Genomic DNA, 71,032 nt, shown 5'->3' with positions numbered 1-71,032 from the left:
TATTGTTCCACCTCAGCGCGTTTAGCGAGGCGGTTTCCTTGGCACGTCTCGTCAAAGCAGGGATCGTGTCCCCTTATTCCGGGATTCTCATCAATACGGGCGTGGGTAACCCAACCGCGCCATTGATTGCGGCGCTTGGGAGATGCGAGTTTTACCACGCCGGTGGGGACGTATGGTTCTGTCCACCCATATATAAGGGGATAAGCATCCACCTTTTTACCTACGCCTTCTTCCTCCTTTGCTTATCCATCTCCGCGCACTCGAGCTCCAGCGCCCAAGTCCACACATCTCACCTCAACCTTCTCCAACCATGTCCGGAGCGGCAGGCAAGTGGATGGCCTCCTCCGTTACGGAGGGGCACGTCAAGAAGCTGCGCAGCGCCGGATATTTGTCCAGTGATATCGTGCACCGGCTCCCCGACGAGGGGCAGCTCATCCCCACCCCCGGGCCCCATGAGAGGGTGGTATTCCTTCCCCATTTCCTCCGCGGACTGGGCTTCCCACTCCACCCCTTCGTCCGGGGGCTCATGTTCTATTATGGCCTAGATTTCCATGACCTGGCCCCGAATTTCATCCTCAACATCTCGGCGTTTATCGTCGTGTGCGAGGCCTTCCTCTGCCTCCAGCCCCACTTCGGCTTGTGGCTCAAGACCTTTAATGTCAAGCCGAAGGTTGTGAAGGGCAGCCAAGCGGAGTGCGGAGGCGCCATGGTGGGGAAGATGCCCAACATCACATGGCTCAAAGGCGCCTTCGTGGAAACCATCAAAGGGTGGCAATCGGGGTGGTTCAAAATCACCGAGATGCGTGACCCTGAATGGGCAGCGGCCCCCGAATTCAGATCTGGCATCCCCACACGGCTCACCTCCTGGAAAGAGAAGGGCCTGACATGGGGCGATTCGGAAGAACTGACCGGACTCCAAGCCTGCGTCCAAAAGCTAGTGAACAAGAAGCTCAAGCTTGTCAACATAGTCCAGGTCATGCTCATCTGCCGGATTCTCCCGTGCCAACAACGAGCTTTCAATTTGTGGGAGTTCGATCCGGCGCAGCACCAGACCTTGAACAGGCTCTTCGACACTATGTACGAAGAGGCCTGGAAAGTGCTGTTCAAGGGCGCCGAGGCCCCCACATCCGCTATTGAAGATCGCGGATTCAGCTCGCAGCGTCCAGCTGACGAGGTAAGCCATGTTATCCTTTATGGGACACGTGTTTTTCATAGTTTGACTCTATGTGGGATCTAAACTCCCCCTCCTTTGACAGGGCTGGCTGAAGAAGGCCGGGCAGACTAACTGTCCGGCTCCTTTGCCAGAAGACCCAGCGGACGCCCGTTTAACGGGGCTGCTGGTTCCGGCACCTCACGTGGTGCCGGATAAGAAGGCCAAGAAGAAGGCCGCGGGAACTCGAAAGAGTTCCTGGCGCCAGGTATTATCGGATTCATCGGCCGATGACTCCGAGGCGGACTCCTCCCGCGAAGACGAGGAGGAGAAGAAACAAGCTTCTTCCCCAACGGGGGAAGGGAAGAAAAGGAAGGCCTCCCCAATTGGGGAGGCCGGAGGGTCCAAGAGGGGGAAGACCCTTCTGCCGGACTACGCCCCCGACGCCGAAGACGGCGAGGGGGAATGGCCATCCAGGGTCAAGCCCCTGGCAAAGTCGTAAGTGTCCGGCTACCCGAACTACTTATGGCGCTCCTCTAGTATTTGATAGCTTCTCATGCCGAATTTTAATGATGCAGCCCGCCGAGAGCTCAGCTCGATGATTCGACGAGCGGCTCCTTGGGCTCGTCGGATGTGAATAGTGCTTCACTTCCGACGGCCTCCTCCCCTCTCCCTACGGACGACGCCGGGGTGGAGTCCCAAAGAGGACTACACCAGGAGTAGGTGGTTCTGGAGGCGCCGCAAGGCGACCTCCCGGACTCTAGGCCCAAAGGGGACAAAGCCCCGGAGGGATCCAAGTCCGGCCCGGGGCCGGACACTCCTCCGGAACCATCAACGGTTCCGGAGTCCAACAGGCGGCGCCTTCATAAGAAGGGCAAGCCTACGACGCTGGTGACCTCCGTCCATCCGGAGGCGCCGGACAATTTGCTGGAGGCGCTTAACGGCGCCTCCATCGACGAGGAACACCGCACTGTTATGAGTGCGGTGATTCAGAAGGTTCAGTCCGCCAAGAGCGGACTGACGGAAGCCTGCACAAGCCTGTTAACGGGCTTTGAGGTATGTGTTCAAAAACATATATAAAAAATGTTACCGCATAGACAGTAGCCCCTGATGCTTAGTTCGGTGTTCGGAAAGAAAAGCCGAACTGAGGATCTTAAAAGATATACGCAGGAGTCTAATAGAAATATGTCAATATGGGAATGCAGGCTGCGCTGCTGACCTCTGCCGCACTGACTGCGGAGGTCAATGCCTTGAAGGAAAGCCTCGAGCGGTCCGAGAGCGAGCTCGGCCGTGCCAAGAAGCAGCTCGAGGATAAAGAGGGTACGTAGCACCTCCTGTAAATGTATATAGAAATACTTGGTTGCAAAATAATAACAGGACCAACGTTAATGTTGCAGGAGCCACGAACGAGGTGGCGACCCTGAAAGAGGCGGTCTCCGAGGCCGAAAAGAGTGCGGCCTTGGAGCGCACCGAGTGAGAGAAGCAGGAGGCGCGGGTGGCGGAGGTGCGGCAAGAGCTCCAGGCTCTCGTGGAAAAACACGAGAGTTTGGAGCGTGACTCGAAGACTCGAGAGTCCGAGCTTGCCTTGGCTCTTGAGAGTGCCAAGACCGCTAAGGCCGAAGCCCAGAAGGCCCTTCAGGAGATCGAGGCGATGAAGAAGATAGCGGCGGGTAAGGCATTCTTTATGCAAAGCAAAAATATAAAAGTTAATTATCTGCTACTTACCCGAATCCGGAGCTCTCCAGGAGCGTTCGCCGATCTGCCCGTAGTGTGTCTGATGCCGCCGCATACTACCGAGCCGAAGAGGGGAGCTCGACGGAAAAAGTGTTCTGGTCTCAGTATGCTGAGGCCGAACATCCGATGCCCCTGAGCGACCAGCTGAAGCAGCTGGTCGAGCTCCACAAGGTGGCCGAACAGGCCATGAAGGGCCTCATAGCTCGGCTGTGGCCTGGAGAAGCCATGCCTGGGAGCTACTTCGGTCTGGTGCGGCGGCTGGTGGACGCGTGTCCGTGGATTGAGGTCGTCAAGCGCTCCGCTTGTATTGAAGGTGCCCGTCGGGCCCTTGCCCGTGCTAAGGTGCACTGGGGCAAGCTAGATGCGGAGAAGCTGTTGACGGACGCGCCACCGCCGGGCAAGGAGTATCCTACGCCCGAGATGTATTATAATGGCGTTCTGAAGGGTGCCCGCCGCATAGCGGATGAGTGCTCCAAAGATGTAATTTTGAGTAACTCGCATTTGTTATCCTGTACGCTGAAGCTTTGTTCATATGCGTTAAGCAACGCTTGTTAATTTAAAATATTACCTTCTGTGCGGCCGTTTATCAAATCTGAGAGATGCAAGTCGTCGGCTTCGACCCCCATGCCACGAGTGCTGGGGTGTTCGGGATAAACCTGAGCGCTCTTGTTCCCATTCTTGGGTCCATCTAGGGAGGCGTTCAGCACAACGAACCAGGCCGTCGGACTTATAATGCTTTATCACTCTCACTTAGCCATAGAATTCTATAATTTTAAATTTCGGCGAAGCCCCTAGTATTCGGAAGACCGAGTTCGGGGCGCTATCCACGCCTAGGCCGGATAAGTCCGGTTCCTCGCTCGAAGCGGCATAAGTCTTTAAGGACTCGAAAAAACCTCGCGAACAGCGACCGGTCTCTCGCACTATCATGACAGTCAGTTTTAGCTTTCTCTACTGAGGTGTTAACCCAGCTCAACTGGGGCACAATCGCAGTAGTTCTCCCAGCGCTACCTTAGCCAACAATGCGGAACGTAAGGTACCAAAACATGGGAGCCGGGCAAACCCAACTATTGACCAAAGACATGATTCGGAGCCGATGCATATAGTGCTATAAGTTCGGGGTGCCGCACTCGTGAGAGTGTTCGGTCTTCTCACACCATGTTATGGGGCGTTGTAAGCCCCTGGTGTATTGTCCGCACCAAAGTGTACGGTTGCACAATGTCATGACTGAACATATTGGTATAAAAATGGATAAGTACAATAATAGGTAAGAGCTATATATTGTTTATTAAAAAAGGGTTGCTGCGAAAGCAGAACGATACAAGAAGTGCGGTAAGCAAGGGATGGGAGTATTTGACATGTTCCCCTCCAGGGGCAAGCTGCGGATTGTAAGTGAAACAGGTATTAAACTCGTTATAGAGACCACCTGGACTTTTGACGTGGCTTGTTCTCTCCCTGGCTGTTGCATCGTGTGTTCGGCGAGTGTATGGCCGGACAGATCTTCCGAATAGTTGGGTCCTGAAAGTGTGTAAAAAGGAAAACAGCGAAATAGGGAGCCCCCTAGTGCGGTTAAGCCGCATTCTGGGCGTGCCGTTGTTGTGCCCCTCCCCTTATGCCCATGGTATCTCTAAGGCGTAATTATGTACGTGTGGTACCAGCATTGCCGTTTGGCGGGGGCTGGGGTCGGGGCCGCACTGCTATGCTTGCTCGGAGCGTGCCAGCCGGATTTGTTGTAGGTTACTTCGGGCTCGCTTGACGTTGTCCGGACGTTTGGCGCCTGGATTGGAGAACTGCCTTGAGAGGCTACTCTGTACTTCCGCCGCCAGGGCCTGCCGTGTGCTCCTCCGTTCGGAGAGAGCGTTCTGTGTTTCCATTTACCGTGATGACTCCGCGAGGTTCTGGCATCTTGAGCTTGAGATATGCATAGTGCGGCACCGCATTGAACTTCACAAATGCGGTTCGTCCCAGCAGGGCGTGATAGCCGCTGCGGAATGGGACTATGTCGAAGATTAACTCCTCGCTCCGGAAGTTATCCGGGGATCCGAAGACCACTTCAAGTGTAACCGAGCCTGTACAGCTGGCCTCTACACCTGGTATGACACCTTTGAAGGTTGTCTTTGTGGGTTTAATCCTTGAAGGATCGATGCCCATTTTTCGCACTGTGTCCTGGTAAAGCAGGTTCAGGCTACTGCCGCCGTCCATTAGGACTCTGGTAAGATGAAATCCGTCAATAATTGGGTCTAGGACCAGTGCGGCGAATCCGCCGTGACGGATGCTAGTGGGGTGGTCCCTTCGATCAAAGTGATCGGGCAGGAGGACCACGGGTTGAACTTTGGGGCGACTGGCTCCAACGCATAGACGTCCTTGAGAGCACGCTTCCGCTCCCTTTTGGGGATGTGGGTTGCGTATATCATGTTCACCGTCCGAACTTGCGGGGGAATCCCTTCTGTCCTCTGTTGTTCGGCGGCCGGGGCTCCTCCTCGTCATCGCTATGCAGCCCCTTGTCTCTGGTTTCGGCACTTAACTTGCCTGCCTGCTTGAACACCCAACAATCCCTGTTGGTGTGGTTGGCTGGTTGTTCGGGGGTGCCATGTATCTGGCACGAGCGATCGAGTATCCGGTCTAAGCTGGATGGGCCCTGAGGGTTTCGTTTGAATGGCTTCTTCCGCTGACCCGGTTTAGAGCCTCTGAATCCGGCATTGACTGCCGTATCTTCAGTATTGTCACCGTTAATGCGGCGCTTATTCTTGTTGCGGCGTGACCTGCCGTTGTTATCCTTGTTATCCGAATTGCCGGGGCTCTTGCTTATGTTATTGCTACGAGCCAGCCAGCTGTCTTCTCCCGCGCAGAAGCGGGTCATGAGTGTCGTGAGGGCTGCCATAGACTTCGGCTTTTCCTGTCCTAGGTGCCGGGCAAGCCATTCGTCTCGGATGTTGTGCCTGAAGGCTGCGAGGGCCTCGGCGTCCGGACAATCGACTATTTGGTTTTTCTTTGTCAGGAACCGTGTCCAGAATTGTCTGGCCGATTCCTCTGGTTGCTGGATTATGTGGCTTAGGTCATCGGCGTCTGGTGGTCGCACATACGTGCCCTGGAAGTTGTCAAGGAATGCGGATTCCAGGTCCTCCCAACAACTGATTGACTCTGCTGGCAGGCTATTAAGCCAATGTCGAGCTGGTCCTTTAAGCTTGAGCGGGAGGTATTTGATGGCGTGTAGATCATCGCCACGGGCCATGTGGATGTGAAGGAGATAATCCTCGATCCATACCGCAGGATCTGTTGTGCCATCGTATGATTCGATGTTTACGGGTTTGAAGCCCTCGGGGATTTGATGATCCATTACTTCGTCTGTGAAGCATAGTGGGTGTGCGGCGCCCCTGTACTGAGCTATATCGCGACGCAGCTCGGACGAGCTTGGTCTGTTGTATTCGGCCGGGCCATACTTATTATGTCCGGCGTGACGGCTAGCGTCACGTGACGCGGGGCGCCCATGCGATCCGTAGATCGATCTTGTTTGCCTTGCCTTATTCTCCAAGATGTCTTGCAGGTCTGTTGCGTCTCCCCGTACTCTGGTATGTTTTGAGCGGTGTCGGGGTGCGGTTTGGGTCGAGGGCCGGAAGGCCTCTCTATCGCGGCCACGGGGTGGCCGATCGGGCGCATCGTACGCTAGTGATGTAGGTTTAGTTGCTTCCTCCTCAAGTTGGGGAAGCAGCCTGCGCTTCGGGTAGCTCTTGGATGGGCGTTCTAGTTTATACTCTTCGGCCGCCAGGACTTCGGTCCATCTGTCGGCTAGCAAGTCTTGGTCAGCTCTAAGCTGCTGCTGTTTCTTCTTGAGGCTGCTTGCCATGGCTACGAGTCTGCGTTTGAAACGCTCTTGCTCGACGGGATCCTCTGGCACGACGAATTCATCGTCGTCGAGGCTTGCCTCGTCTTCGGAGGGAGGCATGTAATTGTCGTCCTCATCCTCTTTGTCGGCCGCTCTCTCACGAGGGCTGGCTCCTTCGTTCTCCTGCACTGAATCCTGCTGGAGGGGTTGTCTTCGGCACTGTCCGGTGTATTGTTATCTCCGGTGCCGGAATCGCCGTTTTTTCTTTGGCGGGACTTAGAGCGGCGCCGCTGATGTCGGCGCTTGGGTTGCTTCTTGGAGGGGTCATCCTCCGTTTTCTCCTCGCCATCCCCCGCTTTAGGGGTGTCCACCATGTATATGTCATATGAGGAGGTGGCTTTCCAGTTCCCTATAGGCGCTGGTTCTTGTTCGTCTCCTTCATCGGCGTCCATGCCGTTGATGTCTTCGGAGTCGAAGTCGAGCATGTCGGTTAAATCGTCGACAGTGGCTACAAAGTGGGTGGTGGGTGGGCTACAAATTTCTTCGTCATCCGCGTCCCAACCGTGTTGGCCGTAGTCCGGCCAGGGCTCTCCTGACAAAGAGAGAGACTTTAACGAATTCAGGATGTTGCCGAAAGGTGAGTGCTGAAAGACATCCGCGGCGGTGAACTCCATGACCGGAGCCCAATCGGGCTTAACCGGGAGAGGTGCGGGATTTACGGAGTCCGGATCGGAGTCCGGCACCTCGGAGTCACGGGCCTTGCGAGGGACTAGGCCGGTATCCGGCTCTATCGCCATAGAGATTGCAGTTTCCGGTGTGGCGTCTAACCGTCCGTCCCCGACTGGCGTAGTGGGCTCCGAGCTAATGGTCGGAGCGGACACCTGAGCGGCGCTCTGGGCGTTGTCCGATGACAGAGCTAAATCGTGCCCATCATGACAGTGCGGCGCGCCCGGTTGTGGCTCGAATCCATCGAAGATCAAGTCCCTGCGGATGTCGGCCATGTAGTTCAAGCTTCCAAACCTGACCTGATGGCCAGGGGCGTAGCTCTCGATCTGCTCCAGATGGCCGAACGAGTCAGCCCGCAGTGTGAAGCCGCCGAATACGAAGATCTGTCCGGGAAGAAAAGTCTCATCCCGGACCGCATCGTGATTGACGAGCGAAGAAGCCATCGGGCCTAAAAGGCGACGACACAGAGGAACTCTCAATGAAAGCACCAATGTCGGTGTCAAAACCGGCGGATCTCGGGTAGGGGGTCCCGAACTGTGCGTCTAGGCGGATGGTAACATGAGACAAGGGACACGATGTTTTTACCCAGGTTCGGGCCCTCTCGATGGAGGTAAAACCCTACTCCTGCTTGATTAATATTGATGATATGGGTAGTACAAGAGTAGATCTACCACGAGATCGGAGTGGCTAAACCCTAGAATCTAGCCTATGGTATGATTGTTGTTCGTCCTACGGACTAAAACTCTCCGGTTTATATAGACACCGGAGAGGGCTAGGGTTACACAGAGTCGGTTACAATGGGAGGAGATCTTCATATCGTATCGCCAAGCTTGCCTTCCACGCCAAGGAAAGTCCCATCCGGACACGGGACGGAGTCTTCAATCTTGTATCTTCATAGTCCGGGAGTCCGGCCAAAGGTCATAGTCCGGCCAGCCGGACACCCCCTAATCCAGGACTCCCTCAGTGCCAAAGTGGGGATCATTCGTGAACAATAATCGCCTGAAAATTCCATGAAAGTCTAAGCTCAACTTCCCAAGGCCCAGAAGAGAAGGCCAAAAGATGATTAGGGGGGGGGCTTCTACAATGCAAGCTGCCGACCTTGTCTTCCAAAAGCTTCTCGTGTGAAGCCACTGGCCACTGCCACCTTCTGAAGTCAGTGTGCAGTCCGAAGATCTTTCCCGCATCTCCAAGAAGACGGAGAAGAAAAATAAAATCGTCAAGAGAACTGATCAGGCTTTGACTCCTGCTGCTATTCTGCGTGCAGAGCCCATTGATCTGTCCAGTGATGAAGATCTTGCTGATGATGCCCTTGAGCAACTGATAAAGAGCAAGGAAGAAGCAGAAATCTTCAACAACTTGCCTCTCTTTGATGTGGCAATCATCCATAACTTCATTGATGAGTGGTTCGACTCCCCCAATCTAAGCTTTGAAGATTTGCAGCTTCCCATTGGCCTCAGCGTCTCTTTCAATGGCGCCATTGCTTTTTGAGCTAGCTCTTGCTCAGCACATCATTGAGATGAAGAACAAAATTGATCATGAAAGGCTCAATTCAAGAAGCATGTGGCGAAGCTCAGTGTTCAGACGTCAGAAACTTCAAGGTCATGCTGCACGAGCTCAAAGAAGCCTTTCACAAGAAGCGTGAAGAAGCTCGAGGCTCTAGAGAGCGCATGAAGGGTCTGGCTGACAAGTGTGTGCTTGCCTACAATGAGGCAGAGAAGCGCAAGGCTCTTGGTCGTCCTGGCATCGATCCCAGGATGGCTGCAAAGAAGAAAGAAATCGACTGTCCAATCTGCACCTTCAAGGCAAGATGAACCTCGCATTGTCTTCCAAGCAGCATGACTGGCTCGAAGCCAAAAGTCACATCAACCGCTTCAGAACAGAAGAAGACGAGGGCTGCAGAGGCTGCAGCCAGAAAACGGAAAACCTCAGAAGCCTCTGATGCTGCTCCCTCCAAGAAGAAGCGCAAGACCAAAAAAAATCGGGCTGCTCCCACAGAGCCCCTTGTTGTTGAACCCATCTCAGTGGTTCGTCCTGCATCTGGCAGCACAAGAACTACGAATGACTGTTCATGAGCCTGCTTCCACAGAGGCTCCTGAAGCTGAAGAGATTCCAGCAGCTGATCCCATCACTGCTGAAGACATTGGTCACCATGACAATGTTGAAGATGATGAAGTTCTTCCTCAAATTGAATACAATGTGGTATCATCGCCTGTTCATACGAACAGCGAAATCATCAGCATTGGTCGTCCTATGACGCCAATTGCTCAGGATGCATCATGGGCTGATCGCCCGCAACAACAAGACTCCCCCAGTACTCCCCAACAACAACAAGTCACACCATCCGTGCAAGTTTGAAGAGGATGAGGACCTGCCTACTCCATCTCCAAAGGCGTCGCCTGTATTACAAGGCTTCGCAAAGGACCAAGGCCTCAAGTCTCTCTTCCGAGCGTTCCTGAAGGGGAAGTGCACCATCAACCTGTTGCACGTCAAGTGTTTTCAGAAGCCACTCCAACTGTGAATGACTCGGTGTCTGAAGCCCCAGTGGCTGAAGATAATCCGGCTGCATCAGCCAATGACGAACATCAAGAAGAACGTGTCCCTACTCCCCCATTCCTGAAGAAGTTGTTCATGAAGTGAAAGTGTCTGTGCCTGACCCTCCAGCTCATCAAGTGGAGGTTGAAAACCTTGAGGCTGCCACGACCAACACCAATGAAGCCAATGACATAGTCATGGCTGAAGCTTATGTGGAGCCCTGTCCCAAGCACCGTGCCAGAAGTCAATGCTGAGAATGCTCCTGAAGCATTTGATGTGCAGCCCGAAGCCACTGTTGCTGCCACTGCTCCTGTTCCGCCAGCAAGGCCCTATACAATTGAGCAAGCATACAACCATGGCGAGCTAATCACAGTAAGATGGCTCGTTCTGGTCTCTCCGCCTAATGTCTCTGGTCCTCAGTTTGACTATCACATTGAGCATAGGCCTCAGGTCTAGAATCCAAAGCCAAGACTGCAAGGTTTCCTAGTAGTGCCACATCTATCAGGTCCTTCAATGCAAATGGCTTCAAAAGCCACAACACATTCTTTGACAGCTCAAAGAACCCCTACACAAGGCCAAGAATATCATCAGATTGTTTCTGGAGTCATCAGCAACGAAGTTATTACTCCTGTGTTCTGTATGATCAAGGGTGCATTTTCCCTCATATGCGCCTCGACACTGAAGCCATTGCTGACTACCATGCTTAGAAGAAGCACTTGACTGCTTTCGTGATGCTGGTCTCCTCAGCTTTGTGACAGACAAAGAACATTGGAATGAAGAACTACTACTTCAATTCTATGCTATGCTCCACATTCGCGGTTATAACAGAGATACAAAGACATGGGTTCTCGAGTGGATGACAGGAAATTTCATCATGAAGCCAAAGCTCTTGACATCATTGAGCTTACAGGTCTATCCACTCCTGGAGAGCTATATGAACCTGGTTGTCAAAACCACCGCAATGCACTGGAGAGCATCTTCCATAAACCAGAACCAAACATGAGCCAGATGTTGAGCATGATGAAGCCTTTGCCACATGATGCTGAATATCCAAAGGAGTTCTTTGTTGACGACCTTGAGTATCTGCCGCACACCATATATCACATCATCAGGCGGACTCTATGGACGATCAAAGGACATTCATCAGCTGCAAAACTTGAAGGAGCCATGAAGACATTGGTCTTTTACATCCTCAATGGCATCAGCTTCAATGCACAAGATTTCTTCCTTCGACAACTGGCTGCATCTGGATCTGACCTTTTCGGACTGAAATTCTATGCTCCATGGGTCATGCGCCTTATCAGGCAACATTCTACTATCAACTATCAACCCTCTGCTCGCAATCATGTGATCTTTCTACCAGAGGTTGATATGTCAGTTGAAGCCATATACCCTGAACCTGCCAAGGAGCCTCTTAGTCTTCAAAATGCTGAACACCAAAGCTTCACTCAGCTTATGGAAGGAGTCCAAGCCGTAACTCGGTCTATCCAATGGCTGGAAACACTCTTCTACCTCATCGTGCGCCAACTAAAGCTACTGAGAGCACAATTGCTCAAAGGCTTCGGAAGTGCTCTCAGGTCCTAAATGACCGAGAACTTCTAGTGGCTCTACATCAGAAACAAGATAAGCATCATTTTTTGGCTCAAGCTTCAGATGCAAAGCCTCTTGGTTGATGTAAATCGCATTTGAAACCTTGCCACCAAGAATGCATTTGTCACTCACGAACTTGTCGGCGATCATGGAAGAGTTTGACCCTGCTCAGTGCGGAAGCAGATCTTCAAGACGATGGCTTCACTAAAGATTCAAGTTTGACTCCACTCCTCCATGAAATGCTGTCCTATGAAGAACTCCATCTCTTGAAGACTCTGACTATTCTTCCTACGCGGCAACTATGCATGCAAATATGATCAATGATGAAGATGATGCTACCTCACCACCCCCTACTTCTGCACGCATCGACACTGCACCAAGTTCGTCTGCACCACCAAACAACAACGACAACCCTACTGCTTCACCTACTCCTCATGAGGACGAGTAGATGCTCTATGTCTTCAAACCTTTTTGGTCATTACTGATAAAAGGGGGAGAAGCATATGAGTTGATAGTCTTCAAGCGGGTTCATAAGGGCGGTTGCTTTATATTTTTCCTAGTGCTTACAAACTCTTGCATTTGATACACTTCGTTCTTTGAGTTGTAACACTTAAACTTGATGGTCGTCTGCTAGTTATTTGCGTTTCCACGTGCGATGATAACTTCCGCACTTAAATCATTCTGCAGACGTCCATTTTTCATTATGCATGTCATTCTCTTAGTTATATCATTTCGTGCATGATGAATTATCTTCATAAGTTGAAGAGGATCTCCAAAAGTACAACCTGCCATGTGCATTTGCATTCCAAAAGCAAATTATTTATATGCACATCTTTAGGGGGAGCCCTTGCCACTTATGAAGACAATACCCTATCCTTTACAATTTCACATACTTCTTTCCCGTTGAAAACTTCAACAAGTTTGTCATCAATCACCAAAAAGGCGGAGATTGTAAGTGCATCTAGTGCCACCCCTAGTTGGTTTTGGAGTATTGACGACAAAGTTGGGTGAGGGACTAATGCGTTTGTGCGAATTGCAGGATAACGCAGGAAGTGTCCCTCATTGATTCGGTTTACCTACCGGAGATGACCCCTAAAAATGTATGAAGACATTGAAGACAATGGTGGTGTGTGAAGATATTCACACTGAAGACTATGACATGAGAAGACATTGAGTGAAGAGCATGGAGCGTGAAGACTGAGTTGTTTCGTTGTTTTCTTTTCTTCTTTGTTGAGTCATAGGAACCACCGTACTGATAAGTGGGGTCCAAGTGAACAAAGTTAGAGTGACTGAAGTGATGCTCAACCCAAATCCTATATCTTCGAGCGAAGACAATGAGAGTAAATCTTATCCAGAGCTGGATGAGTCAGCTTTGCTTGTAGCCAAAGTAAAGTTGCCGTGTGTGTTTGAAATCTGACCATTGGAACACGTGTCAGTTCCTTAGTGACCTAGGGTCATTTCGGACATATCAGGTTGGGTTGCCTTGTGGCTATAAATATCCCACCCCCTACACCATAAATTGGTGGCTGCTCAGAGTTAGTTTACGGCTTTTGTCGTTTTGAGAGCAACCCACCTCGAAGCCTTTGAGAGAGAAATCCTTGCGAGGACAAAGCCCAAACACCTAGAGCCAAAGAGTGTTTGGCATCACTGAAGTCTTTCTGTCTGTGTGACCTGAAGACTTATTACACTTGAGGACTGTGTATCCTCCAGCCGGTTAGGCGTCACGTTTTGAGCATCCAAGAGTCATTGTGTTGCCGGTGAACGAAGTCTGTGAAGGTTCGGAAGTCTACCTTGAAGACTTACCAGAGTGATTGGGCGAGGACTAGTTGTCCTTAGCTCAAGGGGAATAAGGTGAAGACGCGGTCTTCCGAGTTGAATCTCAGCCTCCCTAACCAGACGTACAATTGTCACAACAACTGGAACTGGTCCAACAAATCCTGTGTCTTCAACAAGTGACTGGTTCTATCCCTTCCCTCCTTTACTTTGAGTTTGTCTTCGTGAAGTCATTGCTTAATCTGTCTTATCTGTTTGACTTCATTGCTTGACTACTATCCGTTGATTGGCTTCATACTATCTTCCATCCTGATCCTTACTACCTAGCTGCTATTAGTCTTTGTACATTAACGCTTATTGCATACTTGACTATGGCTTGCTTGTTGTAGTTTATCTTCCGCTGCATATCAATTAGGTTCATTTCTATTGTTTGTCTTCGAAACTTCCACGTTTGAAGACTTTGATAAAAATCGCCTATTCACCCCCCCTCTAGTCGATAACTAGCACTTTCATCCTTTAAACCTTACTATGCTCATCGTACCCCTACTGAGATTGAAGCCTCTCAGATCATTGAAACGGTTCGTGTGCAAAATAAATATCTCACTCCTGAAAATATTCTGCATCAAGAGCACATCATCTTCCTCTGGAGTGTCATCCGTAGATAGGAGAATCTCTTGATCATGAAGGACAGGATTGCTGCCTCTACTTCACCACCACCATCTTCTTCATCACCAAAAGAAATTTGAGTATCGGGTATGGGAACTCCCCTTCGCCAAGCTTGGGGGATGTCGGTGTCAAAACCGGAGGATCTCGGGTAGGGGGTCCCGAACTGTGCGTCTAAGGCTAATGGTAACAGGAGGCTGGGGACATGATGTTTACCCAGGTTCGGGCCCTCTCGATGGAGGTAATACCCTACTTCCTGCTTGATTGATCTTGATGATATGAGTATTACAAGAGTTGATCTACCACGAGATCGTAGAGGCTAAACCCTAGAAGCTAGCCTATGATTATGATTGTTGTTGTCCTACGGACTAAACCCTCCAGTTTATATAGACATCAGAGGGGGCTAGGGTTACATAGAGTCGGTTACAGAGAAGGAGATCTACATATCCGAATCGCCAAGCTTGCCTTCCACGCAAAGGAGAGTCCCATCCGGACACGGGACGAAGTCTTCAATCTTGTATCTTCATAGTCCAACAGTCCGGCCAAAGTATATAGTCCGGCTGTCCGGATACCCCCTAATCCAGGACTCCTCGGTAGCCCCTGAACCAGGCTTCAATGACGATGAGTCTGGCGCGCACATTGTCTTCGGCATTGCAAGGCGGGTTCCTCCTCTGAATACTCCATAGAAGATTTTGAACACGAGAATCGTGTTCGGCTCTGCAAAACAAATTCCACATACCACCGTAGAGAGAACAGTATTCGACAAATCAAATCTACTTGACAACTTTCTGTAGAGTGGGTAACCCAACCGCGTTTGTTAATATGACTCCTTGATTTTAGGCAAGTTCCAAATGGTCACGCGGCGGACGCTTGATATTCACTCCCTTTATTAAGGGGCCAAGGTCTTATCTTTTCACACCCGCACTCGATCCTCCCCTTCCCTCACCTCGAGTTTCAACACCCAAGGCTCAGGCTCAAGCGTTTCAGACCTCCAATCATGTCCGGATCCAACCTTCAAGGCCGGTGGATGGCCTCCTCTGTCACAAAGGAGGACATCAAAAGCTTAGGAAGGCCAGGTACCTGACCGCCGACATCCTACATAGGCTGCCTGCTCAAGGGCAGGTCATCCCCACTCCCAAACCCAACGAGAGTGTTGTATTTGTTTCCCACTTCCTCCGAGGGCTAGGCTTTAGTCTGGATTCCCTTTGTTAGAGGCTCATGTTCTATTACAGGCTAGATTTACATGATCTGGCTCCGGATTCCTATAATAATCAAAGGCGTCGATGCCCCATGGCCCAAGGGTTTCCTTCCCGGAGGTGTCCGACTTATGGCAACAGGAGTGGTTCTATATTACAGCTCCCCGAGGCACAAAGTGGGCGGCTGCCCCTGCCTTCCTCTCGGGCCCTTCGCCTCAACTGGCGTCATGGGTCAACAAGGGACTGGACTGGGGCCTGCTAATGATGTACCGGCATTGCAAAGCCGCATTCGGGATCTTCTTAAGAGGGATATCAGCCTCGTCAAAATAATTCAAGTAATGCTAGTTCATCGGATGCTGCCGTGCAAACGCCGACCTCTCTGGATGTGGGAGTTCAATCCCAGAAGGACCGCGAACTATTTAGCACTTCTTCGGCGTGACGCTCGAAGGATGTATAGGTTATTCTTCGGACCACAAATAAAGTGTCCGGACACCACCGAGGATGCGGGCCTGAACTGCAATCGTCCGGATACCCAAGTAAGTAACTCTGCAACCGAACACACTGTTTGTGTTTATTATAACATTATTCTAAAAACTACCCTTGGCCAGGATTGGCTAAGAAAGGCAGAGAGGATTAGGTGTTTGGTCCCTCTTCCCGAAGGCTAGCCAGATCCTTTATTAATCAGGATGATTGAGCACACACCATATCAGGTGCCATCAGGAGAGGATGAGGAGAGGGATAGAGAAGCCGAAAGTGGGCTTCATACATTGTACATCCAGACCGGGGGAATTGATGTCTCCAAGAAGGAGGATGATTGGGGAGGTGAATCTAAAGTACCTTCCCCTCACAGGAAGAAAAGGGGTGCCCCTGAAAACTTAGAAGCGGAGGCTTCTAAACAAAGGAAGAAACCTTTGCCATGGGTCCCTGCCCCGGAGGGCGTCCTTACCGTGCAGACCCGCAAGAGGGCCAGCCCTCCACTTAGCCGTAAGTGAATCAAAAGCACTTTAGTAAACATATCATGTTTTAACTCTTAGTATAATAACCGAGACCTATCTCTTGTAGTCCGGCTCGTAGCCCTTCTCAACAGAGCTCGTCATCGGGGTATCTTCTTCTGGAGATGATGGAGAGCAAAATGCCTCCCCTTTCCTCCCCGCCCCATGGGGCGAACGACCCCGAAGTGTCGTCACGGAGCATTTCTCCTGATCCGCCAAGGCCAGAAGTTAATACTTCGGCCGCCCAAAGCCTGGAGCATTCGGCTCCTAAAGAGAGCAGTAGGAAGAGTCCGGGGTTGTTCGGCACGCCGCCGGACATACTAACGGGTCTTCTAGAGAAAGCGGCTTTCCCAGACGCGCATCGTACCTAATGGGTACGGTGTTTGAGAGGATTTCGTCCGCCAAAAGCGGATTGGATGAAGCTTTTATGAGCCTGCTCAAAGGCTTTGAGGTACATAAAATAATATGCATATTTTCAGCTGTACCGCACATGCTAGGTGTGCTCTGTGTAGATGGTAGCCCGTGAGACTCTGGTTGCCATCCAAAGGTGGCAAACAGAGGATCATAATCCCAGTTAATGACTGCAAAACTTTTGTGTGCAGGCCGCTAAGGGTTCGGCAGCTGACCGGACTGCTGATTTTGCCGAACTAAAGCGGCAGCTTGACGTGGCAGATGCCGACATCATGCTTGTGAACAAGCGGCTTGACGAGGCCCAGGGTATGTATGTTCGGCTTTATCAGCAAATATTAAGAGGAGCATGATGCTAGTATCTATAATATGATGTGCTTGCAGATGGAGCTGCTGCTGTGGAGACCCTTAGGGCGGAGCTTGCCCTAGCCAAGGAGCAAGCCAGGAGAAGTGATGCAGCTGCCCTAAAGGCGGCCGAGGAGTTGAGAGCCGAACAGGCTGCTCATCGCCAGAGCAAAGAAAAAATAGCCAAGATGGTTGTTGAGCTTAAGGATGCCACCGACTGTTATGAGCTCCTTAAAAAGGAAAATCAAGCGAAAGCGGCTGACCTGAATAAGGCCTTGGAAGCAGCTAAGGAGACTCGCTCTAAGATCAGAGCTGCAAAGGAGGAGCTTCATCAAGCCGGAGATATCGCGGCTGGGAAGCCTTTTGTTGTGGATGAAGTTTGGAGATCTGAAGTATGCCCCTCTGGATCAATTATGGAGTGTTGAGGACGCATACTTGGACTTGGCCAAGAGTGCTGCTGATGCGACTGAATATTTCAAGGATCAGAAAGATCAAGAGGCAGAACAATTGTTCATGTCGCAGTTCAGTGCTCCAAAGCGTCCGCTGCTATTGAACGAACGAATGGCCGAGTGGGCCGAGCTCCATAGGTTATCCGGGCTTGCCATGAGGTCTATCGTGGATCATCTTTGGCCGAAGGGACCAAGGCCGAACAGTTACTTTGGTTTAGTGCAACAATTCCTTGGTGTTGTTTCGCATATCAATGCTATGAAGAGGTCGGCGTGCATAGAGGGTGCGCGGATGGCTCTTGCCCGTGTCAAGACATATTGGGCGGGGATGGAGGCCACTGCTATTGCGACTTGGGGTCCAGCGGGAGGCCAGGACCCAACCGAGCACTATTTTGAAGAAGTCCTAGAAGGTGCCCGCTTAATAGAGGCGCAATGCTCAAAGAGTACCATCTTTGAGTGACATGTATCTTAATTGTAAAAACAATGCGATATTGATTTTAAAGGTTGTGTTTATACTTTTTCCTGGAAGTATTATAGTGCCTCATGTGCGGCCGTTTATGTATGTATGTATATAACCTAAAAGTTAGCAGTCGTCGGCTTCCGCCCCGATGCATATAATGCGGGGGTGTTCAAAAAACGCGTAATCACACTTGATCCAACGTCTTGGTCCATTAAGGAGGTGATAGCGCATGAACCAGGCAATCGGACTATATAGCTTTAACACTTTCACTTAGCCATAGGAGTTTGACGGTGGGGCTACTATATAGCCCCTGGTACATTCGCGTTCATCCGAATACGGTGCACGTACATACGTGACCGGGAAACCGGTCCTTCGTTAATTGCGGAGGAATCGCGAAGATTCTGCTGAGTCATCGAGTGGTTGACCAGTCTCTCGCTTTATCATGACAGTCAGTTTTTCGGCTTTCTCTACTGAGGTGCTCATCCAGATGAACCAGGGCACAATCGCAGTAGTTCTCCCGGTGCCGCCTTGGCCGATAGAGCGGAACGTAAGGCAGCAAAACACGGGAGCCGGGCAAACCCAACATTTGACCAAAGACATGATTCGGAGCTGATGCATATAAGGCCAAACTTGCGACGCTGAACACTCCCTAAGGTATTCGGACTTTATGACATACTGGGCTGAGTAACGCCCTCGATAATGGGCCCAGTGTTTCCAGATACATGCATTAATCTGGCATGACGAAATGTCAAGAACACTAGTATCCCCTTTCGTTAAGTGTCCGGAGGGTATGAAGCAACAATAGATAGTAAAAAGGTTTACGTAGGGTCCTAATATGAAAAGAAACCTTTGAGCGGGGCCCTGCTGCACGTCTGCGCCTTTATCTCCGTTGTGCCGTATTCTGGAAGGGTGTAGCACGATGATCATCTGTAAAAAGGAAAAACCTTGGTGAAAAAGTTCGTGCAAAGAGGTGGTTAATCTAAACAAACCATGAGAATGCAATATGTTATTATATTAATAGGGTCGAGCCGAACTATAGGCTTCTTCTTGTGAGCAGCCCCTAGCACCACCTATGGGGGTATATCTATCAACCCAAGCTCAGGTTCATCTGAGGTGTTACACCTGGTGGGGCGCCGGACTCATCTAACCGTGTCCGTGGTCCTGACGACCAATTCTGGTTGGAGGGGCCGCTTAGTGTTCGGCTGCTAGAGCCGCCACATATTCTTCCGCATGTAGGAGCGCTCGGTATTTCCGCTAACTGTAATGACGCCACGTGGACCGGGCATCTTAAGTTTGAGATAGGCGTAGTGTGGTACTGCGTTAAAACGAGCAAAGGCGTTCTCCCAAGTAGTGCGTGATAGCCGCTTCGGAATGGAGCGATGTCGAAGATTAGTTCTTCGCTTCTGAAGTTGTCGGGAGAACCGAATACAACTTCTAGTATTAGAGAGCCCGTGCAGCGGGCCTCGACGCCTGGTAGCACTCCTTTAAAGGTAGTATTACTTTGGCTGATTCTTGACGGGTCTATCCCCATTTTGCGGACAGTGTCCTGATATATCAGGTTAAGACTACTGCCGCCGTCCATGAGGACTCTAGTGAGATGGTATCCATCAATGACTGGGTCGAGCACTAAGGCAGCCGATCCTCCGTGCCGGATACTGGTCGGATGATCCCTACGATCAAAGGTGATCGAACAGGCCGACTAGGGATTGTATTTGGGGGCAACGGGTTCTGCAGCGTATACGTCTCGGAGTGCGCGTTTGCGCCTTCTCTTTGGAATGTGAGTTGCGTATATCATATTCACTGTTTTGACTGCTGGTGGGAATTTTTTCTGTCCCCCAGTATTCGGCTGGCGGGGCTCATCCTCGTCTTCACTTGGCGTCTCCCTCCCCTTGTGTTCGGCATTTAGCTTGCCGGCCTGCTTGAAAACCCAGCACTCTCTGTGGGTGTGGTTTGCAGGTTTTTCGGGGGTGCCATGAATCTGACATAACTTGTCTAGAATTTATTTAGGCTGGACGGTCCATCTCTAATGCCTTTAAATGGCTTCTTCCGTTGACCGGTCGAGAGCCCCTGAATCCGGCGTTGACCGTCGTATTATCTGGGTTGTCTTCATTGTTTCGATGCTTGTTTTTATTGCGTCGTGGCTTCCCGTTGCCATCCCTAACTTCGGATGTGCCCGGGTCGCTGGTGCTGCTACGGGCCAACCAGCTGTCCTCGCCCGCGCAAAAGCGGGTCATAAGGCTTGTAAGGGCTGCCATTGTCCTCGGCTTTTCTTGGCTGAGGTGTCTGGCGAGCCATTCGTCTCGGATACTATGCTTGAAAGCCGCCAAGGCTTCGGCATCCGGACAATCGACGATTTGATTCTTCTTAGTAAGAAATCTGTTCCAAAGTTTTCGGGCTGACTCTCCGGGCTGTTGAATTATGTGACTTAAGTCGTCTGCATCCGGAGGTCGGACATAGGTCCCTTGAAAATTGGCCCTGAAAGCATCCTCAAGTTCCTCCCAACTTCCGATGGAGTTTCCGGGGAGGCTTTTCAACCAATGCCGAGCTGGTCCTTTTAACTTGAGGGGCAGGTATTTAATGGCGTGGAGATCATCTCCGCGAGCCATGTGGATATGGAGGATAAAGTCCTCAATCCAGACCCCAGGATCTGTCGTTCCATCGTATGCCTCTATATTTACGGGCTTAAATCCCTCTGGAAATTCATGATCCAGCACCTCATCGGTGAAGCATAGGGGGTGCACGGCACCCCTGTATTTGGATGTGTCATGGCATGCTGTCGACAGTTGTTGTGTTTGGTGTTGATTCCGAGCTGGTATTCCATCGGTACGATCATTTTGGTGGCCATGATCCTGCGTCGGGGCACGTTTTCTAGATCCAAAGATGGACCTGGCTACACTGGCTTTTTTTGTCCAGGAGCTCACGTAAATCGTGTGTTGACTTGTGTGCGGCATCAGTAGCCGCTCTGTCGCGGCCACGGGGTGGTCGGTCCGGCTGATCGTCCGTATTGTTTTTCGGCGGAATGGGCTCTATGGCCTCATCGTCGAATTCGGGCAGTAGCTTGCGCTTTGGGTAGCTCTTTGTGTGGCGGTTATCGCCATATTTGTCTTCATTGTCAGCACTTTGTTCCATCTACGGTTGAGCGTATCCTGTGCGGCTTTAAGCCTTTGCTTCTGCTTCTTCAAGCTCCTCACCGTGGCAATAAGCCTTCGATGGAGGTTCTCTTGTTCCAAGTGTTTTTCCGGGATGATGAATGCGTCATCGTCCGGACTGTTCTCTTCTCCGGAGACAGGTTGCTGAATTTTACCCTCGGGATCGGCGTCGTCTGACGTTGGCTCCGGACTATGTTCATCGTCCCCTGGCTCATCCTGCTCCATCGCTGGGTCCATGGGGTCGTCGTTTCCATTGGAGTCGACCGGGGTGTTATTCTTTCTTGCGCTATTTTTACTCTAGCTGGATTTAGAGCGGCGCCTACGGCGTCTCTTTGGTGGCTTATCGAGGGGTTTATCCTTTGTTGTGTCCTCACCATCACCTTCTTTTGGCGTGTCCACCATATATATATATATCATATGATGAGGTGGCAGTCCAGCGCCCGGTGGGCGGTGGTTCCTGTTCTTCTCCTGCATCGCCGTAAGTACCATCGATGTCTTCGGAGTCGAAATCCAACATGTCGGTTAAGTCGTCGACAGTGGCTATTAAGTGGGTGGTGGGTGGGGAACGAATTTCTTCGTCGTCCGCTTCCCACTCGAGCCGGACATAGTTCGGCCAAGAGTCTCCTGACAAAGAGAGAGACCTTAATGAGTTTAGCACGTCGCCCAAGGGCAAGTGCTGAAAGATATCCGCGGAGGTGAACTCCATGACCGGTGCCCCATCAGATTCGATAGGCACGGGCGTACGCGGTTCGGATCCTGTAGCCGGAGACGAGTCTGAGGGTCCGATGGTACCGACCTCATAGGAGGTGGAATGAGTGTTCGGCTCCAAGGCCGATGAGTGTGTGGCCTCCATGGCGGGGTCCATCCACCCGTCTTCGGATGGCGCGATCTGCTCCGGATTGTTCCCCGGGGCAGCCGTAGGCGCGATTCCCCGAATACTATCTGATGGCAGATCTAAGTCATGCTCATCGGGACTGTTCCGGCGCACCTGACATGGGCTCGAATCCGACGAAGATCAATGCTCCGCGGATGTCGGCTGTGTAGTTTAGGTTTCCAAACCTGACCTGGTGGCCAGGGGCGTAGCTGTCGATCTGCTCCAGATGGCCAAGCGAATTGGCCCGCAGTGCGAAGCCGCCGAATACGAAGATCTGTCCGGGAGGGAAAACCTCCCCTTGGACTGCGTCGTTGAAGATGATTGAAGTAGCCATCAAGCCTTACCGTGATGATACATTGGAACTCTCAATGAAAGCACCAATATCGGTGTCAAAACCGGTGGATCTCGGGTAGGGGGTCCCGAACTGTGCGTCTAAGGCTAATGGTAACAGGAGGCTGGGGACACAATGTTTACCCAGGTTCGGGCCCTCTCGATGGAGGTAATACCCTACTTCCTGCTTGATTGATCTTGATGATATGAGTATTACAAGAGTTGATCTACCACGAGATCGTAGAGGCTAAACCCTAGAATCTAGCCTATGATTATGATTGTTCTTATCCTATGGACTAAACCCTCCGGTTTATATAGACACCGGAGGGGGCTAGGGTTACACAGAGTCGGTTACAGAGAAGGAGATCTACATATCCGAATCGCCAAGCTTGCCTTCCACGCAAAGGAGAGTCCCATCCGGACACGGGACGAAGTCTTCAATCTTGTATCTTCATAGTCCAACAGTCTGGCCAAAGTATATAGTCCGTCTGTCCGGATACCCCCTAATCCAGGACACCCTCAGGGGAGCTGCCCCAGTATCGTATCACCTCCACTATCTTTTACCTTTACTTATTTTAGTTCGACCCTTAGTTATCTTTTTCTTTAGATGAATAAAAGCTTAGTTTTATCCTTTCTTTTCGAGAGCTTGCCTAGTAATCTATCCTTGTAATCATGTGCGAATTATATAATAAAGTTTAGTTTGAGCTTTTGCTTTCTTTACTTTCACGTTCCAATAAAAAGAAAGGAAATAAATGAAAAAGATCATATGCTAATCTTATGGTAAGTAATGATATCACATAATGAAAAGTATAAGTAGATAATTTTATTAGAGATTGACAAACATAGCATTGGTCAATGATGCAACTCATGAAAGAATTAATAAGGGAAGAGAAGATTCACATAGAAATGCACTATCATGGAAATCTTTTGTGATTGTGAGTGCCCATTAAAATATTATATGCCAAATTTGTTGACGCTGGACAAGGAAGACAATGTAATGATTTATGTTTGTTCATATTCACATAGAAGTTATATTGTCATAGATCCTTCAACATGTGGTGCTTGCCCCGCATCTTTACTAGCCAAAAATTCTGCACTAAGTAGAGATACTACTTGTGCATGCAAAAACCCTTAAACCCAAATCTTATTTTCGAGAGTCCACCATACCAACCTAAGGATTGAGTAAGATTCTTCAAGTAAGTTGTCATCGGTGCAACAAGGCAATAAAAATTGCTTCTATAAGTGTGAGATCATTTAGTGTAAGATAAAATTGAGCGTTGTACGAACATGTGATAGCAAAGAATAAAAGCGACAGACTGCATAATAAAGGTTTCCATCACAAGGGGCAATATAACGTGACATTCTTTTGCATTAAGGGGTCGAGCATACAAACAAATAAGCGCATGAAAACCTCTGTTTCCCTTTGTGAAGGGGCTATCTTTCACTTTTATGTATTTACTTTTATGTAAGAGTCAAAGTTTTTCTCTCTATTCCTTTTTACTTTTCTCCTTTGGCAAGCATCGTGTGGTGAGGAAAGATCTAGGCACATATGTCCAGTTGAATATGGGTGGCATGATTTATTATTGTTGACATCACCCTTGAGGTGAATACGTTGGGAGGCGAAACTATAAGCCCCTATATTTCTATGTGTCCGGTTGAAATGTTTTCCTCATGTTTATGCGATGAGTGTTAGCAATCATAGAAGACTATATGATGGTTGAGGATGTGGACTTGCCTAAAGGCTCCGTTACGTGACCCTTCATGAAAATATGATGAATTGTAGTTGCAAAGTTGACTGATAACATAGTTTGTTGGTTCCCAATAGAGTTTTTGCTTTATACTTCGATAGTGTGATGAATTGCTGCTTATTCATGAGAAGTCTATGATAAAAATTTATGTTAAAGTTTGTTGCTGTTATAATAATTCACATGATGCTTCTATGTTCGTATTTTGTTTTTATCGACACCTCTCTCTCTAAGCATGTGGACATGTTTTTCGATTTTGGTTTTTGCTTGAGGACAAGCGAGGTCTAAGCTTGGGGGAGTTGATACATCCATTTTGCATCATGTTTACCTACTATTATTTATAATGTTTTATGCATAATAATGCTTTTTGGAGTAATTCTAATGCCTTTTCTATCATAATATGCAAGGTTTACACAAGGAGGGAGAATTCCGGTAGCTGGAAATCTGGACCTGAAAAAGCTATGTCAGGCCACATATTCTACACAACTCCAAATGAGCTGAAACTTCATGAGGATTTTTATGGAATAAATAAGAAATATTGGAGCAAATAACCACCGAAGGAGGGCCACCTGGTGAGCACAAGACACCAGGGCGCGCCAGGGCCCCCAGGCGCGCCCTGGTGGGTTGTTCTCAGCCAGGCCCACCTCCGGTGCCCATCTTCTGGTATATAAGTCATTTTGACCTAGAAAAAACTAGAGGAGGACTTTTGGGACGAAGCGCCACCGTCTAGAGGCGGAACTTGGGCAGGAGCACTTTTGCCCTCTGGCGGAGTGATTTCGCCGGAGGAACTTCCCTCCCGGAGGGAGGAATCATCGTCTTCATCATCACCAACAACTCTCCCATCTTGGGGAGGGAAATCTCCACCAACATCTTCCACAGAACCAACTCCTCTCAAACCCTAGTTCATCTCTTGTGTTCAACCTATATACCAGAACTATAGATTGGTACTTGTGGGTGGCTAGTAGTGTTGATTACATCTTGTAGTTGATTACTATATGGTTTATTTGGTGGAAGATTATATGTTCAGATCCAATATGCTATTTAATACCCCCCTAATCTTGAGCATGTTTATCACTTGTGAGTAGTTACATTTGTTCTTGAGGTCACGGGAGAAATCTTGTTGGAAGTAATCATGTGACTTGATATGTGTTCGATATTTTGATAGTATGTATGTTGTGATTCCCTTATTGGCGTCATGTGAACGTCGACTACATGACAATTCACCATATTTGGGCCTAAGGGAATGCATTGTGGATTATTTATTAGATGATGGGTTGCGAGAGTTATAGAATCTTAAACCCTAGTTTTAGCGCTATTCCGCAAGGGACCAATTGGATCCAAAAAGTTTAATGCTATGGTTAGAATTTATTCTTAATACTTTTCTCATAGTTGCGGATGCATGCGATGGGTTAATCATAAGTAGGAGGCTTGTTCAAGTAAGAGAAGCACCTAAGCACCTAGCGAACACGAATCGAATCAACATGATGAAAGTAACTAGATGAAATTCCCGTGTACCCTCAAGAACGCTTTGCTTATCATCAGAGACCATTTTGGCATGGCCTTTGCCTCAAAAGGATTGTGCTACCTTGATGCACTTTTGTTACCGTTACCATTACTCGCTCGTTACAAATTATCTTGCTATCAAACTACTAGCTACTTACAATTTCAGCGCTTGCACACATTACCTTGCTGAAAACCACGTGTCATTTCCTTCTGCTCCTCGTTGGGTTCGACACTCTTACTTATCGAAAGGACTACAATTGATCCCCTATACTTGTGGGTCATCAAGTAGCGCGGGGCACCACACTACTGATAAGGCTCTACAACTAACATTTAGCGGTAGCGTGTTTTGATCCGCGATACTGCTATATCTACTTAGCAATAGCGCTGTCCATTCCAATGCTACTGCTAAGTGGCTTAGCAGTAGCGTTTTCCTATCCAGCGCTAAAGAGTGCTACTACTATATTTTGACATATCTTTTTTTTGCTACGTATTTGTGATGTTTTTGTACAGGTTTTATACAGTATTCTAATCATATCATAACATGCAATATGCTCATCATATCATACACATAATTGTCTCATCATATCATCGAACACAAATCATGTCGTCACAGAATAACCACGATATAGTGATACAAGTTAACTGACATTTCTCATCATACATAATGTAGTACTTCTTGAGGCGCAGGTTTGTATCCCTCTCTCACACTAGCGTGAACCTAAACTAACTATTTACCGCTTTGACTCTTCTATTGAACCCTCTCTAGCTGTCGCTCGAAAACCGGTACACTTGGGCCTGACACTCAGGCCACTCATTGTATATTCCTGGCGTAGCACTTCTTCGCCATCGATGATCTATGTACCAACATCGTCACATTAGTCGATAATATGCAACATATATAGTTGAGCAACATAAAGAGACAGAGTTGGCAAAAATAAAAGTAACATATCATAAGCATAAATAACAAAGTTCATCATACCCAAAATGCTCTAAATAGAGTGATCTTCGCTAGTTGAGGAGGAAGGTTTAATTACATCACAAAGTTTCGTCGTGCATAACTCAAAGTTTCGTCATCGAGAAAGTATGGACTAAACGGACACATTATCATATATCGTCAATCACTCCAACGTGTCGTGTCATCCATCCAAATCAGGGAGATAGTCCCCAAGCGCAGTGAAAGGCTTTAGGTCGAGACATTGAGCGGCTACGCGTGTTTGGACGTCTTCCCTCGACATTTTCCCTTCTTCATAGAACAACCCTGTTTGTTTGAGGACCTCCTTCATGATGATTTGGGCAAGTTCACGCTGGATGTGATAGAACTCAACTCGGAGTCGATGATCTGGGACATCTCCTAGTTTCTTGGCCCATTGAAGAATATTGGCATCGCCAGATCTAGGTGACATGTGAAGGTTCTGGTGATCCTGTCGGTACTCCAACATGTGGTGGAGGACCTATAATCCATCACTGAGAGTACCACTCGGTTGCTGGATGTAGCAGAAGTCGGTCTTATGGCCGAACGCAGGCGCGCGGTTCCTTGTCTTCTTGAGTGTGAACTCTCCACCCCGTAGGTCGTAGCTTAAGATAGCATTGTCGAGGACACGCTTGATGTGGGTGTAATCCTTTTTCTTCATATTCTTCGACGAGTCCAAGTAAAGAGCATGGGAGAATCGGGGGTAAAGGATGATGGGGACGGCACACCCGTCGCTGTGCAAAATAATTACACCTCAAATTATCCTTCACGCGTGCAAATGAATGATTGAAATCGAAGGAAGGATATCCGCGGATGACTTACATGGAATGATAAGGAATGAGAATCGTCTCCTTGTCCTTATTGCCGACCATGAAATCGGTGATGTACTTACTCAGGTATTCACGGTGCTCCGGGCAGACTGCCAAGAAGCCTTCGTGCATGAAGTTTGGGTCAGCGACACAGATATAAGGTATCTGCTCAATCCTGATGATGTACTTCATGTACAAGGAAAAAAGGCAGACAAACGTAAAATCCATCTTTTTTTAAGTGAAACATGTGTTGGCCCCCTTTGGAAGAGAAGGGAGCCGGACCCCACACATCGGAATGTACTAAATCAAAAGGGCGTTGAGACACTGACTCGCTAGCAGGATAAGGTAACTGAACTTGTTTACCAAGCCTATAACCCGGACACTATAAGGAGACATCTCCTGAGAGGCTAAGACAGGCCCAGAAGACCACGACGAACTAAAGACGATAGTCGAGAACCACGAAGGTGACCAAGTCGATGATGCCACTGCTGGAAGGAGCTGGTAGCTCAAGCAACGAAGGCAGATGAACTGGCGAGTGTGGTGGAAGCGGAAGGAACATTAAGACAGTCCAACTCCCAAAGCCTATGAGAATCATGGTGGCGTGGGCCAGCCCCAACCAGAGCCTTCATGTGGCGATCCTAGATAGTGCAAGAATCAACATCGAGAATGACACGACAACCAGAATCAGTAAGCTGAACCGCAGAAAATAGGTTCATGGTAAGGCGAGGCACATGAGAAACATCTGGAACATAAAAAGAAGAAGTGGCAAGAGTGCCTCGACTCGCAACAGGAAGAGGAGTACCATTGGCAGTAAGAACATTAATAGGAAAATAGAGAGATCTATGAGAGGACAAGATAGAAGAATTGAAGGACATATGAAATGAAGCTCCAGAATCCAGAACCCATGGGGATGTACCTGACTGTGTAAACGGTGGTCGCTCATCACTAGAAGCACCAGTCACAGAGCCTACAGTACCTGTCGAAGAACCTGAAGCAGCAAGTAGACGCTTGAGCTTCACAATATCTTGCTCAATCAAGGAGAGAGTAGATAACGTCGAGGAAGAAGCACAAGTCCTAGGAGAAGAATTGTGCTCCCTATTACGCATATCACCACTACTGGAAACAGAGATTTTGCCGTCAGCTTGCTGATGGCAAATAAGGTCGTTGCCGTCAGCTCACAAATAGCGGACGATAAAGATCTGGCGAACGACAAAGAGGAAGCTTGCCGTCAGCTAGTTCTTTGCCATCCGCTAGCTGACGGCAAAGATACTGGTGGGCCCAGTGGAGAGAGGCTACTCTGACGTCCCGTCCCCCCACCTCGTTGCCGTCCGCTAGCTAATGGCAAAGATATGTTGCCATTAGCTAGCGGACAACAAAGAACAATCTTCCTAACATCGCTAACGCGCTGCCTCGCCGCCCCCACCCCCTCTCCTCTCTCTCTCTTATCTCTCTTTGTATCCCACCTCTCTCCTCTCTCTGTTTCCCACCCCCTTCTCTCTCTCTCCCCGATCACACCCTGCATCCGCCCCTACCCCATGCCATCCTGCCTTGCCACCCGCTGCCACCGATGCCCCGCCGCCCGCTTCCACCGACGCCCCGCCACTAAGGCCCCGCCGCCCCGCCGCCCGATGTCCCACGCACACATAGTCTAAATTAAAACTTAGATATATATATTTAGATTGCATTTTCATTCCACATAGTCCAAATTAAAACTTAGGTAGATATATTTTACATAGATAGATATATTTTACATAGTCCAAACTTAAACTTAGCGACGACGCTAATCGTCAACACTAGGGGCCTGCAGGTCAATCACGACGGTGTCGTCACCCTCCATCGCCGCCTCCTCGTCCTTCGTCGGCGCCATCACGGCCTCCTCTGCCGCCATGGCCGTGGCGGCTTCGATGGCAGCTCCAATCTCGGCGGCATCCCTCGCCTCCGCTTCCGACGCCCGTAGGGCGATGTGCCAACCCGGAGTGTTGTCCGAGTCTCCGTCCTCGCGGAGGACTACCTGCTCCGGTGGCAGCTCCACGATGGCGCTGGGCCGGGCCGGCCACCGGTGCCGGGGCACGAAGGCGACTGCTCGCGCTCGTGAGGTCAGGGGTGACACCGACCGCCGCCAGCCAGAAGGTGGCGATGACCTAGTCATACACCTTCCCCTTCCAGAAGGCGTGACGGCCGACGATGTTGTGGCAGGCGTCGATGTGAGTCCGAAGCTCCTCCACCATCGCGCCGGGGCCGAGCTTCGGGTACCCGTCGATGGAGATGTGCCACTGCCGGGGAAGACGGTTGCCCGGTGGCACGAGCAGGCAGTACTAGCAGAGCTTCACCGTCTCTGGGTTGCCGGGGCTCGACGGCCAGGAGCTCGGGGCGTCATCGTCGCCGCGAGCCCTGCTACATCCATGGTGGTAGCCCATCACCCGGCGCTGGTTCTCGTCGGTGGCAGGAGTCGGGGTGTGAGGTCGGGTGTGGGGTGACGGTGGCTGGGGTGGGTTCTTATAGCCGTCTGGGCGACGAGTGTCGGGCGGTTGGGCCGGCGCTGGCATTACTACTCATTAATGTCGGCGCCTTATGACGGGACGTGACAACGGGACGGGGCGGTGGCGGGGGGGAGGGTGGAAGGCGAGGCGGCTGTCAACAGGACAGGTCATCGAGGGGGTGGCAGACGCTGTAGTTTGACCGAGCAACGCGCATCATTTTGATCGAGCGACGCGGCTGGGCGGCACATGTCACGCTGGGCACGTGGGGTGATGTGTCGGAGCATGTTTTGCCGTCAGCTGGCAAAGGGAAAAGGCTATCATTAGCCACCTGACGTGGCTAACGCACGGTTTTTGCCGTCCATATTCCTTGCCGTCCACCACCGACGGCAACGTGCCTTTGTCATCTGCTTTAAGGAAGCAGACGGCAAATAACCTGGTTACAGTCGCTCTCTTTGCCGGGCAGGTTTGCCATCGGTGACAGACGGCAAAGGCCTTTGCCGTCCGCTTTTGGGGCCTTTGCCGTCTACCATGGCAGACGACAAATAAGAAGATTCCCGTAGTGCACGCTTCTTCTTGAAGCAGTTAGACTCAGGGCGACCATCCCTGTTGCAGTAGTCACAATGAGTACGAGGACGAGAGCGGCCTTCACGAGAGTGGGCCTCACTACCCGAAGGAGTGGGCAGTAGCGGCGGAGCACTGGAGCGAGAAGACATTGTTGGAGTAGCAGCTCGAGCAGCTAGCACAGAGGGAATATGAAGCTAACAAGCACCACGGAGGCGAGTCTCCTCAGCATGAAGTTTTGGAAACACCTCGGAAATAGGAACACGGCCACGAGCAAACAACTGAGCACGTCGAGGCTCAAACTCCCCATGGAGCCGTGACAAGAACTCATAGATGCGCTGAAACTCCAAGTCTAACCTCATAGTCTGGCAACACGAGCAAGTGCCACAAATAGTAGTGCGAAGCGAGTCAAGCTGGCGCCAGAAGCAGAACTCTGAGTGTAGACCCCATCAATAGTGGAGTCTCCATGCTGAAGAGTATGCTCCTGAAGGACCACACACAAGTAGAGAGCATCACCAAAGGGCTTATAGCGCTGAAGAAGATGAGTCGACATCTCAAAGATAGTACCGAGGCCTATAAACTCAGAAGCAAACTAAGGAAAAAAACTGGAAGTGAGAACAGTCACAGCACGAGCGTCATCATCACACCATTCAGTGTAAGCATCCAGATCATCACGATAAACATAAAGAGCATTTGAATAATCCAAGACCTCCTGGTCATAAGCGGCAGTCGCATCATCAACAGCAACCCTGGTTGTTTCCCTATTAGCATCAGAAGCGTCTGCGTCAAGAGCTGGTGGCGTCGGCGGTGGGGTAGGAGCCACAGGAGTTACTGGGCGCGGAGGACAGGGGACTTCACCAGAAAGAACACCCGAGAGAAGAATGCCATGCATGTGAATGCACATAAAGGCAACGAAGTCAACATAGCTAGCCCCATCGAATATCACCGGGCAGCGCGGGATGGCAACATAGCCAGATGACGCCAAAGACATGGTGCTCCTTTTTTGTCTTTTTTTAGAATAGCAAAGGTCACTCAAGATTCAACTGGCCAAGATGAGAGCGGTCAAAACCAGCAGCAGATCAATCAGACGAAAAGCCAGCCGAACGAGGACCAAATCGGTTAGACAGAGTCGCGATCTGGAGCAGTAGACACCCAGACAAGAAATGGAAGCAGCCACTCACGTAACCACGCGAGCGCCCCGCGGGCAGCCGCCGAAGACAACAGCGCCGCGGACGAGGCCGGCGGCCGGTAGCAGCGGCGCAGACGGGGCCGTCGTCCTGTGGCGCTGCAGAAGGCAGCAGTGGCACGGACGAGGCCGGCGGCCGGCAGCAGCGGCACAGACAGGGTCGACGACTGGTGGCTGCAGAAGGCAGCAGCGGCGCGCGGACGAGGCCGGTGGCTGGCAGCCACAGAAAGCAGCGGCGGCGCGGACGAGGCCCACGGCCGGCAGCGACCTTGGAGGAGGACGAGCGGCCAGCGGCTGGATCGATTGAGACCATGTCCGATCGGATCCAATATTATCCAGCCAATTCCACGCGAGAATATTTGTCCAAAAAGACTACCTGACAACTGCAATAGACAAAAAAGACCATCACTGGATCAAAATGGCACAAAAGACCAGCTAAGTTGTGGGGGCAGGCCCGGCGTGCGACACGTGTCACCCCATATATCACAAGATTTAAAATGATGCGGGAACGGGAAACGGGAAATGGGTATAGCCGTATAGACATGGCACCTGCCGCCGGAGGCTGTGGCGGCACGCCTGTTGCTGCATGCTGTGATGTGTGTGAGTGAGAAGGTATGTGCTAGGAAAGAAAGAGGAATGCGCATGTAGCAAGAGAGAGAGGAAAGTAGGCATGATAGGACAGACTGCACATGCATGCATGCTACTCTCTCCGTTTCTAAATGTAAGTCTTTGTAGAGATTCCACTAGGTAGACTACATACGGAGCAAAATGAATGAATCTAAACTTAAAATGCATCTATATACATCCGTATGTGGTTTATAGTGAAATCTTTACAAAGACTTACATTTAGGAACGGAGAGAATATAAGACTGAACATGTATGCGCTTCATGACATACAACATGCAGCAACCTGCCGCCACATGCCTAGGCGGCAGGTGCAATGCCAACGCCCATTCCCGTTTGCCGTTCCCGCATCACTTCAAAACATGTGACATAAGTGGTGCCGCCACACGCTGCGGCGGTCCTGCCGCCTTCGGCTGTGGCGGCAAGTGACATGTGTCGCTTGTCGGGCCTGCCTCCACGACTCAACTGGTCTTTCGTGTTATTTTGATTCGGGCCTGCCGCCATGACTTAACTGGTCTTTTGTGCCATTTTAATTCAGAGGTGGTCATTCCTGTCAATTGTACTTGCCAGGGCCAAATAGATCGGGACCAAATTGATTAACAGTGGATTCCACCGGAGGCCAACAACTAGGCAGTGGCTAGATCAACAAGCTAACTTGGATGGGAAGTTCCTATAGTTGGAGATGGACGCAGGCAAAAAAAAATCACGACCGGAAGGAATGAGAACAACGGCGGCCGTGTAGGAGTTTGGATCGGGAGCAACAAGAGTTGCTTCTGCGGAAAAATAATATTTAAAGCTCTAATACCATATTGAGAATAGCAACTTATTTTTTTATTTTTTTTGTGGGATAAACTTTTAATATATTCATCATCTTCAAAGCAGTACAAAGAACACTAGAATTACATCCAAGTCCATAGAACACCTAGCAACGACTACAAGCACTGGAGCGAGCCGAAGGCGCGCCACCATCATCGCCCCTCCCTCACTGGAGCCGGGCAAACCTTGTTGTGGTAGACAGTCGGAAAGTCGTCGTGCAAAGGCCCAAGAGGACCAACGCACTAGAACAACAATCGCCGCCGATGAAGAGAAGAGTAGAATAGAAGGATCCAATCTAAAGACACAAGAACACATACTAACGAAGGCCAGATCCATGTGGATCCACCGAAGACAAACATCGACCAAATCCCGTGATATCCGTCAGAGACACATCTCCACATGCCCTCCGATGGTGCTAGACGCGCCACCAGAACGGGGACTAGACACATCTCCAGGGTTCTATTCCAGGCAGTTGTGGGGTAATCATGTTCGATCCAGGGATTGGGGCTGGCATCGATGCTAGTTCGGTCGCCGGGCGCTTGTTTCGTTTCTATTCGTATGACCCCCTTTAACCAGCGATAAGGATATTCTTACAAGAAAAATAAATTCTATTAGCGCTCAGTTAGGTGCTCGTGCGTTGCCCCAACAGACGCCTGCATCAACTCAACTTCAGTAATTATTTTTTTCTATTAGTAAGCGCCCAAATAGGCGCCTCTCCATTGGAGATGCCCTAACAAGGGCACCACAAGAATATGAGGTCTGATCACACTAGAAGAAAAACGAAGAACATAAGAAACGGCACGGCAAGGCGCGTGTATTCTTCTAGTCCTAATGATTACTAACTACGTCTCCATTAACAGTATCAAATGGAAGCTGGACGAGCCCCAGTTCGAAAGAAAAGAAAAGAAAAAACATGTTTCTTTTGTTCAGATGTATTGCAGAATGGAGCAACGGATTAACATATTTTGAAAATCCAAGACAATGTATGTAGATAGTGCATAACCGAATGTGTAATGAACTAGAAAATCATCATGTTGTGGGCATAGGCAATTTGTTCCCCCTAAATCAACTGAGGTTCAAATGTCAAAACTGAAAATACTCCCTGATGAAACTTCAAAGGTGAAGATATTCTCTCTTCCTTTAGCAGAACCGAAAATATTCCCAAACGACTTCTCAAAAGAACTCTTCACTTTCTTCTTTCTCTAATCAGTTTATGCTAGAGTGAGGTGACACAGAGAGGGAGAGGTAGACTCGAGGAAGAGCTAGGGCAAGGTTTTGCTCCAACAGATTTCCTTGTGTGATCCTGCACATGGTGGTGTATGCCGACCACAAACTAAAGAGCACTTTTTTGATCCAACTCCTTCCGCTGGTCTTGAGCTGGTCGAAGGCATCAGTCTTGAGATTCTGAAATGACTGCGTTTTGAGGTTCAAACGACTGCACCGTTTCATTCATTTGTTTGCCTATTGTGTCAGGTATAAACGTTGATGTTTGGGCACCTTTGCTACTCCGTCAGAGTCTCTCCAGGTTTTTTTCGCCTCATAAGGATGTTTGTCGACACGATAGCGCGTGTTTCAGTGGGATTTTCCTGTTATTAGTGGAGGCTTTTTTTTCTAGACATCGCACGAGTGTGTGTATCATGTATTATAGCAGGAGGAGGGAAACGACCCCGTCCACAATATTCTTACAAGATGGTTACATGCAAGAACTCCACATCCACACGGCCCAAAATGCTAACTACGTACTCGCTTGTACCCCACCTTGCTAGCCCTCCCAGAAAGGTGTCAAAACCACCTTTTAGTAGGCCGCATGTGGAGGCTTCTAATTTACCATTTTGTTGCATTTTGTGCGTTTATGATGTTGTTTCCATTAACAACATCAAATGGAACCTGGATGAGCCCTGCGGGAAACGTCGTACCCCAGCTCTGGGTGACGCTTGCATGTTATATAACCAGGGGCACCACTCCTTGGACAGCATACAAGTTGTTGGGATTACAGACTTAGGAAGGAAGGAAGAGATATCTAGTTACAAGAGATAACAGAGAATATAAACTACCTATCTCTATCCCTATCTGTAGTCTTCGGTTACAAGGAGTGGAGCCGGGTATCACACGATGCAATATGTGTCGTTTGACACCCTCCCTTAATCACAACTTGGTTAAGTTGAGATTAGGCTTGAATTCCTCAGGGTTCCTTGTAGGTAATGCCTTTGTGAATCCATCTGCAATCTGATCTCGTGAATGCACAAAACGGATCTCCAATTTCTTATTAGCTACCCTTTCTCGAACAAAGTGGAAGTCTATCTCAATGTGTTTCGTCCTGGAATGAAAGACTGTATTAGCAAATAGATAAGTAGCACCGAGATTATCACACCATAGACATGGAATTCGAGTGTGCTTCACACCAAGCTCTTTCAACATGGACTAAATCCATATAATCTCTATTGTGGCATTAGCTAGTGCTTTATACTCAACTTATGTACTTGACCTTGACACCATGGCTTCTTTCTTTGCACACTAGGATACCAAGTTTGGCCCAAAGAATATTGCAAAACCACCAGTGGAGCGTCTGTCATCTGGACATCCTGCCCAGTCAGAATCAGAAAAAGCACTAACAAGAGTGGAAGAGGACTTGTTGAAGGTAAGACTAAGATTCATAGTATCTTTCACATATCTCACTATGCGTTTTGCAGCAGTCCAATGAGTTTTGGTGGGAGCATGAAGAAACTGACATACTTTGCTGAGAGTAAAAGAAATATCAGGCCTTGTTAAAGTTATGTACTGAAGTGCTCCCACTAAACATCTATATCTGGTACTATCTTCCTCACTCAAGGGTTCCCCCTCAGTAAGTGACCGTTTTTCTGTACTAGATAGTGGTGTTGGTGTATGCTTATATCCTTGCAACCCAACTCTCCTTACCAGATCAGTGGCATACTTTTCCTGAGAGAGATGAAGACTGTCTCCATGTTTTTTAACTTCAATTCCTAGAAAGAAATGTAGGTCTCCCGGATCCTTAAGGGCAAACTCAGCACTCAGATCCTTTAACAAACCTGTCACAGCCTCATCAGATGAACTTGTGACAATGATATCATCAACGTAAATAAGAATAAATATAGTGGTATTTGACTTATTGTAAACGAACAAGGATGTGTCAAATTTTGAAGGAACCAAACCAAGTGTTTGCAGTTTCTGACTTAATTAGTCGTGAGTACCATGTCCTGGGAGCCTGCTTCAGTCCATATAGAGCTTTGTCAAGCTTGTATGGTGTTGTTTCCGTTAACAATATCAAATGGAAGCTCGATGAGCCCCAGTTCGAAAGAAAAGAAAAAGTTGAGATGTATTGCAGAATGGAGCAAAGGATTAATATATATAGTGCATAATTAACCGAATGTGTAATGAAGTAGAAAATCATCATGTTGTGGGCATAGGCAATTTGTTCCACCTAAATCACCTCAGGTTCAAATGCCAAAAGTGAAAATATATACTCCCTGATGAAACTGCAAAGGTGAAGATATTCCCTGACTGGATGCATGTGTGGTTCTCTCTTTCTTTAGCAGCAGGGAACCGAAAATATTCCCGTACGGAATTACATGATGTGGTTTCCTGGTGTTTTCCATTTCTTTGTTTACAACGCACGGACAAATTACATGATGTTTCTTTTAAGAAAACATGCGAACGACAGGGTGATAGATTTTTTTTAGATATATATGAACAACATTTTCTAAAAAAAATGTGCAACAACTTGCACGGATACTTTTCTAGAATATGCGTGCGTGCCTAAATTGTTGTTGAATGTAGACGGATTTTTTTCACACACCTTCAAGTTTCCAATCCTTGTTGCATGCAGATAAAATAAAATAAAATAGGAGAATATGGCATTAAAAAGGAAGCAAGAAACCTTATTATTATATAGCCAATTAAATCATTGGAAAATCATTATACATGAGTAAACTCGAGAATCAAAACAGAGAAAGGGAGTCACTGGAACAAGCATGTCGTCATAATACAAAAGACGGTCTGTTAACAAAGAGACAAAAAATGAAAGAAACCAAAAAATGTGGGATGCAACCTCCACAATTCAATAAATAAATAAATAAATAAATAAATAAAAACATCCATAGACACCATGACAGACAGAATCACACTCACGGGGTCACGGCTTTATCAAGGAGAGGAGTTTTAGGGAGGCTGCACTATACAAGTGCTGAAATGGTTTCAAGGCTGCATTTTTACACCCAAAACAAGAAAGCACACCAGCTTAACTGCACTATCATCATCACCATGTTATTATTCACCACACAAACTCTTGGGGAGTAGGATTACAAACAAAAAAGATGGCAAGGCCACACCATACCTATACAACCAAGTGTTTCGATTCCACGATAGGAAATGGATAAAAACACCACCAAATCTCATCAACCACACTTAACTTTCACCCGACAAACTCGTGTCGCCGATCGATCGATTGATTGATTAATTGATTTCCGCGACCACGAGATGTAGTAGGCACGATCGACCAGGGTCAGGCTCAGGCTCAGACGCTTCTGGGCACCGCCTTCTTGTTTTCTCTACACACAAGTCAGAAGAGGGTCCCTGGACGCCATGATTCAACTAACTACACGAGGGATGCTTCATACCAGCATCACATGTTGCGTGCTGAACCGCTCCGAGGCAGAGTCCTGAGATACACCACACAAAATTCTTTTAACTAACAAGTAACAACACATACCGTGCCTAGTGGAGTTCGAAACGGGCACGGTGATTGTTTATCTCAAAATCTCAACAAGAGACAATGATGGTATCTGTGGTAGGGGTGTAATGTACCTTCCAGGTGGCATCTGTGAACTGTTGGCAGAAGCACTCGAACTGCCGAACCTTCTTGCCTTGGTATCCTGCTCTTTCTCTAATCGCATAGCCACCACCTCCTTTTCCATGGCAGCTACATCCCGTCTCATCTTCTTAGCCTCTGACTCCATCGCCTTTGTTAAAGTGTCGACTTTCTTAGCCAACATCTGCACATCAAACCACTCATTAACAGGAATGCGGAAAAAAAAAAAAAAAAAAAGAGGGCAGCCTAACAGTGTGATCCTAGCACCAGGCTAGACTAGAGTTACCTCAACTGCGTCGTCCTTGTCTTTCAAGCTTTGGTCCTTTTCATGACAAGCCTTCCTTAGAGCAACGACCTCCTTTTGCAGCATATCATACAGCATACCTGACACCGTGTCCTCCGACTCAACAGATGTAAATTCACTAGGCTTCTCGTCTGAGTTGTTTGACTCCTTATCCTCGCTGGAGTCGGTAGATACGTTCATGCCAGCCCCATTTACATGGCCCTTATAACGGTCAAGTGATCTACACCCTCCATCAAAAGACTTGGATGCCCCCTTTGCATGGTTCACGAGAGTAGTCGTGGTAGTAGATACCGATGTTCTCATCTGGAATGATGGCCGCTTTGATAGAAAGCCATTGGTCTTAGATGCACTCTCAGCACCACCAATAGACTGACGGCGCGCAGCACTTGCATTGGTTCGAGATGTTGACATTCTCAATCCTTCCTCGAGTACTTTAAGCCGTAGCTGGAACTTGTCCTGAGATATTCGATACGTATAACAATGAAGAGAGCGAAAAAAAGCTGACTGATAGGAAGGCAGAAGTAAAGGATCTCATGAGAAACATCAAGAAGAAAATGGATACCTTTAGTTGAGCTTCTGATCTTGCAGCCCTCTCTGCTATAGCAAGTTTATCACGGAGTTGCTGCATTTCTCCCTGTAAAAGGATAACCCTCCACAAGTTAACAAAATGTGCCATGGTTTAGTCCAGTCAAAGAAGAAGACAAATGCAAAAAGGCCACAGTTCCTTTGAGTTTGAGGAGCTTCTAGACATCCATCCAGAAAAAGCCGAGTAGGACTAGAAGAATGAAACCTTCATTACTTACTTGGAGAAGCCTCCGTTCTTCGAGCCATTGCTTAACAGGCATTACTTTATCATTGCCATCTTTCCACTCATTTGCCACCACTACCGCGACCCTATTTGCTGAAACCTTTGCACGAGCAAGCTCACGATCCAGAGTTTTCATTTCCTCCTGAGAACAACACACATGTAAGATTTTTTTTTTTTTTTTTTTGCGAATTCACATGTAAGAAATATCGATACACTAAATATCATGAAATGCATAAATAGGAGTTCAAGTCAAGCCATCACGCATTACATTCATCTCCTGAACTTTCCGCTGATAGTCCCTCACAGCATTTGCGGCGGCACCACCAGCAAGAACAGCTTCTTCTAGCTCTCTGACAGTCTGAGTAAGCTTTTCGACCTCAGCAACCTTCTGGCGGTGCATTCTGTCCAAGATTTTGTTCTCTTCCTATAGAACACCAAAGAAGGAAGTCTTGATATACCATTGCTGATCGCATGCCACAGCTAGTAAAAATTGTTTGTAAATGCATGCTTTCACCGTCTTATACCTGACATATCTCGATCTGTTTCATCAATTCTTGGTTTTTGTTTTGTAAATCATCCACCAAGGAAGCTTTCGCTAATGCTATCTGAACTGTCCTCTCTGCTTCCAGCAGAGCAGCTTCCTTGGATTTTGTAAGACGGTCCAATGCCCTGTTGTCATCTTGTAGTTTTGCAATCTGCTCAACAAAACCGATGCATTAATTAGTGTTTAAGCAGGAGGGCACATTCAATCGACAGAGAACAGGACCGATGGTAGAATCGGCAACTGCACATAAACATCAGTTGATAGAATTGCAAATTTGTGAAGTAGCAGCAACACGTAAATCCACATCTGGAAACCGACCTACATGGAACACACCGATGAGACTGCAAGAGAAAACAAGACAGGACAAGCTAGCATATGGCAAAAGATGAAAAGTACCTCTTGACGGGCTAGTTTCAGCTCGGCCTCCAGCGGCGCAAGGATGGCCTCGATGGGGGGCATGTCATCGTCCTTGTGCGCTGCATGAACCCTCCGCAGCGTAGCCTCGGCTGCAAACTGGGCAGCAAGCGCCGCTTTCTTCTCGTCGTTGATCTTCTTGGCTTCAAGGTTCTGCAAAATGCCGCGTGTCATCAACAGCTGCTCTGTTTCTCAAGATAAGAAGTAGTATGAGCTTGGAAGAAGAAGAAGAGGAAAAAGACCTTGCTTTCCAGGAGAGACTCTGTGAGCTTGAGCTTCCCATCCACCTTTGCCAGTTCTTCGGTAAGCTTACATTGATGCGTAAGGCAAAGTCAGGAAAATTGTCCCTCCCATAATGTAAGAAGGTTTTTGACACTAGTGACTAGTGAGCAGGTGGTTTTAATTTAGTGTGCATATTTTTGTCAAGGTTCAACAAGATGCAGATGCAGATGGAGCTTTAACCGAAAAAATCAAGGCAGTCGTTTTGGTTGTGTGCTCAGGGAAATTACATGAAGCCGATGCTCGGATCGGATCTGCACAATTCTTCTACTCCTATCCTACTAGAGTACGTAGTAGCCTGGAGCTGGATGGAAGGAAAGGAAAAGAGAGGGAGGGAGGGGTACTGACATCCTCGACGGCCTTCTCGCGCGCCCGCTCGGAGAGGCGCAGGGCCTTGATCTCCGCCTGCGCGTCGCCGAGCTCCTTCTCCTTGTCTGCAAGCAAGCACCAAATCCAATCCGTTGAGCTCCAATCCAAAGGCGGAATCTTGGTCCGGGAGGGAGATCTGGGAGGGCAGATCGGATCGGCAATGGGTGGGGGGGGCTTACAGTGGAGGTCGTTCTCGAGGCGGGTGAGCTCGATGCGGACGGGATCGGAGCCGTGGAGCAGGCTGATGAGGTCCTCCATCTCCAGCGCCGGCTTCAGCCTGGGCCGCTGCTGCTGCTGCTGCTGCGCCGGCGGCTGATGGTTCCTCAGCGCCCGGCCGTCGCCGTACGGGTCGGCCATGGCCGGCGGCGATCCCGACCGCAATCGCGCCACCAATGCGGCTGTGCTTGTGGGAAGGGGGCGGTCAGACTCAGAGAGAAGAGAGGAGAGAATGTGTTAATGGCGGTCAGGTCACATGAATGACAGTGTGCGTGTGCGTGTGAGGATGGAGCAAAGGAGGGAGAGGAGAGGAGAGGATGGTCCACGCATGGCATGTTACCGCCATGTGGTCATTCATTCACTCGCCCACTCATGGTCATGGACTTGGCATTTGGGAGCTTTTCCTTTCCTTTCTTTTCTTTTCTGGTACACAAAACACACACAAAAAATGTTTTCTACCCTTAGGGTTAGGTCTCTCCTTACGATCTAGAGGTAGATCAAGCTTCTACTCGATACATCATCATCAATACAATCAAAGCAAGACGTAGGGTTCTTCCGGGCTGGACGTCAGGCCGGATCGAGGGCTTATCGGACATCGGGGGCTCGACGCCAGGCCTGGACTTCACGGACGCCCTCGCAGCTGTTCCGGAGCTCGGTCCAGCGTGCGAGGTACTCGCCGCCGGTCTCCGTCGGCCCCTGCACGCACATGGCGAGCTGGCTGGGGCGACCGGGTCGCTTGTATGTCCCCTTGAAGTTGCGGACAAAGGCTTCCTCGAAGTCGACCCACGCGTTGGTGCTGTCCATCGGCAGGCTGTTCAACCAAAGTGCAGGCCGACCCCTGGAGCATGAGCGGTGCGTACCGCACGGCGAGACGACGATTGGCACCGGTGATGCCAATGCAACGTGGATCGAGGGCTTATCGGACATCGGCGAAACCGATCTCCCTCAAGGACGTTGGAGAAGGCCCCCTCGCACCATAAGACTACGCGAAGGAATCAAATCACCCCAGCCTCGGGCGACCTCATCTCGGCGTCAAGCCTCAACGTTGGTCTTCAGAGTAACATCTCGGCGTCAAGCCTCGACGTTGGTCCGAACCCGGCTTTGGATACTACATCGGGTTCAGAACTGACTCTAGTACCAGATCCAGAAATTAAATTCGGCCCCTTACAAGGCTGAGAACGCGTCAAGCGACTTGCAAATCGTACTTCAAGTTGGCCCGGCTTATAGCCAGGCCATGAACCCTGAGGAATTATCTCACCTAAACAAGATGTTGGATTGCATCCAGAGCTTGTCAATCTTGGACGGTCAGACCTCAGTTTATGACAAGATCGGCCTTAAAGCCGATGATCGGGATTCATGTCCCACCCACCACCCACCTAGTCGTCACGGTCGACGGTTTAACCGACGTGTTAGACTACGAGGAGGATACCAACATGGATGAAGATGTCGATGGCCCTATAGAAACCACTACGCCGCTGACCAACACCAGTAAGTGGATTGCAACATCCACTTACGACGTATATATGGTAGATACTCCCAAGAACCTATCAAGACGTCGGCGAAGGCACGGGAGATGTACCGATGGGGACCCCAGCGGGCATGGCGCCACCGCCACCAACAACGACGCGACAGCAGACGAGGCCGGCAATCTGAGAGAGGATTTTCAAGCCTCCACATGGCGGCAACGCAGTCCCGCGGGAATCCCCGAGGACGAGGACCCCGATGACCTCTTTGAAGGGGCTGACGATAATTACTTACCCCAATCCGAGAAGGATGAGAGCCTCGGTACCGAGGACTTTATAGTCCCCGAGGACCCCTTTGAGCAAGAATGGTTCCGACGGCGCCTTGAGGCCACCGCCAGAAGCATGAAACAAAAGCAACGTCAGCTGCAAGCCAATCATGACGCACTTAATGACAAGTGGATCGAAATACTCTTGGCCGAGCAATATCTCAAAGAACGGTGCCACAGCGTGCCTAAATCTTACCCGTGCAGGCATTTGCTGCCCGTGTTCGATGAAGAAGTAACTGACGACGTGCCTTTAACACGCGGGTGGGATGACCAACCTGATCGCCCCCCTGGAGGGTGCGACAGGCCAGCGAGGGACTTATGTCCGACCTCCAGATGCCGACGACCTCAGCCATATCATTCAGCAACCTGGTGAGTTGGCAAGGAAATTCTGGAACAAGTTCTTAACTAAAAATAACCAAATCATAGACTGCCCCGACACTGAGGCGATCGCCGCCTTTCGGAACAACATCCGAGATGAGTGGCTTGCGCACCAGCTCAAGCAAGATAAACCAAAGACCATTGATGCTGCTTGAACTACGTGGGTATTTCCCCAAAGAGGAAGGGATGATGCAGCACAGCTACTGTAGGTATTTTCCTCAGTGATGAGGCCAAGGTTATCGAACCAGTAGGAGAACCACGCAACACTACATAAACGGTACCTGCACACAGAGAACAAATACTTGCAATCCGACGTAAAAGAGGGGTTGTCAATCCCTCCCGGGTAAGAAGATAGATAAAATTGTAGTAGATTGGATAAATAGATCTCGCGGGAACGCGAGATAAATTAAATAACAATAAATTGCAGGAAGGTATTTTTTGGTTTTTGGATTAATAGATCTGAAAATAAAAGCGAATAAAAATAGATCTCGAAGGCAAATATGATAAAGAAGAGACCCGGGGGCCGTAGATTTCACTAGTGGCTTCTCTCGAGAAAATTAGCATACGGTGGATAAACAAATTACTGTTGGGCAATTGATAGAACTTCAAATAATTATGACAATATCCAGGCAATGATCATTATATAGGCATCACGTCCAAGATTAGTAGACCGACTCCTGCCTGCATCTACTACTATTTTTTTGAACCGTTAACAGTAGGAGAACCTCCTACTGTTTATGTATTAAATATAAAGGGGTAACAATTTACATGGGATCTTTACATGATATGGTTACATTTCAACCCCCCTTTGGGAGGTGAGGGAGAGCTTAGTTTATAGAAGATAGGATGAGTGGAATGAGATGTTTGTGCTTGTCCTTAATCCTATAGGTAAGGAGAGAGAAGTCACTTTTGAGCCTATCTAACCAGGAGGTCTTTGTTGGTACAATCCCCTTGAAATGTTTATTGTTATATTCCTTCTAGATGCTCCAGGCTGCAAGTAAAAATAGCTCCATGAAGAGAGGTTTGTTCCAGTTGTTCTTGGCAGAAGCAACATTTTGTAATCTTGATTGTCCCTGATTCCAGATTATACCAAGGCTGGACCAGCATTCAGTGCTAAAAGATGTGCTCCAAGGTTTCCTCGATGTGAAGTCCACATAGGATACAGTCATGGTCACTTCCAATATTGTAATGTCTTTGTTTGAGCATATTTTGTGTGTTTAGTCGATCAGAAAGGAGTAACCAACCAAAGACCTTGATTTTCTTGGTGGATTTTGATTTCCAGATCCAGCCAAAAGCCTCATGAGCCCTTACTTTCCGGAAGTAGAATGTGTAGTATCTATGAGCTATGAAAATCTCCGTGCCCCAAATATATGTCCAAGCATCGGGTTCATTGGAAAGAACAATCTCCATCGTGTCCGACTGCAGTTGTCAAACTTCTGCATGGGCCTGTGCCGAGAGGGGTAGATGAAACGCCTCTCATAGTGACGTGATGGACAAAAAATCCTTAATTGATACATCTTCATTTATGGCGTAAGAGAGCGCACGCGGGTATTTCTCAGCAAAGATGGTGTGTGTCCATAAGTCTTTCCAGAAGAGCACATTGGTTCCATTATTGGACACGTGGACGGTTGAGATGCCTCTATATATTGGCATCAATTTTGCTACGTCTTGCCACCAGAAAGATCCACAAGGATCAGACGCATACGAAATTTGATTCGTGTAGTATGTTTTCCAAATAAGTTCAACTCATGGCACGTTCCAACCATTATAGAATTTATGCAGATATTTTAATAAGAGCGCATCACCTTGAACTCTGAGATCAATCACTCTGAGCCCTCCACTTTCTTTGGGCCGACACACCATGTCCCAAGATGCAAGAGAGTTGCACTTGTCCTCTTGCTCAGTTTTCTTGGTCCATAAGCACTTTCTTCAAATTTTACCCAGGAGCTCAATTATTTTGGTAGGCAATCGAAGGGTGCAGAAAGCAAAGATAATGAGCGATGTGATCACGAAATTAAGCAGAGAGAGCTTTCCACCATAAGATTGTTGGGGAACGTAGTAATTTCAAAAAAAATCCTACGCACATGCAAGATCATGGTGATGGCATAGCAACAAGAGGGGAGAGTGTTATCCACGTACCTTCGTAGACCGTAAGCGGAAGCGTTATGATAACACGGTTGATGTAGTCGTACGTCTTCACGATTCGACCGATCCAAGCACCGAACATACGGCACCTCCGTGTTCAGCACACGTTCAGCTCGATGACGTTCCCCGGGCTCTAATCCAGCAAAGCGTCGGGGATGAGTTCCGTCAACACGACGGCGTGGTGACGATAATGATGTTCTACCGGCGCAGGGCTTCGCCTAAACTCCGCGACGATATGACCGAGGTGGGATATGGTGGAGGGGGGCACCGCACACGGCTAAGGAACAATCCGTAGATCAACTTATGTGTCATGGGGTGCCCCCCTGCCCCCGTATATAAAGGAGCAAAGGGGGAGGAGGCCGGCCCTAGGAGGGAGCGCGCCAAGTGTGGAGTCCTACTAGGACTCCCTAGTCCTAGTAGGATTCCACCTCCCTTGTTGGAGTAGGAGAAGGGGAAAGAGGGGAGAGGAAGAAGGAAAGGGGGGCTGCGCCCCTTGTCCAATTCGGACCAGAGGGGGGGCGCAGGCCTCCTTCCTTTTGGCCTCTCTCCTATATTCCCGTATGGCCCAATAAGGCCCATATACTCCCCGGCGAATTCCCGTAACTCTTCGAAAAATACTCGAATCACTCAGAACCTTTCCGAACTCCGAATATAGTCGTTCAATATATCGATCTTTACGTCTCGACCATTTCGAGACTCCTCGTCATGTCCCCGATCTCATCCGGGACTCCGAACTCCTTCGGTACATCAAAACTCATAAACTCATAATATAACTGTCATCGAAGCCTTAAGCGTGCGGACCCTACGGGTTCGAGAACTATGTAGACATAACCTAGAACTATTCTTGGTCAATAACCAATAGCGGAACCTGGATGCCCATATTGGCTCCTACATATTCTATGAAGATCTTTATCGGTCAAACCGCATAACAACATACGTTGTTCCCTTTGTCATCGGTATGTTACTTGCCTGAGATTCGATCGTCGGTATCCAATACCTAGTTCAATCTCGTTACCGGCAAGTCTCTTTACTCGTTACGTAATGCATCATTCTGTAACTAACTCATTAGCTACATTGCTTGCAAGGCTTATAGTGATGTGCATTACCGAGAGGGCCCAGAGATACCTCTCCGACAATCGGAGTGACAAATCCTAATCTCGAAATATGCCAACCCAACATGTACCTTCGGAGACACATGTAGAGCTCATTTATAATCACCCAGTTACGTTGTGATGTTTGGTAGCACACAAAGTGTTCCTCCGGTAAACGGGAGTTGCATAATCTCATAGTCATAGGAACATGTATAAGTCATGAAGAAAGCAATAGCAACATACTAAACGATCAAGTGCTAAGCTAACGGAATGGGTCAAGTCAATCACATCATTCTCCTAATGATGTGATCCCGTTAATCAAATGACAACTCTTTTGTCCATGGTTAGGAAACATAACCATCTTTGATAAACGAGCTAGTCAAGTAGATGCATACTAGTGACACTCTGTTTGTCTATGTATTCACACAAGTATTATGTTTCCGGTTAATACAATTCTAGCATGAATAATAAACATTTATCATGATATAAGGAAATAAATAATAACTTTATTATTGCCTCTAGGGCATATTTCCTTCAAAGATATCATGTTAAGAGTGGTCGTTAACCGTTGTTCGACGGAAAAAACTAGAGGCATGAGCTCAAGAACTGTTGGGCGAGTGGTACCAAGTGGAAGCCCCAAGTATGTGAAGGGCATCTTGCCAATGACACATCTAAAGATAGAAGTAATCTCCTCAGACTTAGCGGTATCACAATTGATTGGTATCAACGTTGATTTGTGAAAGTTTATTTTCAAACCAATGGACGTAGCATAGTCAGTTAGAATATCCTTGATGACAGTCGCTTGTTGTGTGCATGCAGGTAAAGCCAGGATTGTATCATCAGCGTATTGAATCACCGGGTACTCAATTTGATGCGAGGATGGAAATGGCAGATGAATTAGGTTGTGTGCAAAGGCATCATTGATGGCATCTTGGAGGAGGTATGCCGCCAAAACGAAAATGAGTGGGGAAAGAGGGTCCCCCTGTCTGACCCCACACTTGCAATGAAATTGACGGCAGGAGTTCCATTGAGGAGGACTGAGGATTTTCCTGAAGAAAATATGCACCGAATCCAGCTTAGCCATTTGTCATTGAATCCCATGTTTTTCATAATCTCAATCATAACTTCATGCTCAATCGTGTCAAAGGCTTTGGCAAAGTCTAGCTTGAGGAGCATGATTTCTTTTTTAGAAGATTGGCATTGATATATGTACTCGTATGCCCATGCAAGACAATCTTGGATGGTCCTTCCCTTCAGAAAACCATATTGGTTCCTATGCACAATCTTCAGAATGATTTTTTGGAGTCTATTAGCCAAAATCTTTGTGATGACTTTGAGACAGCAATTTAACAATGTGATCGCCTATAGTCATTAATAGTTTCAGGAGAGCCTATTTTTGGAATGAGTGTGATGAAGCCATCACTAATGCTTTCCAAATTAAGCTCACCGTTGTGGAATTGATTGCACAGGTTATAAAAGTCTTCTTTAATAATTGACCAGCATCTTTTTAAGAAAAGTCCAGTCAAATCGTCTGGACCAAGGGCTGTGTCTACAGACATCTCTCTAATAACTTTGTCAATTTCATCATGTGTAAAAGGGGGGTTAGCTCATCAAGCCCTTCACACGTTTTAATGATTCTAGCAAGATCAAACTTCGTGTTACATGATTGTGAAGATCCCATCCTTTCTTTGAAAGTTTGAAATATGATGGATTCCTTACCCGCATGATCTTCAACAGTTCTGCCATCACTGATCGCCAAAGAAGCTATATTATTCCTTCTATATCGCTCCGAAGCCATGGCTTGAAAGAACTTTGATGGCTCATCTCCGAATTGGACCCATCTAATTGTACATCTCTTTTTCCAGTAGAGTTGTTGATATCTTAGCAATCTCAGTATGTGAGTCTTTAGTATTCGACGAAAGTTGGCTTCAGGTACGGTCAGAGCACATTTTTTTTTCAATTCATCAATCTCACAAAGGGCTTTATTAGAGTTTTCAATGGCCACCGATAACTTAGATATACCATTGCTCCAGTGTTTGAGGTCTTGTCTTAGGGTCTTTAGTTTTCGGCATAGAATAGTGGCAGAATTCATGGATTTGACTGATTTGGCCCAAGAGGTCTCAACAATATTCAGGGTGTTGAACCCAAAAGGACTCAAGCAAAATAATTTGGATTTTGAATGTTTGTTTCAATAGTAACAACACAAGGGATATGGTCTGAGACAGGTTTACCTAGCGGTTTGACCAGGGTTTTAGGATATGAGAGAGTCCAATTAGAGCTTGCTAAGAACCAGTCAAGTTGTTCAAGTAGAGGGTCTAATTGCATATTGTTCCAAGTGAAAGGACGCCCTTTGATAGGTAACTCAACTAAGCTTTGAGATCGGATGATGTGCTACGGATAGAGAAAGGCCTCATCACCTCAAAAAATCCAGGATACCCTCTCTATGTGGTTAACGTGTCGCGACAATTGTCGTACGTCGACACATTCCCCACGGAGAAGTTCTTCCTTCGATTCGTTTACATCTTTGACATGCTTAACTTGAAGAAGCTAGATTTTACCTTTGTCCGCCTTTATGCCTTGCACATGAACTACCTCATCGGGGTTGAGCAGATACCTTATATATGTGTTGCTGACCCGTACTTCATGCACGAGAGCTTCTTGGCAGTCTGTGCAAAGCACTGTGAATACGCGAGGGACTACCTCGTCAATTTCATGCTTGCCAATAAGGACAAGGAGGCGATTCTCATGCCTTATCATCCCTTGTAAGTCATCAAATGCAGAGTCTACTTGGTGACATCAATCGCATCAGAAATCTTTCTACCAAAAATGCGTTTGTCGCTCATGAAGCCAATAGGCATGCTTGGAAGAGCCTCACTCTACTGTGCTCTGAAGAAGACCTTGATGCCGATGGCTTCAAGGAAACTTTCAAGTTTGGCTCCAAGCCCCCATCCAATGAGAAGTGGCGTGCTACGCCATCCATTGAAGACTCGGACTACTCTTCTTCTGCGCCTATTGTACACGTGCAACTGCTTGTTGAAGAAGATGATGCCACTTCTCTAGCAACAACTTCACTGCATCGCGACACTGCATCAGGCCCTTCTGCACCACCGAACTCCGACATCGACCCGGCTACACCAACATCTTCAACACTGTCTTTCGGGAACGCTTAGACACCATATGTGTCTTCACACCTTTTTGGTCATTCGATGACAAAAGGGGGAGAAGCATATGGGTTGATAGTCTTCAAGCGGGGACTTTTGGGTCAGGTATGCTATATTTTGTTAATTTTGCAACGCTCGTTTTTAAACATTTGGTATTTAGGTTGTAAACTTAAGTCCTGATGGACGTCTGCTACATTTGCTGTTGTTTCTTGTTGCGCACTACAAAACTTTGACCTTATGCGCATGAAGTCATATCGCAGACACCCATATGTAATTAGTGCATTTCATTATCTTCAGAGTATTATCTGTATGCACATTGACTTCATGAAAAGAGGGAGATCTCCACAAAGTACAACCTGGCATGTGCATTTGCATTCAAACGCAAATTACATATATGCACATCTTCAGGGAGAGCCCCTACCACTTCATGAAGCCAATCACTTTGTACCTTATCTTCACATGTTTTATCCCCGTTGAAAACTTCAACCATTTGTCATCAATCACCAAAAAGAGGGAGAATATAAATGCATCTAGTGCCACCCCTAGTTGGTTTTGGAGTATTGACGACAAATTTGGTTGAAAGACTAATGTGTTTGTGAGATTCACAGGAGAACACAGGTAGAAGTCCCTATTGATTTGGTTTACCCATCGAAAATGAGCCCTAAAAATGTATGAAGACATTGGTAGTTCGTGAAGACATTCTTGTCGAAGATAATGACACGTGAAGTCATTCATCTGAAGTCAATGGAGGGCGAAGACATAGTTTTTTTTTAGTTTCATTTTCTTCTTTCCTGAGTTGTACGAACCACCGAACTATTAAATGGGGTTAAAGTAAAAGTAATTTTAATTGATAAAAGTAATTTTAATCAAAGAAGTAAATTTAGTTGTTGCGGACTTGTAGTGACGCAAGCTTGGCAGTGGCCACTACGAGTTCAATCTCCGGATTACCATAAGCAGAGACTAGGTTTTTTTTTTTTGAGAAACACATGTAACTTTATTCATATTCATAACAACTACATGATTTGAATCTAAGATCTAAAAAAATACAGAGAAAATCTCTTGTAAACACCTTCTTCGCGATATCAATTTTTGCTCGAAAAAATACTCCAAAGACTTTGATAAAGAGGCTGCAACTAGACTGAAGCAACAATATTGTCACTCTTTCACCCGCACGAACATTACCAATAATGATTTCTGAAAGCGTCTTAAGTCGCCCATCTAGAAAGATGGGAAGCATTGATCGATGAACGTACTTGGGCCGGGGATGATCCCGTAGAAGTGCAGGCCGTTGAGTCACTATATCTTCACCATGGTGTCGATGAAAATTTTCACCTCCACAAAGAATCAAACCAACAAAAAGAAGGTTGACACAGCAACATAAACTCAACAAAAACTCTCTAACGCCATGGCACTGCCAAAAGAAGAAGAAAATTTATTCTCACAAAACTGTGATGATCACAAAGTATTGACCAAGAATATAAAGGTCGTAGAGATCCGAGGTCACACCACCTTCAAAAAAAAGAAAAAGAATTATCATGTGGGTAAAAAATTGAGGGAAGGTGTGAGAGGCTGAGTCGGTCTCTCTGGCCTTAAATCTGGTGGTGAGATAAAAATCCGTTCTTTGTCCCGTGCCTTCCCGATCCGATTGGAGTCTCTGCTCTGCTCTGGAGTTGATCAATGGCGGATAGATACCGAGCAGGAGCAGGGGCAGGGGAGGGGAAGCAGATGGAGGATCGGGCCAAGAGGGCGGTGGAGTGGGCAGCCGCCGAGAGGAGCGCCAAGAAGCCCTGCTGCCACCGCAACCCAAGCGGCGGCGGCGGCGGCGGCGTGCCGGAGATCTCCTCCCTCCTCTCCTCGCTCTCCGTCGCCAAGCGCCGCTCCCCGGCCGCCCACGACCACGACCACGCCCCCCTCGGCAAGCGGCCCCGTTACGACCACCACCATGACCTCGACGCCCGGATGCGAGGTACTACCCACCACGAAACCCCGATCCGATTCCGATCAGTCGCCGCGGCATCACCCCATGGCTCTGCATCTGCTGCTGCTGCTGCAGGACTGGAGATCAGCTGCGACACGACGGAAGCCATCGAGGAGCAGGAGGAGGAAGGGCCGGACTGGGCGGGCTTCCTGCCGGAGCTGCTGGGCCTCGTCTGCGGCCGGCTCCCTCTCGCCGACGTGCCCCGGTTCGGCGCCGTCTGCAGGAGCTGGCGGTCGTGCGCGTTCCCGGTGTACCCGGCCGACGCCGCGCCCGTGCTGCTCAGCGCCACGCTCACCGCCGCCGGCGCCGTCCGCTGCTACAGCCCCCACCTGCACAGGACCTTCCTCCTCGCCGCGCCTCCCCTGCCCCAAGGCGGCAGGCTCTTCTCCGCGGGCGCCGGCGGGTGGGTCATGCTCAGCACGCCCAGCACCACCGTCGTGCTCGCCAACCTCCTGGACGGGTCCGTGCACGAGACGCCCAAGCGGGAGGACGGCGACCAGGGGTTCATGTGCTCCGCGCCGCGCCACCACGGCCACGACAATGGCCGCAACAACAACAACAACAACAACAACAACAATGGCTGCTGCTTTGACGTGTTCGCCGTCCGCGCCTTCTTGGGCACCATCAGGGTCGAGAGCTGGGGCGGCGCCGGCAGCGTCTGGAAGAGCGTGGAGGAGCAGAGCTCCTTCAGAATGTCCTGCTGCTGCAGCCCGGTGATGCACAAGGGGATGCTCTACTGCCTTGGACAGGAGGGCGCTCTAGGGGTCTACGATCCCGGCCAGGCGACGTGGAGTGCGCTCCCAAAGCCCGCCGGCTTTGCCCCGGAGCTCGCCTACAAGAACTGCCACCTCGTCGGCTCGCGGTCGGAGCTGCTCGCCGTGCTGACGGGCAGCAACGGAGCTCCGCCCATCTACGTGCTGAGGCTCGACGAGGCCAAGATGGCATGGAAGAGGGTCAAGTCATTGGACGGCCGCTCCCTTTTCACGGGGACGACCTCGTCGGTGGCGGTGGCAAAGCCGGTTGCCGAATCCATGGCCGACAAGGTGTACCTTCCCAGGCTCTATGGCCGGCCGCAGGTGATCCAGGCGGAGCTCGCCGCCTCGGATGGCCGCCTCTTCTTCGTTGTAAAAGCCAAGGCGGCATAGCAGGAGCAACAGGGATCGGTTACGGCGTCGGGCGGCCCCTGGTGCTACGACATGGAGTCGGACTCCGGCGGGCAATTCCTGGGCTCCAAGACCCTGCTGCAGTCCTTTTGGGTTCATCTCGGCCACGCCGAGCCGCCCTCGCCCTCGTCCTCGCCGGATGATGATGATGATGATGATGATGATGACGATGACGACGACGACGACGACGACGATGGAATGGTTATAGACTGACCGGCATCCATCCATGAAACTGGTCTTGCCATGTACAGTAGAATAAGATTGTATTATACTTATCCTTGAAATAAAAAAGAAATAGTAGATTGTATTATAATTATTACATATATGATGATGATATTAAGAATTTTTGAACTAGATTCATTCTACTTACTAGAGCATGTCTAGGATGACGGGAGTTGTTCTAACAAGTAATCTTATTGTTGCAATATGAATGGAGAATTGAACTAATCTATGATGATGATGATGATGATGATGATGATGATGATGATGATGATGATGATGATGATGATGTTGTTGTTGTTGTTGATGAATTGTCGTCGTTGTCGTCGTCGTCGAAGCGGAGGTGGAGCGGGACGCCGGGGGTGGGCTCGACGACCTTTGCGTCGGGGAGCGCGTGGGCGAGCATGGCCCTGAAGGCCTGGATGGTGCCCCGGGTGGAGACGAGGGCGGCGAGGATCCCCTTGGCGTCGAACTCGCCGTTGCTCATGGGCACGACGTAGCCGGGGCGGAGCAGCCTGGCGAGCTCCACGGCGTCCTCCTGCCCGGAGACGAGGGTGAAGTCGGCCGGGAGGAGCTGCTTGACGACGGGCGTGATGAGCACGTCGGCGCGCGCCGCCCTGCCCCGCAGGAACCCGGCGTCGTACACGCAGTGCGGCTCGTAGTAGACGCTGGTGCTTCTGCCCCCGGCGGCGGCGGCGGCGGCGGTGACGATGTAGCCGTTCTCGGGGCGCTGCCACGGCGGGCCGAGCACGGGGCCGGCGGTGGCGAGCACGGTGACTGCGGCGGCGGCGGCGGTGGACTGGCCGGGCTCGAGGTAGGTGACGTGGGCGAAGGGGAGGGCGGAGAGGATGGGGCGCGCGTTGGGCGTGGCGACGACGGGGAGGCCCGGGCGGACGGCGGCGAGCTGGGTGAGGGTGCGGAGGTGGCAGTGGTCGTCGAGGCTCTGGGTGATGAGCAGCAGGTCGACGCCGGCGAGGAGGCCGGCGTCTGGCTGGGAGTTGGGGTTGGGGAGGGTCTTCTTGGCGGCGTCGAAGAGCCATGGGATGCCGAAGTCGAGGTTGCCGACGAGGATGGGGTCGACGAGGACGCGGAAGCCGCCGGGCAGCTCCCACAGCCAGCCGTTGAACTCGAGGTAGGTGAGCTTCACCGCCGCCGGAGACGTGGTGGTGGAGTCGTCGCCGCCGCCGCCGCCGCCGCTGCTGCTGCTTGTGATTCTGCTGGTGGCGCGGTGGGCCGGCGGTGGCCGGCGGTGAGATAACCACCGTCGTTGGGAGACGATGGAGGGAGGGAGGAGGTTGGGGAGGAGGCCGGGCATGGGCATGGCCATGGCTGCTCTCTCTCTGGATCCACTTTGGTTGGTTGGTGCAGCCAAGGCCACTTGTGCGCCCTCCAACTGCTCATTTCTTTCTTTCTTTCTTTCTTTCTTTCTTTCTTTCTTGTCTCTAACACAAAAATGCATCAACAAAACAAAATTGCTTTGTCAAATCAAACGTTTTCATGGCAATTTTATTTAAGGCAAATTTGCACCTACAACTTATTTAGATGATCTCATTCACTTATCATTTATAAAAACAACAAGATACAACCCACGTCAGTTTTAGCACACACGCATCTTATAGCATCACATCCAATGGCTATAAAAGGTGCAAAATTGTTTATTTAAATTTACATAGACACGAGAATGGCAAATTTAGTTTGGCGATTTCCGGCTAGAAAAATAAAAAGAAATGAACTTGCCATCCTCGGCGAGCATAGCTTATTGAGATGTCTCTATTTTTAGCTTAGCTCTCATGGAGATGCCTGCATTTTAGCAGGAATGTACTATAATGAGAGGCGATTTTTTTAAAAAAAAAAACTAGATAGTGGTAGATTTTGATGAAAAACATGCATGGTACAAGAGACGAGCAACATAATCATCATCATGACTAGTTTAGCAGTCAGATAAGATGCTACTACTGTACAACATTACATTACATGATTAAGGAGGAAATTCATTCATTCATTCATTCACCATCCACCAAAACAAAACAAACAAACGCGCTACAATCGATGCTGCAGTAATTAAAACTAAAATTAAGCAAGCAGATGCTCCTGCCTGCTGCTGACCACCAATGAAAATATACACATGAATGGGATGGGGTGGGGGTTGGGTTGGGTTGGGTTGGGTTGGGTTGGTGTCAGCAACAAGAATCAGGTCTGGATAAATATGACCTACTAGTTACTAGCAAGCCCGCCGGCAGCCATGGCTACCGCTACGCCACCGTTCGCCCGTAGCAGATCCCGGCGAGGTAGAGGTTCTTGGCCCACTTGTCCTGCAACATTTTCATTCCAACTCAAGTCAGCAAAAGCTCTCCAATCCATAACAACTTGCTGCTTTACTAGGGAGGGAGGGAAGGAGGGTTCAAGCATGCATGCCTTGACATGCGCGCTGGGGAACTGCGACGTGCGCAGGGTCTCCTGCGTCTCGTCCCGAGGCCGGCGCCTCGGCATGCTCAGGATCAGGGCCGACTGGTCCACGGTCGCCGCCATCGCCGTGATCCGGTACCCGTTGTCCCACCGCCGGTGGACGCCCTCGCTCGGGTACAGAAAGTCCAGCTCCACCACCTGCCACCACACCAGTTACGACGTTTTACAAACTCAACTCCCAAGACCACCAGCAAGACAGGCGGCGGCATCTTACACGCCAACTCGGGGAACCATGATTTGTAGAAACCAACAGTGGCGGCGTGTGAAAGGAAATATCGAGCGAAAAAAATGCTTCAAAAAGAATGATGAAACCATAATCTCACCTGGTCGGTGAACCCAGCGTTGCGCGACATGACTATGGCCCATCGGCTGCCTGATGTCGCCATCGACGTCACGTAGAAGCCTTCCTTCCACTTCTTGTTTATCCATTTAAACGGGAAGGAATCGCTCACCTTGTAGGACTGCTGCGTGTATGGTGTGCCTGCCAATCATCACATGATATACCACAACATATTACAGCATCAGCTAAGCAGTTACATATATAATAAATATAATAAATAAAAAGAATCATGAACAGGGGCTCCCATCAAAAGATGGCGACTGCAATCTGGTAAGCAGAGAAAATATCACAGATGACTGATCCTGCTGTTTGAATACCAGCGGATTTGGAGCAGCGACTTCGCTCTCCTCTCCAGGTTTACTTCTTAGTTGCTGATTCACACGGATGTGCTACATTGCAAGACAACTAGACTCGCCACGAGCGAGAGACATGCTTACATATGCGACAGATAGGGAAAAGACAGAAAGTAAAGACTATATGTAACACAAAAGATATGCATACCTTTGGACATCACTACAAGAGAGCTTCCGATATTGGCGCCAGCAACAGAACTGATGTAGAAATTTTTCTCCCATTGTTCCATAATCCAGTCCTGTTTTTTTTTTTTTTTTTTTTGGGTTAAAATGAGTGCAAATGAGGAGAATTAAGTTACACGAGGGACAGATGGGACCTTGTGAAGGAAATGTGGAGACAGCTCATAGACTTGATCCGTGAAGCCAGTTCCAGCATCCATGATGATTGCCCAAAGATCAACACATGATGATATTGAGCTTATCAGCAGACCATCCTCATTTCCTTTCTCCACGTGTGGCGCTAACCTATTGTCAGCCACATTATAGTGGTACCTATCAAGGGTAAAAGTTAATCAGCCTGTATACAAATAAACTCGTACATAAAAAAGATGATGATGCAAACAATGAAGGAGAATCCTGTAGATTGTCAGCGTATTTTGGTTCCCAGCAAAGATTGTAAAGTTTCCTTCATTTATACTATACTTGAGTTCTCCTAACAGATTATAAACTACAGGCAACGCTGCAAATGGGAATATATGGGATGTGGCGCATGAGCTTCACAGGTCTCGGTGGAAAGGTAACTTTTTACCGTATTGCTATGCGTAAGAGGGCATTACAATACATCATATCAGGGAAGGATCACCACACCCCGGGCCTACACGACAGGCAAATTGCCTGTCTTATCATAGTTGGATCATAAAAGAAAAAGTCTTATGTGAGGCATTTTTTGCCAACACAAAGGACTGTGCATAACTGACCGTGGCTAACAACAACATGTGTATACAGAAGCCAGTATGAGCCTAAGATGTAAGCACAATGTGCTGGAAAGTATGCGGGACGCAAGTTCCATGAATACATCTAAAGTAAGTCTGTGAGTTGCTTTATAATTCAAATAATTAGGGTAAACCCTCAAAGCTGAACTTTAACCAGTAGATAACTGTCAAAAGAAATCCTAATATGATCCTGTGGGTTTCACTAAAACAAAGCAGCAAAGCAAACACTATGAACTCCGCGCATCATGCAACAAAGAGTGCAGAAGGAAATCATGGGCCTTTTTCAGTTCAAGAATAGAGGAGAAGAGATAGCTTGAGAATCAGAACCGTACCTCTGTTTCATGGGTGATCTAGAATTATACACTGAAATCCACTGTGTTGCTGGAACACCCAGGCGAATCTTCTTTCTTGCATTGCTATCGTCGTCGTCATTAAGCAGCCTAGAACGCTTCTGCCCTACCTGCAGGGAATGAAAGAGTTTAGTAACACATGCAGTGTTTTCAGGTTCACTTGATAACTCCAAATCATGCGCAATGCCCTAACACGAACCTTTTGGGCTCCATCGGTATTGATTGGTCTGATGGAAGGGTTTGGTCCAATTAGAACATCGAACAAAGAAATCAACTTGGAGTAGTTTGGTTCCTCATCAAACTTCATGTTGACTACAGTCTCAAGAAATAGCTTAAAAGGTTGAGGACAGAGGCCGCAAAGGATATCAGGTGAGGTACTCATCTTTCTCTTGCACACCAGAAATGATTTATTATCACCCTGCAAACACACACACACACACACACACACACACACACACAATATCTATATGAGATTCTCAAACAGATATGCTACAAAATGATGGTGAATGGGCACAAAAACTAAATAGATTAGACAATACGGTACCTGGTATCCTTGCCATGGCAACCTGCCTCGATGGAGAAATACTAGTGTATAAGCCAGTGATTCCAAGTCATCTCTCCTGCTTGCAGTTCTTCCTAAATGCGCATGGGCACTAGCATACCTGACTGTTCCTCTACATCAGGAAGGCAAGATTTAGAACATCTGCAGATATATAAGATCGTAGAGAACTAACAAATTTAAGGCATGGCAGACCTGAAGGCATCCGGACGTTGATCATAATCAACATGCTGTTGAGTAGCAGGATCTTTCCACTTTGTTGCTGCCAAATGCAAAAAAATAAATCTTACATGACCCAAATTTCCAGACACAAAGCAACATGGAACACTGAAGGTCTAAAGCAGTCAAGATTATCAAGTTTGGGTCATCTAAACTACCAGTACACTAGCAACAGTATTCTACCAGAACACTCGGAGTCGGAACTTTCACCGCTGCAGTGTAAACTAACAAGTAGCAAGAATATGGTGGATGAAGAGGTTTGCTTACCTAATCCAAGATCTACAAGAAAAAGTTTCTTTTCTTGAGGAGTTCCAGGCTGACCGAGAAGAAAATTCTCAGGTTTGACGTCTCCATGTACATATCTGAAAGAAACTTATAGAAGCATCATGAGAAAAGAGGGAGAATGGCTAATGGATCAAACATAGCTAACCTTCGGATGCCTGCTTACCCTTTAGAATGCATGCTTTCCAGGATAGAAATGGCCTCTGCAGCAATACAAGCTACCATTTCTGATGACATGCTGAAAGTTTTCGACACAAGTTAGAAAACCAGGAAGTAACAAACTACACTGCAAAATTTAGGAATAGGTGCAGGATGAAAAAAAAATCATCGAGCGTGAAAAATAAAATAGTCAAGACTCGGCCCTTCAACTACACCGTTCTCACGTAGATATGTAAATTCTAACCAAATTTTTTCTTCACATGCAACAAAAGAGCTTGTTAGTGTGAGAACAATGTAATGGGTGCAGGAAAAATGATAATTTCTGCTTCAAACATGTTAGATACAGGAATACAGCACAAACAACTGTTATATTTATAAACAGAAAATGTATGGTATATGAAGCAAGTAGACATCCATAACAGTGTGGTTGTATGTTGAGAAAGAGAAGCAGCTAGTAAACAGCTTCCTCGATTAGATAGAAGCAGATAAAAATAAAAGGAAGTCGGCCTAAGCCGTTAGGAAGACTAGTAAGAGAAGAAAGAAACTCACGTCTGCCCTGCTGAATTCCAGGAATCCCACAAGCTAGGCCCCAGCATATCCATGATCTGCAGTTTCACAAGAGGGATAAAACAAAACGTTCTGGTCCTTGCAAGAGGGTAACGCGTCATCCAGCAAAAATGTCGGGAACGGACAATAATTCATACCATGACATAGTAGTCACCCTGCCGGCCTTTATAATGCACCTTGGGCACACCATGAGTACCTCCAAGAGCACTGGTATATATATAACGTCATGACAAAGATGATGACGCGAAGCAGGAAGTTGTGACAAGGAACGCTGACAGAATAGAGACTTACGAATAGACATGCCACTCGTATGGAGGGCCGTAGTTGCAGCCCTTGCTGGTGTTGTGCTCGAATTTGATTGCAACCTACAAATACAAGTAAAAAGGGAGTTATCTTTAAGCAGAACCAAAACTCTCTCTCTCTCTCTTTTTTTTGTTTTGCAAAACATATGAATGAATGAGAAAAAAGCACAAACAAAGAAACAGAGAGAGAGAGAGATAGAGGGATTGGTACCTCGTGAGCACCGGCGCCGCGGCCGTTGCCACCGGTTAGGCGGCGGCCGACAAAGACGTGGCCAAAGCCGCCTTTGCCGAGCTTCCTCTCGACCCTGTACTCGGGAGATCCTCCTATCTGGACCTGATTGATGACAAGGGCAAACGAGAGGCAGTGGTGAGTTAATCGGCATTCATCGCTCGCTCGCACATCTAATCTAAGGCATTTTTTTTCATTTTGTAATCACAAATCAAGATAAGACCAAGCACTGAATGTTGCATATGTTTTCATTTGTAATCAAGATAAGACCTTTCAAAGTAAAAGTCCTTTCTTTGGTGAAGTGAAGAGAAGTGAAGTGAAGCAAAGTAAATCAAGGAGGGGTGGGTTGAAATTGATTGGGATTGGCGCATCCCTCCCCTTGTGTTGGCTGCTTGCTCTCAGATCTGCTGAGAGACGGCCTCCTCCTCTCGTGTGTGCGGTAGTGGATAAGGGGATGCATTCGTGTTGAGCTCCATCAATGGAAGGGAAGGGAAGGGAGAGGGAGGGAGGGAGGGAGGTACCGTCTCGGGGAACGGGGCGGTGTTGCCCTCCTCGTCGTCGTTGCCGGCGGCGGCGTTGTTGGCGCTGACCCCGCCGCTGTCCGCCATCCCCCACCCCTCCTTGCCTGCTCGCTTTCTTGCTTGCTGTAGCCTCTAGGGAGGGAGGGAGGGCGGCGGCGATGGCGATGGCTGCACTGGTGGTGGCCGGTCGGTCACGCGACGGGGCGATCCGGCGACCGGCGCTTTAGGTGTTTCTGTCTCTGGCTCTGGCTAGGGTTTGCTTGGTTTGCCTCCCCGCCGCGGCGATATTTTCCCCTCCTCTTCTCTTCTCTTCTTCTTCTTCTTCTTCTTCTTCTTCTTCACTTCTCCTTTTTCTCCCCCAAAAGAACTAGTAAGAGTAACACAACTAGTGAGTTGCCAGGTCCAAGCTGATAATAATAATAATAGGAAAGAAAAGAAACTCGACTACAAATATATATATATATATATATATATATATATATATATAATTAATAGGAATATATATAGAAAAAGGAAACGAGCCTTAGGGCTCAAGAAAAGGTCGTCGCTTTTCGACCCGCCTCGGCAACGGGCTGTTTGACCGGGTTTGACCCATGGTGTGGCGGCGTGTTTTGTTTTCGAGGAGACCGGGCCGCGGTTCCTTTCGCTGAGACTCACGCATTCGCTTTCTCGGGGGCGTCGTCTCGAAGCTGCGGTGCCGCCTTTCTTAGGGGGGGGGACGCTGGGGCCGTGTCTGAGGTGGAACATCTCTTCTCCGACGCTGAACCATACTGTGTTCGGCACTGGTGATATTCGATTGTGATGTGTGGGTGATACCGTCTTGATAAGGGTCAACGCATGGCGTCACAATCCCGTGTGAAAGTGCATTTACCTCTAAATGATTATTTTTTTGGTGTGATGGCAATATAATTATTAGTGGAACTAATGGCAGTCGTCCAGATTTATCTCAGTTCATCTTTTTCCTAGGATGCTTATTATGGAGAGGACTGCCCCACCCAAAAAGAAAAGAAAAAAGACGTGGTTTTCTTGTGACTCGAAGGTTCTATTTTGATTTTATTTGTGTTGTAGAGAAATCGCACTATCAATAAGAGGCAAGGTGGAAGAATAACAGTGTGGAAACACCATAAAATTATATACTTGCCTTCCTACACCTATCACCGGAAAGGGGGCTTCTTTGCCATCATTTCCATACCCTCATTGTACCGATAGGAAATGCTCAAAGTATATGGACACCCCGTGCGCACCCCGGAGGATCTAGACACCATGTGTGCTTACCTAGCACGGGGTGTCAGGCTAGTTCCTTACTCTCTGGACATCTCGTGCCCACGGGGGACTACATATGCCTCTAGACACCCCGTACCCATGGAGTCTTTGACCCCGTGCGCACGGCATAGTATTTTCATCTCTACCAGGAGGAGCCGAACCGGTTCAAAAAACCTGTGCAAACTCCCCTATGATACTTTCGTCTACACTCTCCACCCTACCGATGGCACTGGCGGTTTTTTGTACCGTCAACAACAACAAATTTTTCATTGATTATTAGAAAGTTTGGACTACTGGAATATAATGGTGTGCCTAAACAATTCCTAAAGTGAGATAAACAATCATTTATATCGAATGCAAGGTCAAGTGACCAAAGTAAACCACAAGTAAAATGGTAGGGTTAGGGATATCCAAAGACTTCGGAGAAAAGGATGTATCATAATGTTTACTTCTTTGGTGGGAAGCTAGTCAACGTTAGAGGATGAGTTGATGGGAATCATTGTCTAGAAAACAAAAAAATTATCTACGAATTCACCCAAGATCCAATCTACTAGATGCTAGTAACGAGTGTGAGAGTGTCTACGTACCCTTGTAGACAGAAAGCAGAAATGTTCTAATGAACGTGGTTGCGTAGTCATACTTTCTTTGTGATGGAATCCAAGCCAGCACCGCACGAACGACACTTCCGATATATGCACACATACGGCCCAGTGATATCTCCCTGATACGTCCATTTTGCATCGTGTTTTCATACTATTATTTATAATGATTTTGGTCATTATTCCATTTTATGATGCAATTCTAATGTCTTTTCTCTCTTAATTTGCAAGATCTACATGGAGAGGGAAATTACCGACAGCTGGATTCTGAACCTAAAAGAGCTACAACAGATATAACTATTCTACGGAGCTCCAAATGACCTAAAACTTCATGGAGATTTTTATTGAATATATAAAAAATAACAGAACAAAGAAATACCAGAGGGGGGCCACCTGCTGATCACAAGGCAACAGGGCGCGGCCACCCCCCTGGGCGTGCCCTAATGCCTTGTGGGGCCCACAACAGCCGTCTGATGCCCATCTTTTGCTATATGAATGGTTTTGCCCTAGATAAATAAAGAGAGGACTTTTGGGGCAAAGCGCCGCCATCTCGAGGCGAAACCTGGACAGGAGCACTTTTGCTCTCTGGCGAAGCAATTACACCGGGAAAACTTCCCTCCGGGAGGGGATATCGAAGCCATCGACATCACCAACGCCCCTCTCATCATGGGAGGACTAATCTTCACCAACACCATCTCATCTTGTCAAGGGGATAAACCCCGGGCAGGCAACGGAATCCGGATCCTTTTCAAAACAACGGGGCCAGTATCGCCCCTCAAGCCGGCACGCGCCTGGCCGGGTCGCTCGACCCGGCCAAACCCCGTGACCTGGCCAAACTCTCCGACCCAGCAAGACGCGTCGACTCGGCCCCAACAACCGGCGCAAGGCGGCCGAACCCGGCACGACCAAGGCTCCCCCGACAAGCCAACTCCACCTGTGGCATGCTCCGCAATCCAACCACGGGTCAGCTCCCGTCCCATCCAGGCCGTACGATGGGACGAGACTTCAATCACCAATGACCGAGGCAACAGTGCCCTTGCCCTCGCCGCTGACGACAGCAAGCGGCGACCTGACGGGGCGCCACTGTACACGACTCGACTCTGAAGGAAATATGCCCTAGAGGCAATGATAAAGTTATTATTTATTTCCTTATTTCATGATAAATGTTTATTATTCATGCTAGAATTGTATTAACCGGAAACATAATACATGTGTGAATACATAGACAAATATAATGTCACTAGTATGCCTCTACTTGACTAGCTCATTAATCAAAGATGGTTATGTTTCCTAACCATAGACATGAGTTGATATTTGATTAACGGGATCACATCATTAGGAGAATGATGTGATTGACTTGACCCATTCCGTTAGCTTAGCACTTGATCGTTTAGTATGTTGCTACTGCTTTCTTCATGACTTATACATGTTCCTATGACTATGAGATTATGCAACTCCCGTTTACCGGAGGAACACTTTGTGTGCTACCAAACGTCACAACATAACTGGGTGATTATAAAGGTACTCTACAGGTGTCTCCGAAGGTACATGTTGAGTTGGCGTATTTCGAGATTGATTTGTCACTCCGATTGTCGGAGAGGTATCTCTGGGCCCTCTCGGTAATGCACATCATTATAAGCCTTGCAAGCAATGTGACTAATGAGTTAGTTGCGGGATGATGCATTACGTAACGAGTAAAGAGACTTGCCGGTAATGAGATTGAACTAGGTATTGAGATACCGACGATCGAATCTCGGGCAAGTAACATACCGATGACAAAGGGAACAACATATGTTGTTATGCGGTTTGACCGATAAAAGATCTTCGTAGAATATATGGGAGCCAATATGAGCATCCAGGTTCCGCTATTGGTTATTGACCGGAAACGTGTCTCGGTCATGTCTACATAGTTCTCGAACCCGTAGGGTCCGCATGCTTAAGGTTTTGATGACAGTTATATTATGAGTTTATGTGTTTTGCTGTACCGAAGGAGTTCGGAGTCCCGGATGAGATCGGGGACATGACGAGGAGTCTCGAAATGGTTGAGACGTAAAGGTCGATATATTGGACGACTATATTCGGACTTCGGAAAGGTTCCGAGTGATTTGGGTATTTTTCGGAGTACCGGAGAGTTACGGGAATTGGCCGGGGAGTATATGGGCCTTATTGGGCCATATGGGAATAGAGGAAAGAGGCCGAAAGGAAGGAGGCGCGCAGCCCCCCTCTGGTCCGAATTGGACAAGGGTGCAGCCCCCTTTTCCTTCCTCCTCTCCCCCTCTTTCCTTCTCTCCTACTCCAACAAGGGAAGGAGGAGTCCTACTCCCGGCCGCCCCCCCCCCCCTTGATCCTTTATATACGAGGGCAGGGGCACCTCTAGACACAACAATTGATCTCTGGATCTCTTAGTCGTGTGCGGTGCCCCCCTCCACCATAGTCCTCCTCGATAATATTGTAGCGGTGCTTAGGCGAAGCCCTGCGATGGTAGAACATCAAGATCGTCACCACACCGTCGTGCTGACGGAACTCTCCCTCGACACTCGACTGGATCAGAGTTCGAGGGACGTCATCGAGCTGAACGTGTGCTACAACTCAAAGGTGTCGTAGTTTCGGTGCTTGATCGGTCGGGCCGTGAAGACGTACGACTACATCAACCGCATTGTTCTAACGCTTCCGCTTTCAGTCTACGAGGGTACGTAGACAACACTCTTCCCCCTCATTGCTATGCATCACCATGATCTTGCGTGTGTGTAGGATTTTTTTTGAAATTACTACGTTCCCCAACAGTGGCATCCGAGCCTGGTTTTATGCGTAGATGTTATATGCATGAGTAGAACACAAGTGAGTTGTGGGCGATACAAGTCATACTGCTTACCAGCATGTCATACTTTGGTTCGGCGGCATTGTTGGATTAAGCGGCCCAGGCCGACATTACGCGTACGCTTACGCGAGACTGGTTCTACCGACGTGCTTTGCACACAGGTGGCTGGCGGGTGTCAGTTTCTCCAACTTTAGTTGAACCGAGTGTGGCTACGCCCGGTCCTTGCGAAGGTTAAAACAACACTAACTTGACGAACTATCATTGTGGTTTTGATGCGTAGGTAAGAACGGTTCTTGCTCAGCCCGTAGCAGGCATGTAAAATTTGCAACAACAAAGTAGAGGACGTCTAACTTGTTTTTGCAGGGCATGTTGTGATGTGATATGGTCAAGACGTGATGATATATTTTATTGTATGGGATGATCATGTTTTGTAACCGAGTTATCGGCAACTGGCAGGAGCCATATGGTTGTCGCTTTATTGTAAGAAATGCAAGCGCCCTGTAATTGCTTTACTTTATCACTAAGCGGTAGCGATAGTCGTAGAAGCAATAGATGGCGAAACGACAACGATGCTATGATGGAGATCAAGGTGTCGTGCGGTGACGATGGTGATCACGACGGTGCTTCGGAGATGGAGATCACAAGCACAAGATGATGATGGCCATATCATATCACTTATATTGATTGCATGTGATGTTTATCCTTTATGCATCTTATCTTGCTTTGATTGACGGTAGCATTTTAAGATGATCTCTCACTAATTATCAAGAAGTGTTCTCCCTGAGTATGCACTGTTGTGAAAGTTCTTCGTGCTGAGACACCACTTGATGATCGGGTGTGATAGGCTCTACGTTCAAATACAACGGGTGCAAAACAGTTGCGCACGCGGAATACTCAGGTTAAACTTGACGAGCCTAGCATATACAGATATGGCCTCGAAACACGGAGACCGAAAGGTCGAACGTGAATCATATAGTAGATATGATCAACATAGTGATGTTCACCATTGAAAACTACTCCATCTCACGTGATGATCGGACATGGTTTAGTTGATTTGGATCACGTGATCACTTAGATGACTAGAGAGATGTCTGTCTAAGTGGGAATTCTTTAGTAATATGATTAATTGAACTTTAATTTATCATGAACTTAGTCCTAGTAGTATTTTTCAAATTATGTTGTAGATCAATAGCTCGCGTTGTTGCTTCCCTATGTTTTTTGCTTCCCTATGTTTTTATATGTGTTCCTAGAGAAAACTAAGTTGAAAGATGTTAGTAGCAATGATGCGGACTTGGTCCGTGATCTGAGGTTTATCCTCATTGCTGCATAGAAGAATTATGTCCTTGATGCACCGCTAGGTGACGGACCTATTGCAGGAGCAAATGCAGACGTTATGAACGTTTGACTAGCTCAATATGATGACTACTTGATAGTTTTGTGCACCATGCTTTATGGTTTAGAACCGGGACTACAAAAACATTTTTGAAACGTCACGGAACATATGAGATGTTCCATGAGATGAAATTGATATTTCAGACTCATGCCCGTGTCAAGAGGTATAAGACCTATGACAAATACTTCGCCTAAAAGATGGAGGAGAATTGCTCAACTAGTGAGCAAGTGCTTAGATTGTTTGAGTACTACAAACGCTTGAATCAAGTGGGAGTTAATCTTCCAGATAAGATAGTGATTGACAAAGTTCTCTAGTCACCATCACTAAGTTACTAGAACTTCGTGATGAACTATAGTATGCAAGGGATGACGAAAACGATTCCCGAGCTCTTCGTGATGCTGAAATCAACGAAGGTAGAAATCAAGAAAAAGCATCAAGTGTTGATGATTAAACAAGATCACTAGTTTCAAGAAAAGGGCAAAGGAAGAGAAAGGGAATTTCAAGTAGAATGGCAAGCAAGTTGTCACTCCCGTGAAGAAACCCAAAGTTGGACCAAAGCCTGACACTAAGTGCTTCTATTGCAAAGGAAATGGTCACTGGAAGCGGAAATGCCCTGAATATTTGGTGGATAAGAAGGATGGCAAAGTGAACAAGGGTATATTTGATATACTGGTTATTGATGTGTACCTTACTAGTGTTTATAGTAGCCCCTAAGTATTTGATACTTGTTCGGTTGCTAAGATTAGTAACTCGAAACAGGAGTTACACAATAAACAGAAACTAGTTGAGGGTGAAGTAATGATGTGTGTTGGAAGTGGTTCCAAGATTGATATGACCATCATCGCACACTCTATACTTTCGGGATTAGTGTTGAACCTAAATAAATGTTATTTGGCGTTTGCGTTGAGCATGAATATGATTTGATCATGTTTATTGCAATACGATTATTCATTTAAAGTCAAAGAATAATTGTTATTCTGTTTACATGAATAAAGCCTTCGATGGTCATACACCCAATGAAAATAGTTTGTTGCATCTCGATCGTAGTGATACACATAATCATAATATTGATGCCAAAAGATGCAAAGTTGATAATGGTAGTGCAACTTATTTGTGGCACTGCCATTTGGGTCATATCGGTGTAAAGCGCATGAAGAAACTCCATGCTGATGGATTTTTGGAATCACTTGATTATGAATCGATCATTTGATGCTTGCGAACCGTGCCTTTTGGGAAAGATGACTAAAACTCCGTTCTTCGGAACAATGGAATGAGCTACTGATTTATTGGAAATAATACATATCGATGTATGCGATCCAATGAGTGTTGATGCTCGTGGCGGGTATTGTTATTTTCTGACCTTCACAGATGATTTGAGCAGATATGGGTATATCTACTTAATGAAACACAAGTCTGAAACATTTGAAATGTTCAAAGAAATTCAGAGTGAAGTGAAGAATCATTGTAACAAGAAAATGAAGTCTCTACGATCTGATCGTGGAGAAGAATATTTGAATTATGAGTTTGGCCTTCATATAAAACAATGTGGAATAGTTTCACAGCTCACGCCACATGGAACACCACATCATTATGGTGTGTCCGAATGTCGTAACCGCACTTTATTGGATATGGTGCGATCTATGATGTCTCTTATCGATTTACCACTATCATTATGGGGTTATGCATTAGAGATAACTGGATTCACTTTAAATAGGGCACCATCAAAATCCGTTGAGACGACGCCTTATGAATTGTGGTTTGGCAAGAAACCAAAGTTGTCGTTTCTTAAAGTTTGGGGCTGCGATGCTTATGTGCAAAAGTTTCAACCTGATAAGATCGAACCCAAATCGGAGAAGTGTGTCTTCATAGAATACCCAAAGGTAACTATTGGGTACACCTTCTATCACAGATTCGAAGGCAAGTTATTCGTTGCTAAGATGGATCCTTTCTAGAGAAGGAGTTTCTCTTGAAAGAAGTGAGTGGGAGGAAAGTAGAACTTGATGAGGTAATTGTACCTTCTCCCTTATTGGAAAGTAGTTCATCACAAAAATCAGTTCCAGTGATCCCTGCACCAATTAGTGAGGAAGTTAATGATGATGATCATGAAACTTCAGATCAAGTTGCTACCATACCTCGTAGGTCTTCCAGAGTAAGATCCGCACCAGAGTGGTACGATAATCCAGTTCTGGAAGTCATGTTACTAGACCATGATGAACCTACGAACTATGAGGAAGCGATGATGAGCCCAGATTCCGCGAAATGGCTTGAGGCCATAAAATCTGAGATAGGATCCATGTATGAGAACAAAGTATGGACTTTGGTTTACTTGCTCAATGATCAGCAAGCCACGTTAAATAAATGGATCTTCAAGAGGAAGACGGACACTGATAGTAGTGTTACTATCTACTAAGCTCGACTTGTTGCGAAAGGTTTTCGACAAGTTCAAGGTGTTGAATACGATGAGATTTTCTCACTCGTATCGATGCTTAAGTCTGTCCGAATCATGTTAGCAATTGCCACATTTTATGAAATCTGGCAAATGGATGTCAAAACTGCATTCCTTAATGGATTTTTTAAAAGAAGAGTTGTATATGATGCAACCAGAAGGTTTTTTCAATCCTAAAGGTGCTAACAAAATGTGCAAGCTCCAGCGATCCATCAATGTAATGGTGCAAGCATCTCAGAGTTGGAATATACGCTTTGCATATGGTTTTATATAGACTTTTGGAAAGTCCTGTATTTACAAGAAAGTGAGTGGGAGCACTATAGCCTTTCTGATAAGTATATGTGAATGACATATTATTGATCGAAAATGATGTCGAATTTTCTGGAAAGCATAAAGGAGTGTTTGAAAGGAGTTTTTCAAAGAAAGACCTCAGTGAAGCTGCTTACACATTGAGCATCAAAATCTATAGAGATAGATCAAGACGCTTGATAAGGTTTTTCAATGAGTACATACCTTGATAAGATTTTGAAGTAATTCAAAATGGAACAGTCAAAGAAGGAGTTCTTGCTTGTGTTGCAAGGTGTGAAGTTGAGTAAGACTCAAAACCCGACCATGGCAGAAAATAAAAAGAGAATGAAAGTCATTCCCTATGCATCAGCCATAGGTTCTATAAAAGTATGCTATGCTATGGACCAGACCTATTGTATACTCTGCCCTGGTTTGGCAAGGGAGTACAATAGTGATCTAAGAGTAGATCACTAGATAGTGGTCAAGAATATCCTTAGTGAGGACTAAGGAAATATTTCTCGATTATGGAGGTGATAAAAGAGCCCGTCGTAAAGATTTACATCGCTGCAAGCTTTTACACCAATCCAGATGACTATAAGTCTCAATCTGGATACATATTGAAAGTGGGAGCAATCAGCTAGAGTAGCTCCGTGCAGAGCATTGTAGACATAGAATATTTGCAAAATACATACGGCTCTGAATGTGACAGACCCGTTGACTAAACTTCTCTCACTAGCAAAACATGATCATACCTTAGTACTCTTTGGATGTTAATCACATAGCGATATGAACTAGATTATTGACTCTAGTAAACCCTTTTGGGTGTTGATCACATGACGATGTGAACTATGGGTATTAATCACATACAGATGTGAGTATTGCTATTAAATCACATGGTGATGTGAACTAGATTATTGACTCTAGTGCAAGTGGGAGACTGAAGGAAATATGCCCTAGAGGCAATAATAACGTTATTATCTATTTACTTATTTCATGATAAATGTCTATTATTGCTATGTCTTGAGCTAGCGTTGGTTTTCCCCGAAGAGGAGAGGGTGATGCAGCAAGTGTAGCGTAAGTATTTCCTCAGTTTTGAGAACCAAGGTATCAATCCAGTAGGAGGCTCCTCAAAAGTCCCACGCACCTACATAAACAAACTGAGAACTCGCAACCAACGCAATAAAGGGGTTGTCAATCCCTTCATGGCCACTTGCGAAAGTGAGATCTGATAGAGATAGTATGATAAGATAAATATATTTTTGGTATTTTATAATATAGATGCAAAAAGTAAAGATGCAAATAAAGTAGATTGAAAGAAAATATGATAAGAGATTGACCCGGGGGCCATAGGTTTCACTAGAGGCTTCTCTCGAGATAGCATAAGTATTACGGTGGGTGAACAAATTACTGTCGATCAATTGATAGAAAAGCGCATAGTTATGAGATTATCTAGGCATGATCATGTATATAGGAATCACGTCCATAACAAGTAGACCGACTCCTGCCTGCATCTACTACTATTACTCCACACATCGACCGACTCCTGCCTGCATCTAGAGTATTAAGTTCATAAGAACAGAGTAACGCATTAAGCAAGATGACATGATGTAGAGGGATAAACTCATGCAATATGATGTAAACCCCATCTTGTTATCCTCGATGCCAACAATACAATACGTGTCTTGCAACCCTTTCTGTCACTGGGTAAGAACACCGCAGGATTGAACCCAAAGCTAAGCACTTCTCCCATGGCAAGAAAGACCAATCTAGTAGGCCAAACCAAACTGATAATTCGAAGAGACTTGCAAAGATAACTCAATCATACATAAAAGAATTCAGAGAAGATTCAAATATTATTCATAGATAAACTTGATCATAAACCCACAATTCATCGGATCTCGACAAACACACCGCAAAAAGAGATTACATCGAATAGATATCCACAGGAGAGGGGGAGAACATTGTATTGAGATCTAAAAAGAGAGATGAAGCCATCTAGCTAATAACTATGGACCCGTAGGTCTGTGGTAAACTACTCACAACTCATCGGAGGGGCAAGGATGTTGATGTAGAAGCCCTCCGTGGTCGATTCCCCCCTCCGGCAGAGTGTCAGCGAAGGCTCCAAGATGGGATCTCGCGGATACAGAAGGTTACGACGGTGGAAATTGTGTTTTGTGGTGCTCCTGGATGTTTTCGGGGTACGTAGGTATATATAGGAGGAAGAAGTACGTCGGTGGCCGCCCGAGGGCCCACGAGACAAGGGGGCGCGCCCTACAGGGGGGCGCGGCCCCCTATCTCGCGGGGTCCTCGGGTGCTTCTTGACTTGCACTCCAAGCTCTTTGTATCACGTTCGTTCCAAAAATCACGCTCCCAAAGGTTTC

The 71,032-nt window shown here is 47.8% G+C and overlaps 4 protein-coding genes across 4 annotated transcripts; 1 reads left to right on the top strand and 3 right to left on the bottom strand.

Moving 5' to 3' along the window:
* Positions 1–37,137: 37,137 nt before the first annotated feature.
* LOC123110031 (microtubule-associated protein 70-1) lies at positions 37,138–40,962 on the bottom strand. Its single transcript, XM_044530433.1, has 11 exons — positions 40,605–40,962; positions 40,405–40,490; positions 40,020–40,085; positions 39,760–39,930; positions 39,344–39,514; positions 39,088–39,243; positions 38,815–38,961; positions 38,574–38,645; positions 37,994–38,467; positions 37,704–37,891; positions 37,138–37,558 (listed from the first exon to the last, which is right to left on the bottom strand). The coding sequence occupies exons 1-11, from the start codon at positions 40,780–40,782 to the stop codon at positions 37,522–37,524; spliced, it is 1,746 nt and encodes a 581-aa protein (XP_044386368.1). The 5' UTR covers positions 40,783–40,962; the 3' UTR covers positions 37,138–37,521.
* Positions 40,963–50,728: 9,766 nt separating this feature from the next.
* LOC123110030 (F-box/kelch-repeat protein At1g57790) lies at positions 50,729–52,667 on the top strand. The gene is made up of 2 exons (XM_044530432.1): positions 50,729–51,171; positions 51,259–52,667. The coding sequence occupies exons 1-2, from the start codon at positions 50,883–50,885 to the stop codon at positions 52,326–52,328; spliced, it is 1,359 nt and encodes a 452-aa protein (XP_044386367.1). The 5' UTR covers positions 50,729–50,882; the 3' UTR covers positions 52,329–52,667.
* LOC123110029 (uncharacterized) lies at positions 52,593–53,983 on the bottom strand. The gene has a single exon (XM_044530431.1). It carries the CDS (start codon positions 53,890–53,892, stop codon positions 52,795–52,797), a length of 1,098 nt encoding a protein of 365 aa, XP_044386366.1. The 5' UTR covers positions 53,893–53,983; the 3' UTR covers positions 52,593–52,794.
* Positions 53,984–54,475: 492 nt separating this feature from the next.
* Positions 54,476–60,182, bottom strand: LOC123110028 (casein kinase 1-like protein HD16). Its single transcript, XM_044530429.1, has 16 exons — positions 59,845–60,182; positions 59,306–59,428; positions 59,084–59,157; positions 58,930–58,999; positions 58,775–58,830; positions 58,233–58,304; positions 58,052–58,146; positions 57,761–57,827; positions 57,551–57,680; positions 57,206–57,424; positions 56,989–57,116; positions 56,042–56,216; positions 55,873–55,963; positions 55,355–55,512; positions 54,981–55,169; positions 54,476–54,877 (listed from the first exon to the last, which is right to left on the bottom strand). The coding sequence occupies exons 1-16, from the start codon at positions 59,929–59,931 to the stop codon at positions 54,818–54,820; spliced, it is 1,794 nt and encodes a 597-aa protein (XP_044386364.1). The 5' UTR covers positions 59,932–60,182; the 3' UTR covers positions 54,476–54,817.
* Positions 60,183–71,032: the final 10,850 nt, after the last annotated feature.

The sequence above is a fragment of the Triticum aestivum genome, chromosome 5B, assembly GCF_018294505.1.
Source record: "Triticum aestivum cultivar Chinese Spring chromosome 5B, IWGSC CS RefSeq v2.1, whole genome shotgun sequence".
Lineage (NCBI taxonomy): Eukaryota > Viridiplantae > Streptophyta > Magnoliopsida > Poales > Poaceae > Triticum > Triticum aestivum.
This window is presented reverse-complemented; position numbering and strand designations above follow the sequence as displayed.

Excerpts from the sequence above, each read along its gene's own strand:
- LOC123110029 (XM_044530431.1), bottom strand. The coding sequence starts at position 53,892 with ATGGCCATGCCCATGCCCGGCCTCCTCCCCAACCTCCTCCCTCCCTCC.
- LOC123110031 (XM_044530433.1), bottom strand. The coding sequence starts at position 40,782 with ATGGCCGACCCGTACGGCGACGGCCGGGCGCTGAGGAACCATCAGCCG. Across the intron at positions 39,931-40,019 it reads AGTCTCTCCTGGAAAGCAAG|AACCTTGAAGCCAAGAAGAT; the intron begins GTCTTTTTCCTC and ends GGCATTTTGCAG. Across the intron at positions 39,244-39,343 it reads AACAGATCGAGATATGTCAG|GAAGAGAACAAAATCTTGGA; the intron begins GTATAAGACGGT and ends GGTGTTCTATAG.
- LOC123110030 (XM_044530432.1), top strand. The coding sequence starts at position 50,883 with ATGGCGGATAGATACCGAGCAGGAGCAGGGGCAGGGGAGGGGAAGCAG. Across the intron at positions 51,172-51,258 it reads CCTCGACGCCCGGATGCGAG|GACTGGAGATCAGCTGCGAC; the intron begins GTACTACCCACC and ends CTGCTGCTGCAG.
- LOC123110028 (XM_044530429.1), bottom strand. The coding sequence starts at position 59,931 with ATGGCGGACAGCGGCGGGGTCAGCGCCAACAACGCCGCCGCCGGCAAC. Across the intron at positions 58,147-58,232 it reads GAAAGCATGCATTCTAAAGG|ATATGTACATGGAGACGTCA; the intron begins GTAAGCAGGCAT and ends AGTTTCTTTCAG. Across the intron at positions 57,117-57,205 it reads ATACCGATGGAGCCCAAAAG|GTAGGGCAGAAGCGTTCTAG; the intron begins GTTCGTGTTAGG and ends CATTCCCTGCAG.